The 52432-nt window shown below is 36.0% G+C and overlaps 4 protein-coding genes and 1 pseudogene across 5 annotated transcripts; 4 read left to right on the top strand and 1 right to left on the bottom strand.

The window, feature by feature from the left end:
* The first annotated feature begins 362 nt into the window (after nucleotides 1–362).
* LOC148583601 (pleiotropic drug resistance protein 1-like) lies at nucleotides 363–1438 on the top strand. The gene is made up of 5 exons (XM_088510467.1): nucleotides 363–553; nucleotides 776–896; nucleotides 1003–1091; nucleotides 1159–1243; nucleotides 1337–1438. Exons 1-5 carry the CDS (start codon nucleotides 363–365, stop codon nucleotides 1436–1438), a joined length of 588 nt encoding a protein of 195 aa, XP_088366593.1.
* A 1780-nt stretch (nucleotides 1439–3218) lies between these two features.
* LOC132189122 (pleiotropic drug resistance protein 1-like) lies at nucleotides 3219–10640 on the top strand. Of its 2 annotated transcripts, XM_088510348.1 has the most exons (16): nucleotides 3219–3520; nucleotides 3605–3886; nucleotides 4033–4349; nucleotides 4428–4588; nucleotides 5594–5718; nucleotides 5809–5944; nucleotides 6026–6050; nucleotides 6138–6282; nucleotides 6581–6913; nucleotides 7022–7312; nucleotides 7425–7508; nucleotides 7597–7730; nucleotides 7924–8151; nucleotides 8235–8406; nucleotides 10047–10301; nucleotides 10383–10640. In XM_088510348.1, the coding sequence occupies exons 1-16, from the start codon at nucleotides 3224–3226 to the stop codon at nucleotides 10638–10640; spliced, it is 3243 nt and encodes a 1080-aa protein (XP_088366474.1). In that variant the 5' UTR covers nucleotides 3219–3223. The 2 variants fall into 2 exon arrangements, with proteins under 2 accessions (XP_088366474.1, XP_088366473.1); XM_088510347.1 differs by lacking the exons at nucleotides 3219–3520; nucleotides 3605–3886; nucleotides 4033–4349; ... (3 more) ...; nucleotides 6026–6050; nucleotides 6138–6282 and having other exon boundaries at nucleotides 7022–7324; nucleotides 7419–7508.
* Nucleotides 10641–15103: 4463 nt separating this feature from the next.
* LOC148583602 (uncharacterized) lies at nucleotides 15104–16445 on the top strand (annotated as a pseudogene).
* A 4325-nt stretch (nucleotides 16446–20770) lies between these two features.
* DBP1 (DNA-binding protein phosphatase 1) lies at nucleotides 20771–26132 on the bottom strand. The gene is made up of 4 exons (XM_059604738.2): nucleotides 25575–26132; nucleotides 24149–24355; nucleotides 22334–22545; nucleotides 20771–21639 (listed from the first exon to the last, which is right to left on the bottom strand). Exons 1-4 carry the CDS (start codon nucleotides 25719–25721, stop codon nucleotides 21075–21077), a joined length of 1131 nt encoding a protein of 376 aa, XP_059460721.2. The 5' UTR covers nucleotides 25722–26132; the 3' UTR covers nucleotides 20771–21074.
* Nucleotides 26133–28678: 2546 nt separating this feature from the next.
* Nucleotides 28679–29327, top strand: LOC132190575 (histone deacetylase-like protein). The gene is made up of 2 exons (XM_059605610.2): nucleotides 28679–28771; nucleotides 28913–29327. The coding sequence occupies exons 1-2, from the start codon at nucleotides 28680–28682 to the stop codon at nucleotides 29256–29258; spliced, it is 438 nt and encodes a 145-aa protein (XP_059461593.1). The 5' UTR covers nucleotide 28679; the 3' UTR covers nucleotides 29259–29327.
* Nucleotides 29328–52432: the final 23105 nt, after the last annotated feature.

A 52432-nucleotide genomic window follows, 5' to 3' on the forward strand; every position in this document is an offset into this window, starting at 1 on the left:
AAAATTATACGAAAGTTTAGCGTAAAGATCTATTTGTTATTTTTTTAATATAACCTCATAGACTATATATATATATTTTTTATTCCAAAGTTTTAAGTGACTTGACGCTTGGATGGAACAAAACAAATTGATCCCTCCGGACACAAAGAAAGACAAACAAACAACTATAAAAAAATTCAGTCCTAGGCAACCATGCACAGAACATTGAAAGTGGGTGTTCATTTGCATGAATCTACACGTCCGATGAATTTGTGAACAGAAAAAAAATTCTAATCTTTGAGAAAAGACTTGTTTCAGCATAATCTAACGTCGGAGGATTTCAAATCCTTAATTTCCGCCAGAAACTTTGGTGGAACAGAGCAATGGAAGATGATGAAGAGTCTCTAAAAGAGGCTGCTATAGGTATACTTACTGAAGCGGAGGAAGAAGCAAAAGAAGTTCATATTCGAAGCCTCGGATTGCAACAACTAAACAACTTGTTGGAGAAGGTTGTGAAAAATGCAGATGAAGATAATGACAACTTCTTGCTAAGGCTCAAGAACCGCTTTGATCGGTAATCTCATTCAAATTCTTGTCTTTTTTGTGTAAATACATCATGAAAGACAACATCAGCTTTAAAACTGAACTGCGTCGTCCATGAAGTTCTTGTCTTTGATAGTTTGATGTCTAAATACATTATGAATGACAACATGAGATTTAGAACTGAAATGGGTCAATGAAACTCGTCTTTCCAGTCTGTGATGCTGGGTTTTGTCTTTTCTTTCTTGTTATGTAGAGTTGGGATTGAAATTCCCACCATTGAAGTCCGTTTCGAGCACCTAACTGTAGAAGCAGAAGCTTATGTTGGAACCAGAGCATTACCTACACTTTTCAACTTCACAATAAATTTCTTTGAGGTATTTTATTGTCACCCAACCGCACTATTTACCTCTTGAGATCATATTTTCTTCTGCAAGTTCTGCATTTGAATCCATTCTGCAATCTCTGTCTATTTCTCTCAAGATGTTGTTGAATTATGTTCACATTCTTCAAAGTAGAAAGAAACCATTATCCATTCTTCGCGATGTTAGTGGAATCATCAAGCCTGGCAGGTAAAATTTGGATTCTCTTTCAAAGGTTCATTGTATTGTAGGCTCTCTATATTATCCAATTTTGCAGGATGACACTGCTTTTAGGCCCCCCAAGCTCAGGGAAGACAACATTGCTATTGGCTTTGGCTGGAAGACTTGGTTCTCATCTGAAAGTAATGAAACTTTACAATTCCATGGCCATTTCTTCTTTACATTTCTTTTAAACTCTTTTCACCTTATAATCTAAATTGGGTATTTGATGCAAGTTGCAGTCTTCAGGGAGAGTTACATATAATGGCCATGGAATGAGTGAGTTTGTTCCACAGAGGACATCGGCTTATATAAGTCAACATGATCTGCATATATGAGAGATGACAGTGAGAGAAACATTGGCCTTCTCGGCTAGATGTCAAGGGGTTGGGCCCCGTTATGGTAAGTCAAAACATCAAGTATCCTTTATATATTGCACTTTGTCTCTAGAAAGTTTGAATCAATTGATATGAATGCCACAATTTTGCAGACCTGTTGGTAGAGTTGTCAAGAAGAGAAAAGGAGGCTAACATCAAGCCAGATCCTGGTATTGATATACTAATGAAGGTGAGAAAAAGTAGATTGGTTTTCCCGTTTATGAGAATGAAAATTTTGGATAGAAAATCTTGTGTCCGTTTTCCTTCTCCTTCAAATTTATCGTTTTTGGTAATCATTTTATATTTTTATTACACGTGAGTGCACTTACAAACACACACCGACTTAATTTATGTCAAATGAATAACCACCTCCACCCCCCCAAATCTGCAAACTGTTACGATCCTAAGTGGTCTACATAGCTTAAATACAATTTTAATCATGTGTCTATAAGCTCTTGAGTACCCTCTAGTTACAAGTGAATTTTCAAAGGTGAATTTTATCCAAGGTTTGTATCATTTGGTATCAGAGCCAGTGATGTAACCCTAAATGATATGATATTGTCCGCTTTGAGCCAAGCCCGCAAAGCATATTCCATATAAACACATTTCAAACCTAGGCAATGTGTGACGTCTTAATCACCCCCTCTTGGGACCCAGCGTCCTCGCTGGCGACCCTCATGGGCTTGTGCATGCTCTCCCCATCTCAGGTTGGGCTATAGCTCTGATATCATATGTAACACTCTGCTCTAAATGATATAATATTGTCCGCTTTGGGCCAAGCCCACACAGTTTTATTATTGGGTTTATCCCAAAAGGTCTCATACCATTCAGAGAGAACATGCTCTATATATGCATATCTCATTTCTCACACCCAGGCAATGTGGGACGCCCAAAGCCATCACATTGAGCATGGGGTCGGATGTAGCTCGTCGAGAATCGGATTGAATGGGTTGCGACTTTTTGGTCAAGTCACGAAAGGGGCGACCTATAGGCTAGATGAAAATGTCTTGGTACTATGTTTGGGTACAATATTAAGTCATTGAACATTGATAAATGATAAATGAGTGGAGATGCCAAAAAATAAAGAGCTACTATCGGGTTAGTGTCAATAGAATGGGCCGCCGTGGTTGTTGACTTCGGAGCGTGATGGTACATTATGATTTTAAGTGTCCCACATGGCTTAAATACAATCTTAATCATGTGTATATAAGCTCTTAGACACCCTATCCTTACAAGCCAGTTTTCATTGGTGAATTTTTTCCAAGGTTTATTCACAAAAACTTTTTTTTTATTACATATGATATTCTCAATACTGCAGGCTATGTCACTGGAAGGGCATGAAGCAAATGTGATGACAGATTATGTTCTCAAGGTATAAACTCAAAATCCAAGTTACACAAGAGGTTTTCATGATCACACTGATAAGAACCTGGTTAGTTTCTATTCTATCTCAGTTGTGCTCTTTAAATCATACAGATTTTGGGATTGGAAATCTGTGCTGACACTATGGTGGGGGATCAAATGCGACGAGGTATCTCTGGTGGACAAAGAAAACAAGTGACAGTAGGTAAAAGTACTTAGGAACGCATGATTCACATGCATATGCATATATACAACTAATGTTCAACTTGTTCACCAAATTGATTAAACAATTCTTGGCATGAATTTATAAGTATGCACCAATCCAAATTTGTGACTACATGCTTAGTGATTTTTAAGAACTATGATAAATCTGATACAGGGGAGATGCTGGTTGGACCAGCAATGGCCCTTTTCATGGATGAGATATCAACTGGCTTGGACAGCTCAACAACTTTCCAGATTGTGAATTCACTCGGGCAGGCTAGTCACATTCTTGGAGGAACAGCAGTGATATCTCTCCTCCAGCCAGCACCTGAAACCTATGACTTATTTGATGACATAATTCTCCTATCAGATGAGCAAATTGTTTATCAAGGTCCCCGTGAAAGTGTGTTGGAGTTCTTTGAATCCGTGGGCTTCAAATGTCGGGAGAGAAAAGGAGTAGCAGACTTCTTACAAGAAGTACCAATACCTTCTGAACTCTCTCAGCTGCTTTTCTACAGCTAAAGTTCATTGCACCTAATTGAATCTTTTGCTGTTTGGTAGGTGACATCAAAGAAAGATCAAGAACAGTATTGGGTCCAGAAAGAAATACCTTATAAATTTGTTGCTGCAAATGAATTTGCTGATGCATTTCAGTCATTTCACATTGGTCAGAAACTGGGTGAGGAGCTTGCCATTCCTTTTGACAAGGCCAAAGCTCACCCTGCTGCTTTAACAATTAACAAGTATGGTGTTGGGAAGAAGAAACTCTTAAAAGCTTGCATATCAAGAGAGTTATTGCTTATGAAGAGAAACTCATTCTTCTACATTTTCAAGATGATTCAAGTAGCAGGCAAACATTTTTAGCTTTCCTATTTAATTGCAGAAAATTCAAATTGGATAAGAATGTTACCAAGTTCAATAAAATGCTGTTGTTGGTCTAAAATTAATTGGAGTAAATCACTTCTTCTTTTTTTTTCTCCCCTTTCCAGCTTATTATGATGGCTTTGTTGACGATGACATTATTTCTACGAACCGAGATGGGCCGCAATACTGCAATGGATGGTCAAATCTATATGGGTGCTTTGTTCTTTTCATTATCCATGATTATGTTCAATGGATTCTTAGAGCTTGCCTTAACCATCCTGCAACTTCCTGTCTTTTACAAGCACAGAGACCTTCTCTTTTATCCTTCATGGTCATACTCATTACCCATGTGGATCCTCAAGATTCCAATAACATTTATAGAAGTTTCCATTTGGGTGTTGATGACTTATTATGTCATAGGGTTTGATCCAAGCATCAAAAGGTATGTAAATAAGCAGAATTTTTAAGTTTAGGCTTCTCATTTTGGACAGCAAAATATAATGAATTTCCTCAATGGCAGGTTTTTCAAACAGTACCTTCTACTAGTGTGTGTTAACCAAATGGCTTCCGGACTGTTTCGGTTCATCGCAGCTTTGGGAAGGGATGTGATTATTGCAAACACATTTGGATCTTTTGGGTTACTTCTAGTCATTGTTCTTGATGGATTTGTTCTGTCAAGAAGTAATTTTTGAATTATTAGGAACTTTATTTATTATTATTATTATTATTATTATTATTATGAATGAATTTCTATTAACAACAAACAAAGAATAATACACACTCCAGCAAAATCTCACTAGATCCCCCCAATGCCAGCAAGGCATGTACAACATCCAACAAGTTCAAACCAACCACATAAGAACCAAAAGCTATCAAACAGTCTATCAACCGAGTAGCAGCTTCTACACATTCTGCCCCTACTAGCCATACAACTCAGGAAACACTCAAATGACCCAATACAAACAAAACTAAAGAGAACTATACAGAATACTTGACTGATTACATTTCCTCACTCCCTTGCTTAGGATATCATTCCACTCAATAGGAATACTTGACTGATTACATTTCTGCATAACAGCTCTCCAAATCCTTTTGATATAGCCGCAGCCAAAGAACAAGTGGTCGCGACATTCAATACAACCTCTACAAAACATATATTTGACTAACCCTATGGCTCCTCATTTCAAAATTCTATCACCAGGAGAAAGTCCTTCATAGCCAGCCAAAGAATAAAAGAGTGTTTTGGAATAGCCATTGAGGGCCTTATCAAACTACACCATTCAACTTCAGGTTGCTTTTCCCTAAGTGCCTCCCAAGTATCCCTACTTGAATATGTAATAGATTTTAGAAGCCAGCCAGATTGGAGTATCCCTGCCCCCCCAGATTTATCAAATGCAGTTTGCTTTGAATAGCAACCAAAGTATAAGACCTTGCAGGCAACCAGTTCCAATTAATACCTCTAATAATTCTTGATAAATTTGCATCAAGTTTACTTCTAGTATCATATATAACTTTATAACCATATAGATCATAGAGAACACCATCCAGATGCCATAGATCCAACCATAAAAAGATTTTGCTACCATCACCAACCCTAAACTTCAAGAAATTCTTAACTTTATTCTCTCAACCTTTATTATAGCCATGTGATTTAGATATGAGAAATATGTCCTCTCTTTGCCTCAGATGAAGTGAAGAAATGGTGGAAATGGGGTTACTGGATCTCACCTATGATGTATGGGCAGAATGCTATGGCCGTGAATGAATTCCTAGGAAACAGTTGGAAGCATGTAAGCATCAATATATTGCCGGTTATGGAAAAATGAAAAGATAAAGGAAAATATTAACTAGTTAATGAGAAAACATTTTGTTATATATAGGTGCTTCCTGATACAACAGAGCCGCTGGGAGTTCTAGTCTTGAAGTCTCGTGGGGTATTCCCAGAAGAACATTGGTTTTGGCTTGGAGTAGGAACTTCGATTGGATTTGTTTTTCTATTCAATATTCTGTTCACCTTGGCTCTATCTTATCTCGACCGTAAGGGACACTTTCTTTGTATCTATGCATCTTCCTATCTTAGCCTTAGTCTTTGATACATTGATTTGTCTGTTGTTATAGCTTTTGGAAAGCCACAGGCAGTAATGTCAGAAGAAAACCCAGTTGAAAAACATAGTGACAGAAAAGGGAAGTTTATTGAACTATAACAGAAAGAAACAGGAGCTCACTTCAGAAGAAGTGCATCATCGGAATCAGCATGTGCAACAAGCAGCTCTAATAATGTGGCTAATCAGAACAAGAAACGAGGAATGGTTCTTCCATATGTACCTCTTTCCCTCTCTTTTGATGAAATCAGCTATGCAGTGGACATGCCTCAGGTGAGCAGCAATTCACTATATACTTGTGAATTGTTTATAAGAGCCTGATTGGGATTGTGCTAGAGAGCTCAAAAAGTACTTTTAGTTCCTAAAAAGTTGTGCCAAGCAAAAGCTGACATGTTTGGTAAAAAATTTCAAAAATACTTATTTGACTTTTTTACTCTAAAAATGGTCAAAAAGCTTCTTTTTTTTTTACTTAAAAGCTCTATATTTCATACACAATCTCAAACATGCTCTAAAACTATAGTTATTCCAGCTTAAATTCCATGCATTTCTGGATGTCTTGCTATGGTTACAGGAAATGAAAGCTCAAGGTTTCACAGAAGATCGACTGGAACTTCTAAAGGTTGTGAGTGGTGCTTTCAGGCCAGGAGTCCTTACTGCTCTAATGGGTGTTAGTGGCGCTGGGAAGACAACTCTGATGGATGTTTTGGCTGGGAGGAAAACCGGTGGATATATTGAGGGAAGCATCATGATATCTGGATATCCAAAGCAGCAGGAAACATTTGCTCGAATATCAGGTTATTGTAAGCAAACTGACACCCTCTCTCCACACATTACAGTCTACGAGTCACTGCTTTACTCTGCATGGCTCCGTCGGCCTCCTAAAGTTGATACTACAACCAGAAAGGTGAAGTATTATGTTGTGGGCCTGTGGCATATAACATAGGCCAAAGCAGAGAGCATTTTCATGTTCTTTTCAAACAATTTGTATGATATTCATTGTAATGGCTTGCAGATGTTTATTAAGGAGGTCATGGACCTAGTGGAGCTTACCTCATTAAGTGAAGCCCTTGTTGGATTGCCTAGCGTTAATGGTCTTTCAACTGAGCAGCGCAAGAGGCTGACGATTGCAGTTGAGCTTGTTGCCAACCCATCTATAATATTCATGGATGAGCCAACCTCTGGCCTTGATGCCAGGGCAGCAGCAGTAGTAATGAGAACAGTGAGAAACACGGTGGACACAGGAAGAACAGTGGTTTGCACCATTCACCAGCCAAGCATTGATATATTTGATGCCTTTGATGAGGTATGTCTCCAAGGCTTAGAAACAAAAATGGTGTCATGTACTTCTAAAAAAAAAGAAAGAAATGGTGTCATGTTTCTACATCACATACTTATATATATATTAACATTTGCAGCTCTATCTTTTGAAACACGGAGGAGAAGAAATATATGTAGGCCCAATAGGCCACCAGGCTTCATGTTTGATCAGTTACTTTGAGGTCAGGCTAATTAGTAAATACAAATATTTACTAACTTCGAAATAAATTAGCCTTATTTCTCACATAGATGAGTTTATGTTTTCTCAAGGGAATTAGGGGAGTTAGTAAAATTCGAGATGGCTATAATCCGGCAACATGGATGTTGGAAGTGACTACAGCAGCACAAGAAACAGTTCTGGGGGTTAATTTTACCGATGTATATAAGAATTCAGAACTATACAGGTGCATTCACATAACAATTTAAAAAAAAAAAAAAGGTCAGAATCTTCCTAAGATGTACCAAATCATAAAGAAAAATTACCGTAGTTTGAATTTCCCTCATTGATTAAGAATGTGATAGGAAAACAAATTATCTCTGTGATATATATATATATATATATATATATATGATGATACTTTTAGGTCAATGACTCAGGAGAAACAAAGAAATGATCAAGGAACTTAGTAAACCTCAACCAGGTTCAAAAGATATGTGCTTCCCTACTCAATACTCGCAATCATTCTGGAACCAGTGTATGGCTTGCCTTTGGAAACAACACTGGTCATATTGGCGGAATCCACAGTACAGTGCAGTAAGACTATTATTCACAATTTTCATAGCTTTGGTGTTTGGGACAGTATTCTGGGACCTTGGTTCCAAAAGGTATTTATTAGAGGTTAAATTCTACAGATTTGACATTTGCCTCCTTTTTGTTTGTAATAAGATTATATTCTTTGGTATTGTAGGAGAAGGCGGCAAGACATATTCAATGCTGTAGGTTCCATGTATGCTGCTGCTCTTTTCATTGGAATACAGAATGCTGCATTGGTGCAGCCAGTTGTGGCTTTTGAGAGAACAGTTTTCTACAGAGAAAGGGCAGCTGGAATGTATTCTGCTTTACCATATGCCTTCGGACAGGTATATCATGCATGTATTTTTTCAAGAGAGAACCAATTATAAGATTTATGAATCTTTTTATGCAGTCACGATATAAAAAAGATTTGTGCATTATTGTGGTGGAAGATAATTCAGAAGCTTTGAATGAATGTCATAATATTTACATGCATATATACACACATACAAGAGACAATAAAATGGTTAAATTGTTACAAGTTAGGCTTGCTAGAATATGGAAAGTAATATAATAAAAAGAATCAAAGAATAAATTTGATAAAAGGAAGGTGTTTTTGATTGATTAAAGACCCACAGCATGCTACATGGAGCTGACTCATGATTCTTAAGCTAAGAGAGATGGCTAAGAACTTTCTAAAGTTTCAGGTGGGGGATGGCAGTGGTATATATCTATGGAATTAGTCTTTAGATTCATCTGTGATGCTGGAATCCAGCAAACTTGATGCTAAGTTGAAGTTGTCAAGTGTGATTAGAGGAAGAGATTGGCACTGGTTGCTGGCTAGATCTGTCAGTATGGTTGTCAGCTTCCTCTTGTAAAATTGGGGTATAAGGATATTCCATTGTGGTTGCCTTCAAAATCTAATCTATGTTCTAGTAAAGACACTTAGGAAGCCATTTGGAGGAAGCAACCTACGGTTGATTGGAGTAAAGCTAATTTGGTTCTCTTTAGCCATCCCTAAACATGTTTTTTTCTTGTGGCTTGCTGTCAAAGACTGCCTTTCTACTGGTAATAAACTGTTGAAGTGGGGAGTGAATGGAGAAGTGTTTGTTTTGTAGGAGTTTTATTGAAACTAGAGATCACTTGTTTTTTGAGTGTGGTCTCAGCAAAAGACTTTGGAGGGCAATTATGCATATGTGTTCACAGCCTATTATGCCTACTGATTGGGGAGAAGTTGTAAGTAAAAGATTGAGGATTGGAAGGGGAAAATTTTTCAAGCAACTGTCAGCAGGCTAGCTTGGTGATCCACCATGTATAATCTTTAGAGATTTAGAAATGATGTGAAGTTTGGTAAAAGTTTGTGTTCTGAAGAAAATCTTTTACGGAAAATCTGTTGGGAGGTGAGGACACGCATTGTAAGGGTAAGTTTAAAGGAAGTGCAGAAAATGTTGCTCTTTGTACTAATTGGGGTATTTCTCTAAAAGTTCTGGTTTGAGATGTTATTGTTTGCTGCTGAGTTATTCTGTTGCTGGATGGTTTTGATGGTTTTCTTTGCGACCACATTTTTTGAGTCTTTACAGTGGAGTGTGACTGCTTGTTGTTGGTTGTTGGAAGGATTGGCAGGAAAGTTTTGGAGGCTGGGAACTTTGTAGATTTGGTGGAGCTGCTGTCTTAGTGTCTTTGCTGTTGGGGGTGCTATGAGAAGGCTGCAGGTTTTTATTACTGTGGTGTTTTAGCTGGTTTGTTTTCTTTTGTTAAGTGTGTTGATATTTAGAATTTTAATCTCAAAAGATTGAGATTTGTATCTGCATAGATTGTTTGGAGGGGTGTTTGTTGTAAAAACATGCATGTTTTTCATCTGGAGTTCTAGCAGATTTTTGTATTAGAGAATGTTTGAATTATTCTCATGAAGATTGATTACTCATGCAAGATCTGGATATATTACTCAAAACAACTCTTCAAAGATTTTTGTTTATTTCATCTGCAGCTCACGGTTGAGCTCGCTTACATTTTTGTTCAGGCTGTCATATATGGAGGAATGATATACGCCATGATCGGATTCGAGAGGACAGTTACCAAGTTCTTCTGTAATCTCTTCTTCACCTACTTCACTTTCTTATACTTCACTTTCTTTGGGATGATGACAGTGGCCATCACTCCAAACCAAAACATAGCTGCTGTAGTTGCCTCAGCCTTCTATTCAATGTGGAACCTCTTCTCAGGCTTTTTCCTTCCAAGAACGGTAAGCATGTATGAACAACCCTTTCCACTTATCTAACAAAGCAATGTAATGAGGACAACTAAAGGTTCCTTTTTTCTGCAGTACATGCCTGTGTGGTGGAGATGGTATTATTGGGCACGCCCTTTTGCTTGGACTTTGTATGGATTGGTTGCTTCACAGTTTGGAGACTCCAAAGACAAGCTTGAGTCTGGCCAAACAGTGGAAGAATTTATTTGGACTTATTTTGGGTTTAGAAATGACTTCCTGGGAGTGGTTTCAATTGTGATTGTTGGGATAACACTTCTCTTTGGAGTCAGCTTTGCCTTTTCAATTAAGGCATTCAACTTCCAGAAAAGGTGATGGAAGAAGGTGGTCATAAATGCATATTCTAGGGTAAAATGTAACTTCTTTTCTTATACAATAAGATGATAATTTACTTGAGCAAATTCCCAGAGGCTGTAAAATGCAAAGAGAAGTGATGAGACCAATCATTTGACCAATGGTTATAGTTCCAGTTGATCTAAGTGATGATGATGCAAATTTCTTTTAAGGACTAAATTTTTGAAAAAGTTTATTGTCAAAGAAAAAGAAGTAAGTTAATAAATAAATCAATGAAGTATGTTCAATATTCCATAAGTAATTGGTTTATCTTAAACCTTGATTTTGACTACAATTCCATGTTGTCAATCATTTTCCAAGTTTTCCCCATATCCCTTTACCTTCATGACTATCAGCTAAGCTGCCATTATACCCAGCAGTCAAGTCCTGTCAACTGAGAGTAAATAATCATGTTCAATTTTAATCTGATGGCATTAAGCCCTCATTAATTTACAAAAAAAATAAAAAATAAACAAAGAAGTAGAAAAGAATGAAATGAAAACATATCTGCAACATGATAGTTTTTTTTTTTTTTTTTTTTTTTTTGAATTCTATCCCTCATTCAATTTATTAAAGGGAAACTTCAGAAAGCCCCCCTGAACTTCCAGCCATTTTGATATACCCCCCCTGAATTTTCAAAACTCTCACTTAGGCCCCCTGAACTTTGATTTTCTCTCACTTTGGACCCTTTTAACTTTTATACCCATTTTACCCTCAACTAAAACTACGTCGTTTTGGACTCAACCAAAACTACGTCGTTTTGGACTCCAAAACTACACCGTTTTGGGCTTCAAAACTACATCACCACCCAACCCAAAACGACGTTGTTTTGAGCATAATATTAAAAATTAAAATTAAAATTAAAAAAAAAATTAAAAATAATAATAATAATAATAATAATGCCTAAAACGACGTCATTTTGGGCTGGGTGGGTGTTGTAGTTTTAGGACACAAAACGACGTAGCTTTGGGGGAGGGTAAAATAGGTATAAAAAGTCAAATTGTTTGACTTTAACGTTAAAAGGGTCCAAAGTGAGAGAAAACCAAAGTTCAGGAGGCCTAAGTGAGAGTTTTGGAAATTCAGAGGGCGTATGTCAAAACGGCTGGAAGTTCAGGAGGACTTTTTGAAGTTTCCCCATTTATTAATGAGAAAGAACAAGGACGCAACGTTCAGCAGCTACAATGTCAAGAATACAAAGAGGGGCGTCCTCCATATGAGCTTGTTCGTCCATAATGGAAAGTGCATTCTTGGCTAACCTATGAGCTATTCCCTTTGCCTCACTTATTGACATGATTCACCTTCCAAGATTGCAAACTATTCAACATAATTCTAGCATCATCTATCAATTGGCCATGTCGTCTGCGCCAATTCTTTTCAACCCTCTGCAGTGCCTGTACTATATGAAGACCATCCCATTCTAATTCCACCATATTTTGGAATCCCAATTCTTTAGCAAAAACTACAGCTCTCAATGTTCTTCCATATTTTGGAAACCCATCTGCCCTTCCATATTTTAATTTGCTCTCCATTACCAACCTTCCATATAACTATAAGCCCCTCCTATAACACATCCCTGGCTCTCCATATGCTCTGTCATGCATAGGAGGGTCGATTTCCCAACTTCACGTTGAGGATAGAGCCATGAGGGTATTATTTTGCCTTCAAGATCTTTTTTTTTATAAGTAAAATTTAGGGGAAACTTCACTTACCCCCCCCCCCCCCATACTTTCGCGCTTTTTGCAAACACCCCCCCATTGTTCAAAACCTCTCACTTACATGTATCAAAGTTTAAGTTTTGTTCACTTTGGCCCTTCCGTTAGGATTTTCTGTGAAATCCTAAGGTAAACGGTCGCACGTGCGAAAGAATTATGGGAAGCCCCATTTTACCCCGGATGCGACCACGTGTACAAACACCCTTAGGGTTTTTTTAAGAAAATCACGAAAACTCCAAGATTGAAAAACGATTTGGATAGCCGTCTTCGTGAAGAACATAGGCCGACGACCTCTGATCTTCGTCAACCCACCCAGTGAGTGTAAATCGCGATTCCACCCAAATTTAAATCACGATTCCACCCAAATAAACGAACTCCAACCCTAAATCGTGATTCCACCCTGATTTAAATCGCGATTCCACCCAGTGCCTGTCTCGTGTAGTTGCATTGGAAGATTTGTCCGTGAGCCGTCTTCTTCGTCACTGCCATCTTTTCCAGGTATAGTCCCTTTTGTCAAATGATTTTGGTTGTTTTATTTATAGGTATGCCGAGTCGTTGACCATTGTGGTCCCCTTTGTCCGTATGCCGAGTTTCACATTGTGGTCCCCTTTATTGTCGAATGTTGTCTATTTATGGGTTGTCTATTTGTGGGTCATATGGTTTTATTGTCAAAAGTCTGTCAAATAAAAAACGATTTGTGTACTGGTGGGTTGAATAAAGCGAGTGTCCACTTTCTTTGGTCGAATTAATGCTGGCAAAATGTTGGGGATTTTTCCATTTTTTAATTGGCTACTGTCGGTTGAAGAAACTTGATTGTCTGTTAGGGTTTTGCTTTAGCAAAAAAGTCACTGCAAAAAGTCACTGCATATTTAGGGTTTAGCAATAATTAAGTCCATACTTATAGTTAAATTCTCACTATTTGATTGCTGTTGTTCACTGCAAAAAGTCACTGCATATTTAGGGTTTAGCAATAATTAAGTCCATACTTATAGTTAAATTATCACTATTTGATTGTTGTTGTTCACTGCAAAAAGTCACTGCATATTTAGGGTTTAGCAATAATTAAGTCTATACCTAGAATATTCTAGATGCTTTAGCCAAAAGTCACTGCATACTTATGGTTTAGCAATAATAGTATGCATACTTAATGGTTTATTTCTCACTGTTTGATTGCTATTTAGGGTTTAGGGTTTGTTTGTTTAATGCTTTTTTAGAATATTCTGCATGCTTTAGCTAAAGCTCACTGCATACTTATGGTTTAGCAATAATAGTACGCATACTTAATGGTTTATTTCTCACTGTTTGATTGCTGTTTAGGGTTTAGGGTTTGTTTGTTTAATGCTTTGTTGGAATATTCTGCATGCTTTAGCCAAAGCTCACTGCATACTTAGGGTCACTCAATGTTGTAGTTTGTTGCTTCCTTTTTTTTGTTCTGTAAATATATGTTGCATTTTGTTTAATGCTTTTTGCATCCTGTCTCAATATGGCAAGCCGCATAATGGCTAGTGACATATTGCTGTTTGAGCTCCATTACAATGGTTATTTCAATAGGGCAAAGAGGTGTACGTATGTGGGTGGGTTTGTTCATAATCATTCGGTTCATGATGTACATAAGATGTCTTTCTTAGATATTGAGGAAATATGTAAGGATTATGGGTATAGGTTTGGTGACCTCATTCACTACAAGATACCTGATACGTCTTTAGATGAAGGATTAAGGCTGATATCATCTGATCATGATGTAAATGAAATGGTTTCACACCATTTAGGGCATGGGCTAGTTGAGTTGTATTTGGTTTCGTTTGATGCTGTTGATGTAGATGCGGTAGATGACAATGCAGAAGAGGATGAAGAATATGAGAGGACTGTTGTATATAAGAAGGACGCTTTCTGGGATGAGGTTCTTAGTGTAGATACGGATGTTGAGTCATCAGATGGGGAGGAGCATGTAGAGTCAGAAAGGGTGGGGGGTTCAGGTGTTGTTGATGATGAAGCGGGGTTTAGGGATGAGGTAGATGGGGGTGAGGAAATAGATGGGGGTGAGGAAGAGGATGGTGAGGAAGCTGGGGGTGGACATGTGGAAGAAATAGGGGGGAAGATGATGAAGATGATAGTGAAGATCTTTGTCCGAGTGACATACTTAGGTCGCCCGCTCCCAATGCTAGTGACAATGAAGAAACATCAAGTCGTAGTGATGTCACCAAAAGAATTCCATTTACCAAAGAAGAGATGCAAAATCCAGTGTTGCAAATAGGTCATGTGTTTAGTGATGCAGTGCAGTTTAGAAAAGCGGTGAAGCAAGCAAATATTTTGAAGGGGAAGGATTTAGAGTTCCCGAGAAATGAAACCAAGAAGGTTATAGCTCATTGTAAAGACAAGAAATGTAAGTATAGGGTTTATGAGAAGAAGTTGAGGAATGAGTCCACATTTCTCTTGGTGTCAATGTATCCAAGACACTCATGCACTAGAAGATACAAGAATCACATGATTAATTCAGCTTGGATAGCTGAATGGTGCATAGACTCATTTAGAAACCAGTCAAACCTGCCTATAGACGTTTTGCAGAAACATGTCAAAGCTAAGTGGAATGTAGATGCCTATGTTAGCTCATTGTATAGGGCAAGGAAGAAGGCGCAACAAAAAATTTATGGGAAGTTGGATGAGCAATACCATCGGTTATGGGACTACTGTGCAATGGTTAGGAAGACCAAGGTGGGTAGCTGTTTAATTCTTATGGTTGAGAGACCAATGCCCAAGGTCCCATGTAGGTTTCAGAGGTTATATGTATCATTCACAGCAATGAAGACAGGTTTCTTACAAGGGTCTAGACCTGTGATAGGTGTAGATGCATGCTTCCTGAAGGGTAGGTACAAGGGCCAGTTAATGGCTGCTGTTGGGAGGGATGCCAACAATAGTATGTATCCATTGTCCATTGCGGTTGTAGAAGCAGAGACCAAGGACAATTGGACTTGGTTTTTGGAGGCACTTATATCTGATCTTGGCCCAGCACCAGCACAAGGGTGGACTTTTATATCTGATTGACAAAAGGTAAGCATACTTGTGTGCATAATGTCTAACATTTAACTTACTTGTATGAATAATGTCTGACCTATTTTATCTTACCATATGTGAAGGGCCTAGTACCAAGCCTCGAACAGGTTTGTCCCACAGCTGAGCACCGTACATGTGTGAAACACCTGTATGCCAATTTTAGAAGTGCCGGTCACAAGGGGATATTGCTAAAGGACATGCTTTGGACTGCTGCATCATCTTATACCCAGACAGATTTCCATTATGCGATAGAAGAGATGAAAAAAGTAAGTGAGCCTGCTTATGATTACTTGGCAAAAATTGATCCCAGTACTTGGTGTAGGGGATGGTTCAACACCATGGCCAAGTTTGGCCTGGTACACAACAATTGTGCTGAGTGTTTCAACTCATGGATCCTGAAGTACCGTCAATTGACAATAATGTCAATGTTGGAAGGGATTAAGAATAAATTAATGAGGAGGTATGTAAGGAAAAGGGAGTTGATTGCTGCAATGGAGGAAGGTAGTTTAGGGCCAAAAATAATGGCCAAGTTAGAGAAGGAAGAGGATGGTGCCAGTCATTGTTGGTGCACCTATGCCGGCGATGGCATTTTTGAGGTCGAATGTGAGGGCAAACGAGTTGCAGTCAGTGTGGAGGGTAGAACATGTGGTGTAGGAAATGGGACGTCACTAGGATACCATGCAGTCATGCCATATCAGCCATCTTATACCATGGTGGCAATCCAATAGATTCTCTCAGTGACTACTACAGTAAAGACAAGTACTTGAAAACATATCAACCCATCATATATCCTGTGCCCAGTGAAGAGCAATGGCCTAGGAGCAATCAACCGATTATTGAACCACCAAAGGCAAGGATAGCTCCTGGGAGACTTAGGAAGGTAAGAGTGAGAGGGGCTGAGGAGCTAAAAAATCCAAACGCCATCAGGAGGGGGGGAACCAAAAACCAGTGTGGGCACTGTAAGAAATGGGGTCATAACAAGAGAACATGCACTACAAGGCTGAGGCAAGATGATAGAAGATAACAAGTATGAGAGTACTACAGATCCACTGCAGGAGTTGATTGGAATCTTGATATGGTAATTTTTAACTGCATACCCTCCTGTTATGATCTTTATGAAATTGTCTTACTAATGGTTATTTCATAATTTTAGTCATTCATGGGCAATCATTTTTTATGTTATTTTGTAGTTGGATGAGCCATCTACTGTCGCATCAGGAAGTGGAAGCAAAAGACAAAGGGGAGGTACATTAACCAGTACTGGAACTAAAAGGCAAAGAGGAGGTCAAGCAACCGATGTTGGTACTAGCCATGATGTAAGTCCTGTTTGTTTATTGTCGGTTCGGATTTTAAATTGATAGTAAAAACAAAATGTGACATAATCTTTTTTCAAAAATATGTAGGTTGTTCATACTACTCCCCAACCAAGTGCACAACCAACTACTCCAACTCAACTTCGCACATTCCAAAGACGTGCCCCACCTGAGCGTCGTAATAGCCAATCTAATGTAAGACTTGAAGTATTTAGTGTATGTGCTGTTTGTGAAATTATTGAAGCTATTGTTGTGTCTCGTTTTGGATTGTGAATGTAAGGCTTGAAGTATTTAGTGTATGTGTTGTTTGTGAAATTATTAAAGCTATTGTTGTGTCTCATTTTGGGTTGTGAATGTAAGGCTTGAAGTATTTAGTGTATATGCTGTTTGTGAAATTATTGAAGCTATTGTTGTGTCTCATTTTGGATTGTGAATGTAAGGATTGAAGTATTTAGTGTATGTGCTGTTTGTGAAATTATTGAAGCTGTTGTTGTGTCTCATTTTGGATTGTGAATGAAAGGATTGAAGTATTTAGTGTATATGCTGTTTGTGAAATTATTGAAGCTGTTGTTGTGTCTCATTTTGTACTGATAACAAAAATGTGCATGTGACATAATCTTTTTTAAAAAATATGTAGGTTGTTCATACTACTCCCCAACCAAGTGCACAACCAACTGCACCAACTCAACTTCGCGCATCCTAAAGACGTGCCCCACCTGAGCATCATAATAGCCAATCCAATGTAAGGCTTGAATTATTTAGTGTATATGTTGATTTTGAATTTATTAAAGGCGTTATTAAAGAATTTGTTGTGTCTGATTTTGGATTTATTATCTAATATATTATTTTGTTTAAAATCTACAGACGGGTCCTGCAGTTAGAACCATAAGGGAATTATTGCGGTTAGCCACAAGATCAAGAGCTGCTGGTGATTTGAGGGTAGACGCTGGTAGTGTTAGGGACCCTAACCGCAAGGGCAAGCTAGTGATCGATATCACGGGTGAGCCTACTGGACCACCGAAAATTCCAAGAGGTGGATCACTATGTGCTTGGGGACTTCCACGGGCAGGTGGTATTACCTTTAGGGTTGCCCCCTCTGATTTTGACATACCCAAATCCAAAGTGGCCCCAAGTGAAACAATTCCACCTAGAGGTACACAAATTGCAAAAAAGGACAAAGGAAAGGGGAAAGGGAAGCAAAAAATGTGGCAACCATAAATGTTTCTGAGTTGGATGTAGGTTGTGAGTTAATGAATGTAATTATTTTGTGACATGAAACCAGATAGATGTAATTCTAATATTTTGTCTTCACCATATTAGCCAATGTGGTGGCTTTCTAATGTTATTAATGTATGTTATGTAATTATTTTGTGACATGAAGATAGGGTAATGAATCTTATGTAATTATTTTGTGACATGAAGACAGGTTAATGAATGTTATATAATTATTTTGTGACATGCATACGTGTTGTAATATTTGGTGTTCATGTTGTTTGCCAATGTGGTGAATTCTTGGATGATAATTATTTTGGATGTTAACATTTTACAAAACAATTTTACAAGCATTACAATATTTTACAAGTGTTACACAATATAGTAGGTCAATTATTTTTCTTACACAACAACGGTAGGTAAATTACTTGTATCGCACAAAACAATACTATGTAAATTACTTGTCTCACACAAAAAAGTCGACAACAAAATACATTACATCATAGGGTTTGCATTACACATTTCATTACATGCTCAGGGCAACATCAACCTTGAGGAATATCTATTAGACACGGGATAAAACATCAATACAGCAAAGAGGATAAATGAACATGCTAAGGCAAACCGGTACTTCATCTCCTTTGTATGAAATTTGTTCTTCTGCGCTTGTAATTGCATTTCAAAATTAACAGATGCAACCTCCATTTTGGCCTTATATTCAGCAACTTCAATCTTGCATTTCAAAATTTCGTTCGAGATTGTTGTTCCAATCTGCGCACGTTCAGTCTTCAAATTCTCGTGCCAGTCAAACAGTTTTGAAACCACTCGCTTACCATGTTGACAAATATCCATATCTACCCATTTGAAAAACCCACATCCACGGTTGTCAACATTCTACACAATCATATCAACATAAAATAAGAACTCTCACACAACAATTATGTACCATAAGCCACCAACACTATTTCTGGACAAAAATAGTGTATCTGACGTCAACCAAAAATACTTCATTCCAAATCCTTCCTAGAGTTTCAAAATGAATCAAAATATATCACAACCAATTTCATGAACAAACTAAACCTTAAACCATACTCAGCTAACTTCAATCAAAATATATCACAAACTAAACCTCAAAATGAATCAAAATATATCACAACCAATTTCATGAACAAAATAAACCTTAAACCATACTCAGTTAGCTTCAATCAAAATATATCACAAACTAAACCTCAAAATGAATCAAAATATATCACAACCAATTTCATTAATCAAATACCCAGCCAATCGAAAAAAAATTCAGCAAATTTCCAGTTAAAATACCCAGCCAAGCAAAAAAATTTCAGCAAATACCCAGCTCATTTACCCAGCCAACCAAAAAAATTTCAGCAAATTTCCAGCTCATTTACCTAGCCAACCAAAAAAATTTCAGCAAATACCCAGCTTATTTACCCAGCCAACGAACAAAGTTTCAGCAAATACCCAGCTCATTTACCCAGCCAACGAAAAAAATTTCAGCAAATTTCCAGCTCATTTACCCAGCCAACCAAACAAATTTCAGCAAATACCCAGCTCATTTACCCAGCTAACCAACAAAAATTTCAGCAAATACCCATCTCATTTACCCAACCAAGCAAAAAAATTTCACCAAATTCCCAGCTCAAATACCCAGCCAACCAAACCAAACAAATTTCAACAAATTCCTAGCTCAAATACCCAGCGAAGCAAAAAAATTTCACCAATTTCATGAATCAAATACCAAGCCAAGCAAAAAAATTTCACCAAATTCCCAGCTCAAATACTCAGCCAACCAAACCAAACAAATTTCAGCAAAATACTCCGCTCAAATTTTTTTCTAAGCAAAAAAATTGCACCAAATACGCAGCTAAAAACCGTAACCATCCCCAACAGAATAAAAATGCCAAAATAAATCTTACCACGTAATTTGCACATGTATAAAACCTTTTACCGAAATTCGGTAGCATGAATGCTGTTAAGATGCGTGATCTTCTCTCACATTTGCACGTTGGATTGTTGGTTCCTGTTCGTGCGTCGATCACTTCACTGACTTCACTCTCGGTTTGATCCATAATGGGTATCAAATGGGTATAACCAAGCTGAATGATGAAATGGTCAGCACGAAGAAGAAGAACAAGAAACGCGGGCCTGCCCCGAAGAAGAAGAAAAATGTGGAAGAAAAGTGGAACAAAAAAAGAAGATGATTTCGATTTAAATGGTGTAGAAGCATGGCAAGAAAGAAGAGACTTCAGGGGTAAAACGGGGCTTCCCATAATTCTTTCGCACGTGCGACCGCTTCCGTTAGGATTTCACAGAAAATCCTAACTGAAGGGCCAAAGTGAACGAAACTCAAACTTTGATACACGTAAGTGAGGTTTTGAACAATGGGGAGGTGTCTGCAAAAAGTGCGAAAGTATGGGAGGGGTAAGTGAAGTTTCCCCTAAAATTTATGTAAAAAAAAAAAAAAAAAGATTTTGCCTTCAAGATCTTTGCAGCCAAAGACTAAGGATTCTGAAGGAGTCTCTAACTCTTCACCTCAATCCTAAAACCAAGAGAAGACGGAACCCTAACCCAGAGCAAGAAAAACACCCCATCTCAGTTTCTCTCCCAGTGAAAAGTCGGAAGAGGACTTGTAGGAAGATTATCAATCTTTTTATTTTATTTATTGTGGAGGGAGTGGGGAAAGGGTTTCTGCAATGGTGCCTGGAAAAAATGAAATGAATAAAGTTTCAAAGGTAACCATTATGACCACAGAGGCCATTAAAAAAGCCGGAGGTAAAAAGCTTCTAGCCCTTGAGTCAGAAAATCATTGAAGACAAGCTTCCCAAACCAGAAGAGTTAGTTATCATCACAAGACGGATCCCATATACAAGATATGAAGACTAATGATTCGAATAACTGCATGCAAAACTGAACTCCAAGACATCACATGGAATAAACAATTCCAAATTGTGGAATGCCAGACTAAATGCAGACAGACGATGAACAAACTTCAAAGAAAACAACAAATCATGCTATTGACTTGCTGCCGCATATGTTACAGTTGGAACTCGAGATTCTCTCCCAACATCTAAAACTACAATAAATTTTAAAACAAAAAAATCCGTAACATGTCAATTTGCCAAGCTATCTAAGAAGCTTTGCAACTCCCTCAAACCTTCTGCAGAAAAGCTCCTATGCACTCGGGGGCGCGGGTTAACCAAGTTAGGGGGAGGCCGGGGTTGAAAACAGACAACAACAACAGCTAAATTATCCCCACTCTTCCTCTTCAAAGCCTCATCAACCAGATCCTTACAACACAAGCCTGGGTCATTGTGCTCCTGAAGCCTGCGCCGAGCAAAATCTACAGCATTTTGGCTCCGAAACACATCCCAGATCCCATCACAGCCTATGATAAGGAATTCGTCCTCCTCCGTTAGTTTTCTAGACATAAGCTCAGGCTCTGCGCTGAGTGGCCCACCATCCCTATCTTTCATTCCTTCCATGTGCCAGTTTCCCAAAGCACGAGCAACATTAAGCTGTCCATTAAGGTAACCATCAGATACATGACCTCCAGAAGCCTCAATCCGCTTCCTTTCTTTGCTGCAGATTGGTTTGTGATCCCTTGACATTTCAATTGCTTTGCCACGGCGGCACAGCACTGCTCGACAATCTCCAGCATTTGCCACCACCAACAACCTGCCATCAGAAACTACAATCTAATTGATGCAACAAAAAAACAAGATTTTAGATCTCAGACCAACTCCTATAGCATGCCAAAATATCCCTAGAAGTATGTGATTTTGGACTCATGATGAAGAGCATCAGTGAATTTTTAACAAATAAAACCTTTTCACCATAAAGAAAGCCCAAAAAGATCAACATATAACATGTTCCTGCCTTCAATCCACCATAACTTTAAGAAAACTACTTTATATGAACAAAATTTGTAAGGGGTTGCATAAATGTTGGACCAGAAGACGCATACAAGATCCAAGACACCTTAAGGCTTATTTTGCTCCAATACAGATAACCTCTGTTTATCATCAGGACAAACATAACAGGAGGTTTCAATAGTCTGTCAGAGCTTGCTTTGGACAACAGAAGATTTGTCACATGTAACACACCAAATTCCATGTACACAATGACACTGAGGATCCAGAAATATAATTATCTGGAGCATAATGACACTCGGTGCTCCTGAATCACAGAAAATGGGCTTCAGGAAAGCAAGCTACCGTGTGCAAGGGAGTATCAGACTCAGTATTAACAATGCCTTTCCATCGGTAAGAGTATTACTCACCCCATGAAAGAATAAAATCAAAGATAATATAAATTATTATGAAAAAGAGCAAAATTTGTATTTATATTTGGTGGGTAGAAAACCCCTAACCCTCCAATGACGAGAGCCGCTAAAGCAGTAGTGCCAGACGCAAGGGCCGCATCCAAAGAGCAAGCATCCGCAAAGGCAGTGTCAGTTTGTAAAAAAGCTGAAGCAATAACTCTTTCAATATCCTTCGGGAAGTTTTCATCCTCAACAATGAACTTTGGCAAATGATAGCAAGCAAAGTCAGCAGCATGCTTTCCTCCATGTCCATCAAACACCTGAACAGCCAATATTATACTACCATTGAATAAAGAAATACTAGATAATCAAACAAAATCAAGAAAAATAGATGACAATTCCAATTTTAACATAACTCCCGAAATCTGCATTAAAATATACCACAAAACCTAACTAGTAAATAAGGAACTAATACGCAGGCATCTCCATTGAATTTCTCCAGCCATTGCAAAAAAAAATGAAAAATTTTTTTTTTATTTGACTTTGCATATTAATAAATAATATTAAAAGAAATTAACTTTAATATTGTTTATTAAAATTTGACTTTTCCAAAAGAGGCTCTAGGATTCTTTTACTTCAGTATTTTTTTTTTTTTGTGATAAGTAATTTTTTAAATGGCAAGAAAAGAAAGGGGCATCCCGAGAAATCTATGCAAGAGATCAAATCTAAGCATGGGTTTTTGTCTTAAATTCTTTGTAAGAAATCTTAAATTGCCAAAGCCGTGTTTTTAGAAATCAAATACATAACACAGAAAATTACATCTTAAATACACATTACAAATAGGAAAAGACAAAACTTTTCTAAAAACAATTATACATTCAAATTATAAAAAAATAAAACTAGATTCAAACGAAGGAAAATCTGTTCCTACCACTATGACTTGATTTACACTCTCTGGTTTTTTCATTTCATATAGGCGTACAAAAATAATAATATCTTAAAAGAACAACCTTGTATAATTTTTTTTTTTAAAAAAAAAAAACCCTTATTTTTTTAAAAAGAAAAAGACCATTTGGAATTGAGGCTTTGTTGAAATATGATCCAAAAGAAGTTTTGCTCAATTACTCTACTGCTCTCTTTTGGAAAATCTTAAGTTGCAAAGAGCTTAAAAGATTCCTCTCATGGCAAAACTATAAACACCATAAATTAAATACAAAAAGGAAAACCAAATCTACACTATTGCAATGAAAGAAGATTAAACTCTAGCACCTAGCAATCGGAAACGCAATGAAGACACAATCCTCTATTTGCCAAGACGTTTGAACCTTTTCATTTTCTTTGGCAAGGCATTTCTTTTGACAACATGAGTTTTCTTTTCTATTTTTCCCTCTAGGTATGACACTTCACGAAAGAAAGGAAAGATGAGGAAAGACGATGAACAAAGAAATTGGAATGGGGAGAAAAACTAGCAATACCATTTTCAGCTGATGCATTTGATTTTACAAATATATGCATGTGCACCAAAAACTAACTTATATACCCTCCTCATCTTTGCTCAATGACGCAAAAAAGGGCAAAAGAAAATCCAAATTAACATACACTTTGCTCTTATTATCACTTGAATAAACTAGTAAAATGCTTGTGTCATGATGCCTCCACGGTTCTTTTAAGTACATTACAGTTTTATTAAATGTGACTAACATTATCATATGAGATGCAATTGCTCAAGAAATACAAATCAAAAGATAAATAAATCAAAAGAAGTATTATCAGAAAAACACAGATAATTTAATTGTTAACTTGTAGAAATGGGGCATATAACCACTCTACAAGGATCATATACATTAAGGTGAAAATACACGAGTGAAGTGTGGCATACAGTATCATGCACATTCATTAATAGTAATGAGCAAAGAGAATTACCCCATAGAAGGCACTAGGCCCATCAGTCATATTCTTGAGCTCATACTTTTGCGTGAAGTCGTCAACGCAAACGTATACATCTTCCATTTTTGGACGAAGCCCAATGTCAACGCATGCTCCAGAGCGGACAATTGGAATAAACTCAGACTCACGATCCTCTAGGTCAGGCCCTGGTTCAACAGAGACACCTGAGGTCTTGGTCTTAATCTGCAAAATACCAATCAAAACCTTATATCACACCTAGACCAACAAGAAAATTCATGAAAAAAGATAAAATAGTTTGTTAGCAGGAGACATATCTCCTGCACAATATTTCTTATGGCAACTACCACAAGGGGTTGGCTTAGAGGAAAAGGGCTTACTCTCAAGTGCTTTGGTGAGGGGAGGACACAGATTCAAGTTTTCATGGGCAAGATATGATAAAGGGATGACCTGCATTGCAGTCTCGTCTATGCCCCTCTTGGTTGATACCCCAATGGGTAAAGTGCCCCTATGGTAAAGCCTAAGTAAGGAGTTTCAACCTCTAGTTGTTGTCCCCCTTACCCTTTTTTGATTTCTATATATATATATATATGTGTGTGTGTGTGTGTGTGTGTGTGTGTGTGTGTGTGGAAACCATAACTAATCATAAGTGTGGTATGAGAATAGGGCTACACTATTCTACCCATAACATAAGCATTTACTCATCAAAAAAAGAAAAAAGAGAGAGAATAGGGCTACACTTGATTTAAGGAAAAGAAAAATATAGTTATTTTGAAGCCTTAAGAGTCAAAGAATTACAGTAATCACATAGGGGAAGAGGATGAGAGAGAGAATCAAAATTCAAAAGACTGAAATTTTCTGATGAACAAAAAAATAAGAGTTATAGAGTATATGATGAAAAAATTCAAGGGGCATATCACAAAATTATAAGACATAAAGATTCAAAACCGCCATCATGTTAGCCTTCCTTGGTTGTCCCATGAATTTGAATGTTCCCCAACATATCTTTGCACCAACATTTAATGTACATATCCACCATTTCAAATGTGCCATCAGAAGAAAGAAAACACAAGCACGCGCACACACACACACTTAATTGATGGGATGAAAAATCTCCACAAGTTCATGAAATACACCCACTTCAATTTTTTTAGGATGATTGTCACGAGACTAGAGAATTGCCACTTTCAGAAAATGTTTGAATTGTTCATCAAAAACCACCCAAAAAAAAATGAAAATATAGCTAAGAAATCCAAATTAATGACCATAATATCGTGCTAAAAATTACAATTTCAGTAGAAGCATTGAATAAAATTAGACCAGAACAAACCCCCAAAAAAATTGCACATTGAGCGAGCTAATAACAATTAAACTATAAGGAAGACACAGCAAAAAAAAAAATCCGATTCTGACAATGAAGACACTAGCTTTGAAGGAAACTCACGAGAGAAGGGTGACGAAGAAGCGACTTGTTACACGGCGGGCTCGGCCGACACGCTGTGGCTAGAGGGTTCGGAGGCCGAGCCAGACCCTGACCCTGGCTTGAGCTCCCATTCTCTCTTCCATTGAAATAGTCTTCACTTTCCTCCATTGTTCTCAACCATCATTTTCCCCCATTGTTCTCAACCAGTTCGTTAGCTCCACTATGAAATTCAAAACCGGTAAGAGCTTGATAAAGTTCGAGTCTTTTGGGAGTGAGAGTGAGGAGATTAGGGTTCCTGGGATTTGAAATTGAATCACAGGGCGAGTCGTCAGTGAGCCGACTCAGCGGGAATTGATTGGAATTAGTACAATTTTCACCCCTAAAAAACGAAGCTTTGTTTCAGGTTCTGGTGAAGGGGGAGGTTAGGGATTTGCAAGAGCGTGATGAAGAAAGAGGCAGAGTGAACAAAACGGAGAAATAGGGTTTAATGGGGTTACAGAAGCAACGACGCCGTAGCGACGAGCGAGTGATATACAGCGAGCGAGGGATAGATTTGGAGCGGGCGAATCACACCAGGGGGGAACTGATTTGGATCATTTTATAAGGAAGCTACACAACGACACCGTTTTGGATCTGGTGACGTCACTTTTTCTTTTTATGGTCGTATACGAAGTAAAGTCGGCCCTTTCTTTTTCGAGATATTTATTAGATTGATTTATGGCGAATATCTGCATGGAATCTTCCAAATAATGATGTGGCACTTTTTCTCTGCCTACGTCATGAGAGATGATTAAATTTAAAAAGTAAGTTCAAATTTTTAGCTTAAAAGGTTGGTCGAGACTGTGAGTATCAACTAATCAAAAGTTAATTGAGACCGTCATATTAACATTATTAAATAATTGTAAAATACAAATGTGATGTGTGTGTGAATTAGGCTGCATAAAATGTTTTTTAGAAAATATTATTTCTGTTTGATATGATCGAAAATTATGGTCAAACCAAAAATATTTTTCGGCTGACCTAAAAAATAATTAAAATACATTTTTTAAGTTTAAACTTCTCCTTAGAGTTTGTTGAACCACTGTCATAAGTCTCTAGAGTTCACCAAACCACCACCAGAAGCTAGTGGACCACTATCAGAGTTCGTCAAACCACTGTTGAGTTCATTGAACCACTACTAGAATCTAACAGCGGTCACCGGTTGACGCCACCAAAGGTTGTCGAAATCTCTAGCTTTAATTCTACAAAATTGATTAGTTAGATACTTTTGATGTCTACTTTAGTACAAATTCATTCATATATGATTTTAAGATCTAAAAAAGTATTGGGTTCCATTTTGGTAAGTGTTTAAGTTAAAAATTGAAATATGTTAAGGCTTTGTTTGTTTTGACATTAAATGTATTATAGAAAACGTCTCCCCTATTTTCATCTGTTTGGTTCGACCGAAAAATTGTTGTGCTCAAAATGATAACATATTGGGTTGACCAATAAAACCTTTTTTAATTTTCATAAAATAGTTTATTATTTTCAAAATCTTAAACCATTTTTTAAGTTTGAGCTTCTCCTTTTTACACCCACTCTCTCTCAATTTGATTTTCACTACCGCTCACTAGTCATCAAAATCCACCGCCAACCGTTGGAAATAACTCCTAATTACCTAAGACAGGATGATTAGCGGTTTTAAATATAGACTATTAATAACCGCAAACCGTCTATCCTTATATATATTATACATTTTTATATATAAAAATAATAATAATAATAACGTACAAAATGACGTCGTTTTGGTGTTATGCACAACCTTATTATTTTAAAGTGCTCTCCTAGTATTCGGTTGGTGTCCTCTTAATTTTATATAGATAGTATTTTCTAAAAAAACAAAAAAGAAACTTCCATTAGCACAAAATTTTCCTCCAAACTGGATTGGAGGAATTTCTTTCAACTTAGTCTATAAAAATGACATGTGTTCCTTGAACATGTAAGATGCACATGTTTTTTTAATAGCAGGGACAAGGTTGGAATAAATTTATTAAAAATGCATGTGCATCTCACATGTTATTAAAAAAAATATAGACTAGGTTGAAGAAAATTCCTACAACCCAATTTTGAGAAAAAATTTTGTCCCTTCCATTATTTCTTACTTTTTTTTTAGAAAATATTATCCATATAGGATTAGGAGGACACTAGGAGAATACATTTTCCTATTTTAAAAAATCAAAATTATTTAAAATAAGCAAAAAAAAAAAAAAAAAAAAAAAAAGGGGGGGGGGGGGGGGGGGGGGGGGGGGGGGCTCAAGGAAGGGTTAAAACACTATCAATAAGCTCAAAAGCCCATATATAAAAAGTGGTTATCAACCGCCGCTTATTGGTTTTAATAACCGTTAACCGCCTAATGAAGTTAAGGTCACTAATTCGAATCGCCCATCCCCCTTTGATTGTGTAGACATGTCAAAAAAAAAAAAAAAACTGTTAACCGTGGGTTATAAAATAACCTCTAACCACTACAGCGGAGTCGTTGCAGCTATTAAAATCTAATAACTGCCTTAGGTAGTTGCAGTTAACCGTTAGAGCTAATAACTGCTAACCGTAACCAATTGTAGAGGCCTAATAAGTTGTAAAGGTATTATTGGTTATGTAGTAATTAATCTACATTTTTGTTTGTTCTATAATTCTAGATGCATCTTAGCAAAATATATTGGCCTAATATATTACACCTTTTTTTTTCTTTTTTAAATTATTATTCTTATCTTTTACTATTATTTTTTAAGATATTTCCTCAATAAGATTTTTAAAATTAAATTATATTTTTAACCATAAAATGCACTGTCTAGAGAGAAGGACAATAGTTGATTGAGGCACGAAAAGACGAAAATTCAACATATGAGTTTTGTTTTTTGGTGTAATGAAGCCTCCAGAGAAGAGTGTTTCCAACACGCGTTCCCAAGGTCGTGGAAGACGGCAAGCAAATGTTGTCTCTTTGATTGAGGGTCCAACGCACGTGTCCAAATACAAATGGCCGGCCAACCACCGTTGCCGTCCTTGTCAGCAGACCAACCACTCAACCCCTCTCTATATAATCTCCCTCTCTCCGATCTCTCCCCCTTCATAATTTGTTCACAGAGAGACATGGCTTTTACAAGCAGTTGCTGCCTCAATATCTCCTGTCCAACGCCTCCTTCAAACCCTTCTGTTACTCCGAAAACACCTCAACTTGCATGGTAAGTTAAACCGGCCCTTACCCGTCACATTTTATACGACTGTCGTATAATTAAAATCGACTGCCACGACGTCGTGATCATAATACTATATGACAATCTTATAACAGTCTGCTAAACATCATTACGTGTATTTGTTTGCAGGAAGAAGAATGAAGGGTTGTTGAGAAAGGGATGTGTTCTAGGCATGGCATGCATGATAGTAATTGGATCAGAAATGGGGGACTTTGTGATTGGCCAAACCCATGCCGCCATTGCCCAGGAATACGTGTCCGTGGCGGCGGCGGCAGTAGATCAATCAACGGCGAAGTGGAGCGACAAGAGAACGTGCCCCGCTTGGCGGCTTAATTCGTTGGAGACCATCGTACCGGAGAACCTTCCAAGACCGTCGGCTCGCCGGAGATGGGAGTCGGTTGGTTTAAATTCTAAGAATGCCCCGGCTGTTAAAGTGGCAGCACTCAGAACCAGCACCAACTGTTTTTCTTTGTAAACAGTTTTACAACAATATATATTTGTACAGACAATTGCAAGTTCATATTGAATTGACCAATAACATCAACGTCTCTTTTTTTTTTTCTTTTTTCTTTTTTCTTTTTCATTCATAGTTGAAATGTAATGAACTTCATCAATCCATTCCGAATTTGGTGGTTAAACTTGTGGGATACTTTGTTGCACGAAGGTAGATGCTATTATTTGTACTACTGCTTAAAGAAGTAGTACTCAAAGTACATGTAGTACAAAGTTGGGAGTTTTCAGTTGGAAGGCCGCCGGAGCATATATGGGCTTGCCCAATGAGCATTATAATGCTCTATGGGCTTGCCCAAGGTTAGCCCTAACTTTGCAAGTTGCAGATTTGGGCAGGCTGGCCCACAAATCATGATTATTAATCATTGATACAATTGTTCAGCATTTAAGTGACTTTATTATTATTATTTTTTTTTTTTTTTTTTTTTTTACATGTGCACACAATAGAAGGGAGAAGGGAGATTCAAGGTAATGACCTCCGCTTCATGAGCTACCCCATGGGTACTAAATGACTTTATTATCATGTACTATCTTCATCAATTTGTTTTCCAAATTACTAGTAATTCGGATAGCATCATAGCAAACTTAAGCATGACTCAAGACATGCTTAGGTAGGTGAATTTCATAAAATTTCTTACATTTGTTGGGAATCTATATCCTCCATAATATTAATTTTTGGGATAAATGCAAAATTCATCCATGTGGTTAGCCTAAATTATAAATCACTTTCTGTGGTATAACAAATAATTTTTTTGATGGAGCGCCACATACCCCTTATGGACGGATAAATGTGGTTTCAAGGTGACACGTGGCGTAGTACCTGTGTTTTTTTGGTGCTACATCATATTAAAAAATATTCAAAATAATATGTAACTAAAAAAAAAAAAACCTGAAATCATCAATTAAAAAAATAAATAAATAAATCTGAGAAGTTGGGTTGGCCATCCCATTTTAGCCATAGTGGGTGGCCGAACCACCCCCAAGGGGCATGGCCAATGGAGGTGGTTCAGCCACCCCCAACATGCAAAATAAGGGGTGGGCATGGGGGTGGTTCGGTCACCCCAAGGGCCAAATAAAAAAAACAAAAAATAATAAAAAAAAAAAATTAAGAGGCTTACCTTTGGGGATGGCCGAACGCAAAAGCAAACCCTTAAATTTTTTTTTCATTTGGCCATTGGGGGTGGTTTGGCCACCCTTAGACCGGCCGGTCTGGGATGGCCGAAGCCACCCCCAAGCCAAACGAGGATGGCCCCCCAAAGCTCTTAGGAGTAGTTCGGCCACCCCTTGGCTGCCCATTAAGGGTGGCGCTCTAGCTAAAATGGGGGTGGCCCTATGGCCAAAATGGGGTGGCTATCCACCCCCAACCCAATTCCCCATAATTTTATTATTATTTTTTTTTTAATTGATGATTTCAAGTTTTTTGTTTATTTACTTATTTTTTTGGCTACATATTATTTTGAATATTGTATAATCTGACGTGGCACCCAAAAATACAGGTACCACGCTACGTGTTGCCTTGAAATCACATGTATCAATCCACGTGTAAAGGGTACGTGGCGCTCCATTAAAAAAACTAACAAAATCATGACGGAAGTACCAAGTAGGTTTAATGGCTTACCATAGGTATCATTTGTGACATTTTTGAAAACGGAGGTGGCTATTTAATTTTAGCGCAAAACACAAGTACTGGAAAGACATTTAACCCTAATTTATAAGTCCATAGAGTAGGCCAAAATAATAATTTACTCCCTAAAATCATTTTTCATTAAGTAACTTAACAGAATTCGTTACGTTGTCATGTCATACTACTACAATAAATTAATATAATCTCTTATATTCCCAAAATTTTACTTTATGCGTAACCCTCCCTCATTTTTATATTCTTCACCACGATTTGGGAGCATTTTTCGAGAATTTGACGATTGAATTTTCTGAAGTGGCTGAGGAAGATGATGATGAGGGAGGGTTATGCACGGGGTAAAATTTTAGGAAAATAAGAAATTAGGTTAATTTATTATAGCAGTATGACGTGGCACAAGGGCTAATATGTAATCTTAGTTGGCAAAGTGATCGATTTTGTTAAGTACCTTACCAAAAGTGATTTCATAGAGTAAACTGTTATTTTAGCATACCTTGAGAACCTATAAATTATTTTTTATACTACATGCAGTAATTTGTAATTTAGGCCAACTACAAGAACCTATAAATTATTTTTACACCACATGGAGTGATTTGTACTTTTGGTCAACCACAATGACCAATTTTACATTTATCCCTTATTTTTTTATTATTTTTTTTAAGGAGGGGCATTTGTTGAAAGTGATTAGATACGGGTTAAAGATGCTAACCACTTTCTCAAAGATAAAACGATGGCAGTCACCCCTTAAGATTCATATCAATTTGGATCTTAAAAATTACAAGAGACCTCAATTCGATTAGATACATGTGTGGAGACCCAATTCAATCAGAAAAACAAACTACCCAAAACTTGCTTAAACAAGTGGATCCCATACAAACTCTCTCACATTTGCTGGGAATCTCTAGCCTCGACAATTTTTTTTTTTTTTTTAGGAGCGCCATTTGTTGAAAGTGATTAGCTACGAATTGAAGATGTTAATCACTTTCTCAAAGATAAAATGATGGTCGGTCACCCCTTAAGATTACAATAGACCTCAATTCGATCATATACATATGTGGAAACCTCAATTTGATTAGGAAAGCAAACTACCCAAGACTTACTTAGACAAGTATATCCCATGAAAACTCTCATATTTGCTAAAAATCTATCTCATTTGACAATATTAATTTTTAATTTTTTTTAGGAGGGGCATTTGTTGAAAGTGATTAAATACGAATTGAGGATGCTAACTTCTTTGTTACGAGCCTAAGTAAGGGACCTCGTAACTGGACCTTGAGTACCTAAGAAAACATAATCTTCTTTTAAGATAAAACAATGGTTGGTCACCACTTAAGACTCAGATTAATCTGGATCTTAAAAATTACAAAAAAACCTCAATTCGATGGGAGATACAGACGTGTGGAGAAAGTCCACACAAACGTGTGGGTTTGCTCAATAGATCTCTTGCTTGTAACATTTCTAACCCTATTCCACCTCCTCCCTCCCCATACCCTCTCTTTTGTTATACGTTTGGTAGTACAAAGTTGGCTCTATGTAAGGAGGTAGTTGTCGTACATTGGAATTCCCAGTGATATTTATGTAAAACCTGTGTGGACGACAGAGCTTCCCAATGTACATGGCCGGACTTTACGGGTTTGTTAAGGTTAAGCCCAATAGTCTGGCTCATGATTCGGGCCATTCACAATGATAACATGTAGCAATTGCAGGCTATGTTTGTCGAGAGGCTGGGTCGGACCAAGACCTCAATCCAAAAAAAAAAAAAAAAAAATCTCCCATAGGAATACTTCAAAATTAATCTCAACGTTCTTACTTTTTATATCATATTAACCATTTTTTTTTAATTATTATTTAAATAAAAAAATCATTACAAAACAAATTTTTTCATATAAAATATATTTTTTTCATTTTTCCCAACAAAACATTTTCACTAAAAAAAAAAAAAAAAAAACACATATTCCTAGTCAAACCAAAAAAAAAAACCACTATAGTGTTGGCCCGGTCCAGCCTCTTGGCAAACATAGTCGCAATGTCCGACATTATTGGATAGAAAGAGTTTCGGTGTTTTTTTCAACTCAATTTATAAAAATGTCCTTTTTTAAAATATATATATATATATATATATATATATATATATATATATATATATATATATATATATATATTGAAATAGAGAATAAATTTTCAATTCAAAATTCGAATTCATATAGTTTTTTTTTTGTTAGCTTTAATAATATTTTAAATCACTACTTTCTTAAAATCTTAAGCTAATAAAAAAAAGAAACCATTTAATTAATATTTTAACGCTTTTAAAATATTAAGCTCTGCACAAACATAGTTAAAATTTGGAGTTCAACAAACAAGCCCCAAAAAGCCAAGTAGGAATATAATTGGCAAGCTTAAACCAATCTATTCTGAAACCACCCGAGCTTGCATGCATATACATCCACCATTAATTAGAAATGAAAAAGCATCAATGTAGATGAAATATGCCAACTCAACAAAGATGGGAGATAGACGCCGAAATATAAAGAAACATTTCTGTACTTTTATAGTTTAAGCACTCGAAGCATTCACATTCCCCTTAACAATGTTTAGCTAAATGATCACATTTTTTTTATTTTAGCTATATACTTTTTCAAAACACCTACATTCGACTCAATATTTTAGCTATCAACTTTCATTTTTTTATTTAAAATATTATTTATTTATCTACTTTCTCTATTCCCAAATAAGAAAAAGAACAATATTAGATTTTTTTTATTATTATTATCAGATATGCTTTGTTGAGCACTGTAGCTACTCAACAAAAGCATTTGGTTACTTTGTTGAGCCGAATGTAGAATGTTTTTAACCATATAGCTCAACAAAATAGTCAAAAGATTTATTTTATTGAGCTAGATGTGAGTGCTCAATAGACATACCGCACTTTTATGCAAAATCGCTAAGCAAATGAGTAAAAAGTGCCCCCACATCATTAGCCATTTGCATTTTAGATGCATTTGTGTACTAGCCTGCATTGTTCACGTATCTATAAAATTTATTTACTATTTCTCTCTCTCTCTCTTTCTTTAATATATATATATTTTTTCTCTTCTTTCCCTCCAACAATTTTTGTCTCTCCTCTGTTTAGAATAAATACGGTTGAAAAAATACAACCCTTAGAAAAGAAAAAGGGAAAGATAAAAAGTGTAAAAAAAATAATATAAAAAAATAATAGATAATTAGATGTATGGTGTCTTTCAAAACCCATGCCAAACTAGATAAAGTGGGTTTTGGGTAGGCATCTTGCATAAAAATTTATACAAACCAATGCGAATGCTTTGTATTGGACTAAGCCATACTTCCTATATCAACAATATTTTTTTGCTCATTTTGGGTAAAAGAGACCACAATAATCTAATTGAGGATCGAAATAAACCACGAGTTCTTATTAATTCTCAACTAATTGTTTTATTTACACTTGTCCCCTATTTATACTATTCCTTAACTTCTAAACCTATAGGTAAAAGAAGTAGTACTTCACTAGACAACAAAATATAATGTAAAAAATAAGATTAAAGATAAATAGTAGACCTCTGTTGCAAGTTGACTATACTTCCTTTGAGAATCCTCCTTCTTCTACACTTTGGAGTCCTTCACATGTTGAACTTCTATTGTTGCGTGCCCTTGAATTAAGCTAAGTTGGAGTCCTTCACATCTTGCATAAAAATAAAAATAAAATATAAAATAAATAAAATAAAAATTATAAGTTTATGTGAGAAAGATCTTTTAGGATTCAATAGGCTGGATTGCAATCAAATGCGAGTATCTTTGGATTCGATAGGCTGGATTGCAATCAAATGCGAGTATCTGTTTAGAAAGATGAATCACATCGACAGTATCTCATAATTACAGGGAATCTTTTGCAGTGGAACGCCTGTTCAAGCAAGTGGGCTCAATAAATATGTTAGAGAGGGAGAAGTTTTTCAATGGAATCATAATATATCATATTGACACACTATATTAACCATTCAAACTTATTACACATTTTTAATACACAACATAAAACTCAAATCCTTTTTCCACCCACATCTCAAAACCCAAAGAAAATCTAATAAAGAGGCTCACACAATTCTTGGAAATTCCCTGCAAAGCGGGATCATGAGGCAATCTTTTATGTGGGATCTTGACAGAGAGTAGCTAGGTAGGAAATGATGGAAGGAATCTAAAAGTTGGGAGGATAAATTCCATTGCAAGAGCAAGAAGACAGACAGCACCCAAAGTTTTGATAGAGCATTTGAAAAAAAAAAAAAGAACATGGGGCGACTGATTGTTTCATTGAAATACAGCACAAAAAACTGCCCCTATAGGTGTCATAGACTCAAAACTAGGTAGGTGTTTTTTTAGGTCTCCTGTGTTGTTTGTATTCTCTTGTGGCTATTCCTCTGATCAGTCCAACTCATCTCTTAATCTTGAATGGGCCGCCACTTTGGACAAAACCCATCTAAGTTACTAGCGTATCAATCTACCTAGCTAGGTACCATGTGATTGTCCTTTTGTTTTTAATGACTTTTCCTTTGTCCATTGAACTTCACTCTTTGATGACTAAGCTCAAGATATGATAGGATTTTCCTTTTTAATTGAGCTTATATTGATTGCGGCTACTAGTTTTCTTAAATGGGTGACACATATAACTTTGAATTATAGGTCTAAATGTTGTTGAGCGATCATTGAATTATGCGTAATACCTTCACACATATTTATCACACTGATTGATGTGTATTTTTAGTGGACTTTTTTTTATTTTTTGATTAAGTAACTATCATAAAAAGTCACTTAAAATATGTCACGTCAGCCAGTGTAAAATAAATGTAATAAATTGATATGAAAAGTACGTAGCATTACTCTTCATAAGGGGGCAGCCATTATTTATCATACACATTTCATAGTGATTGGCGTTGCGTGTTTTAAGTGTCTTTTTTTTAATGGCTGACATGGTAAGTTACTAAAAACACACCAAGTTAACCGATATAAAATGTGTGTAAAGAGCATCATTAAACTTAAATGTAAATTATTATATATTTACATTTTACCTTCTGGCATTTGCATGTTTATTATAGAATTTACACAAAAACCGCTTAGGACATCCTTAACAATTGCTACCTTGGGCAATAAATACATGTTTGAATATATGCAAATCCTCCTATAACGAACTTCTTGGCAATAATCATCTTGAGAGGCATTTCTTGTGAAATTCTCTCTATTTGCAAGTTTCAAGTGGTTGATATGTCAATCCTTGTCTTCCAAAGTCTTCTCGTTGCTTCTTCTTTGTCTTTCTATGGCCCATAGCTTGTGAAGTTAACTCTGAAAAGTATAATTTTAAAATTATGTGCAAGATCTGATGGAACTTAATATCTAGTTGGGCCATATGTGTACCACACTTGACAAGGACAAATTTGGGTTAGGGCTAAGAAAATCTTAATATTTAAACTCTAAAATAACCGGGTCTAAACCAGTGTTTTTGTAATGACCCAAAAAAAAAGTGTTAAAAACTAGTCAAGTCGGAACGTCACTAGAATCACATATAAAACTCGGTAGCACGTCATCTTCTCAATATAAGACTGGAGTATTACAAATTTACATAATCTTTCAATATTATGCCTAAAAAAAAACTCTATATATCTTTCTCTCTAGAACGATCATCGGCTTTTCTTGCTTAAAACCAACTTGCCACAAAATTTCTACATCAACAATCATTACGAATTCTATGAGTTGAGGTAATCGTCCATCCGTTTAGGGTTAGGAGATCAACTAAAAATAGTTGCCCTTAGAATGATGATGAATGGAATGAAATGAAATGAAGAGAATAGTGAGATTCCTCATCCCTGCCCCCCTTCCCCTCCATTTTTTGTTTTTAGAGAGAGAGAGAAAGAGAGAGCGTAGTCTAGAGAGGGAAATGGGAAGATTGGTACATATCCCACTAGGCAAGCTGCAAGTAGCTACTATCATGGCCTAAAACAGAGAGATGGGTAGGGTAGAAGAAGTTTTCAGCGATCAATATGTGCTTAGAGAGTATATTCCATCCCCTTCTAATCAGACAGTAAGTCACCCATGATTTCCAAAAGATTCTTCAGTATCCAACGGTGGGGTCCTCAATATCAAGAGTCACATATGGCAATCACATGGCCATGATCACCATGATGAAAATTCATGCAACTCTTTCTTTTCTCAATGCCAACCTTCTATTGTCTCCTCTTAGTATGATTTATGCCTTGAATATTATAAGATCCTCAAGGTATCTTATAATATATACTACCACATTATTTAAAAAATTTAAATGATGTAACAATATATATACTATTACATTTATGAAATTTAATCTAAACGATTAAATGGGTCCTTTCCATTTCACTTGATCCAAAACCTTTGAGGGATTGAGCCCTCGGTCTCCTAGGTCTGTCAAACATATACACCAATTTGAACTTATAAATGTGTTTGGTGTTATTTTGCAACACATCTTTTGTTGTTGTTATTGCGCAAAACAATGATAAATAATATGAAATCGAAAAGAGAGAAATTAAGAGAGAGTCTAGACATAGATTTACGTAGTTTAGCAAGGTGCCTATGTTCATAGAGAGTGTAACTATATTTTACTATTAATAATTAGGGTTACAACATAACATATATATAAGAAAACCCTAATTATACGGACGTATTTTAGAAAACCCCAAAATACCCCATACCGACGGAGCTTTGCTCTATTCACTCCGCTCTGACTACTCGGCTAACCACTGGTATTCCAATATTACTCTCTATGCCTGAAAGAATATAAGTCACTAGTTCCAACACTTGTCTATCATTTTTTTTTAAATCCACGATTGATTCAATGGTGGATTTTTGATAGACAAAAGATATATAGGAAAATGAAAAACAAACATTTTTCTTGAACTTATGTCCTAACAAACTAAGAGCCGAGAAGGAAAAGGAAGGAAGTAAGAAGAAAAGCAAAAAAAAAAAAAAAAGGTTCATATTTACACAAATAGAATTAAGGAATCAGCTTCTCTTTAATTCATTTGAATTAGAGAAGATTCCGTTCTTGTGGCTTAGGAGTTTGTTGATCCATCCGTGCACAATGAACGTTTACCTAGAATTATAAACATTTTGGTTTTTTTCAAGCAATTAGATGCTAATTATATTTATGAGCTACACAATAGGAGAAAATTATCTTTTGATTTTAAATAATCTTTCATCCAAATGGAATTCCTTCCAAGATTAAAGCAACAATCTTTTACTAACTAAACCAAAAAATTCAGTCCGTCATTAAAGTCCCATAAATATATTGATTGATTGTATTCTTACACATTACTTATATTTTAGGATAAATTGGATAGATCATGATTCTCTAGATTTCTTCAAGTACCTCAAAGGTTTAGAACATCTTAATCATTTATCTCAAGTAAATTATCCAAGTCTTAGCACAATGACAAATAGTTTCAAAAAGTTTGTTATGAATTGTACCCCATAAATGTGTTGCGGTAGGATATTTTATTAGGGCTGAAAGTGCATTCGCCCGCATATCAGGTAATAGGCATTTTAGGCCTATTTTAGTCTTTAAGCATTTTTTTGGGCCTCTATTAAAGCCTATATTAAACAATTTTGAAAATAATTTGAACTTATTTTTAGTATTTTAGTACGGGTGTAAATTCGGCCGGTTATAACCAACTACAAACTGGCCCTACTGATCCGTTTACTGGTTTTTACATTTATATACACCCGATTATAATCGGTAACCGAGTACCGGGTATATATATATATATATATAACGATGTCATTTACTTTAGTTTAAAAAAAAAAAAAAAAAGTTTAACAACCACAACAAAGCCTAGCATATTGGGTTCTAATTTTATTTTATTTTTTTTTCAAAAAAAAGGTCCAAAAGGGCTAAATTAAGCCCAAAAAATAGGCCCAAAATACCAAAATTTTTAAAGACCCAGTTACCAGTGTGGATAACCAGCTACAGACTAGTAACCGATGGTTATAACATAACCAGGTAAACGGTAGCCGTTTACCGATTCTGATTTTTAAAATTGACCAACCAGCTACTCCTTGGTTAACAGTTACCATGTCCCCTCAATTAATAGTTACTGGGGTTTAAACCCTATATTTGAGGCATACGAATACGGTTGTTACCCTAAAAATATGATTCAAATCCAATATAACATTTGTGAGTACATAATAAATGTATTGAATCAATTCTAATTAATGAATAGTTACGTTCGCAACAACTTCAAATATGGAATTTAAAATTAAATAAAAAAATGGTACTCTGAATCATAAAAAATGGTATTCTGAATGAGTGGAAAATGGTACTTTTCCACTCATTTAATTAACCTATATGATATTTTATGTTCTTTTAATGATCTTGGACCATCAACTATCTACCATTGCTTCAATCAATGACAGTGTACCTTGTCTTTGTCAATGTTCAAAAATGTAGCCTTTTGTGTTCCTAAGAGATAGATTAATCGACTAGGACTACGCCTAATGAACCGGAGGTTACTAGTTCGAATTCATCTCCCATCACTTATGCAGATATGTCAAAAAAAAAAAAAAAAATTGTAGCCTTTTGTAATCCTCATTGTCATTACAGCTTAAATAATATTACATTAGACTTTAATTCTCTAATTAATGCCGTGTTCTGTCAAAGTCACGAGCGTGTCAAACATTGCTATCTATAAAAGCATTCCCAGCAGACTCCCTATAAGGGAGCCTGTTCCCTATGTGTAGGGAATATGTCCAAAAAATCACAAAAAATGTCCGACAGCAGATTCTCTAAATAAGCCTCAACCATGAGGATCGCTACTATTGCAATCCTTATGATTATTAAATTAAAAAAAAAAAAAACATTTCTCTCTCTTCTTTACACTCTCCTCTCTCCTCTTACAATTCTCTCTCCTCTCTCCTCTCATATATATAATATAATTAAAAAATATATATTTTAATGATATAAAGAATGATTAAGGGAAGTTATTGGGGCTAATTTTGACATAAGGAAGTAAAAAGTAATTTGGGTCCTTAAATATAGGGAAAATAACGAAGAAACTGCTGGGAATGCTCTAAGCCAGTCACGCGAAATTATGTAAATATAAATAAATAAATACAAAATATTTTTTTTTCTAATTTCTCGAAGCATTAAGAATTATTTACTTGGAAATATTTTTAACCATCAGTCAAGTTAAGAAATCATGAGATAGGCAGTGTCAGAGGAGGTCAAAATTCTAGTGACGTCATCACCATGAAGCTCTAAGTACAGAATCGCATTTAATTAACAAAGCCAAGTCAGAAAAGCACGTCAGTCTAGAAAAGTCAATCAAATGCCCTTGATGCAACCCCTGCCGTACGATCCACTTCGGATTCTGTGTTCACACCTTTTGAGGAGAATCAGACGGCCAACAGTCATGCACGCATGCACTTCGAAGATCCAAATCCAAAATCACGCTTAAGACTTTCAGTCAAATCTTTCTATAACAAGGGGTTGGTTGGTGACACGTCACCGCCTTGTTTAATGACGACGATGCCCTCACCGTCATATCAACGTGCTCTAATCCTTATACGGATTTTTGAGGGGGGGGTCACTTCCGGGGTTGTCTTCTAGAATGCGTCAAACGTGTCAGGGTCGTTTTGGTCATTCAGTCGATGGGGGCAACGTCATGCAATGCACGACGAGATTCTATTGGTTCACGGGTCCGGGTCAGTGCCACGTGGACTCAACAAAATTATAGACAAATGAGTGAGTACAAAACTGATCATGCACGGTCTGTAATTTTTTCAGGGGGTAATTTTCAACTATTTAATTTTTATGAGTAATTTCACTTACTCCTAAGTTATATGCCTTTTATAAACATTATTCTAATGTTTAAAATTTCTTATTTTAATATATCGAACTTTAATTTTCTTCTACTTTTTCACTCCCGTTAGGCTTTTCTATTAAATCGTAACGGAAATGTGTGAAATTACTAAAATACCCTTACAGAAATTACTGATTTTACCGTTTAATTTAATTGCAATATGTAACGGATGAGAAAAATAGAAGGAAATCAAAGTGAGAGACTTTCAACATTTGGAGCGTTTGTAAAGGCGTGTAACTTCATGTGGACTAAGTGAAATTACCCATTACTTTTAATATTATTATTAAAGAAGAAGAATTAGAAAGAAACTCAAAATTTGTTCAAAAAATATTATGTGAGAAACAGTAATAGTTAAAAATAAAAATAAAGTTATGAAAGGAGCATAATCGCAATTTTTAAGACAATATTTATTCCCACTCAAAAAGAGTTTGATATAAGTTACTAGCAAATCATGTCCATGATAAAATATCGTTTATAAATTCTACATATAGTAATTCTGAAGGTTCTCACAATTTCACTTGTAAACTTTTAAAAACGAGAATAAAAAACTAAATATAAAAATCGGTGGAGGAATTTTATATTTATAAATGTTGATCGGGCAAATGTGAAAAAGTCATGAGTTTTCATTTATAAAAAACTGTTATTGATAGTTAACTTAATAATTAAGTGTGTTGTCCCCAAGAAGTAATTTAATAGGTTAGAACTACAACTAATGAAGGGAAGGTCACTAGTTCGAATCCCCCTCTCCCCGCATGTACGGACATGTCAAAAAAAAATTAATTAATTCATTAATTAAGTGACTAAATATTCACTAAATGAAATATGACAAAATATTTTGTGCAAACTAAATATTTTTACTAAATGAAATATGTCCAAAATGGACGTTTGTGTGGGTATTCCAAATGGATAGAAATTTGCTACGAATTCGTTTATAGCTAATTCATACAAACTAATCTAATAAAGTGACATGTATCCCATAATTAATAAAAAAACATGTAAGAAGCGCGTGCTATTAAAAAAACATGTGAGAAGCACATGTTATTAAAAAATCATGTGCTTTTCACATGCTAAGAGACATATGTTACTTTATTTGTAACAAATTCGTACAAACCCACCTGATAAACTGACATATATCCCATAACTATTAAGAAAATATGTGAGAAGCACATATTATTAAAAAAAAAAAAAAAAAATGTGTTTCTCACATGTTAATGGACACATGTAACTTTGTAGTTAACAAAACTCGCATGAACTTCCACTAGTTTTGATACTAACCCAAATGTTCGAAAACTCTCAATATATGGTATCCAACTTTCAATATTGTGCAATGTCCCCCATCTGTTAGGATTTTCCGTTAAATTTTGTCAAATTTTCCAAAATACCAATATTTTTTAAAAAATAAAATAAAAAATTGCAGAAATTCAGGCGTTGATTAGAATTTAATGGAATTTGCAAAAAAAAAAAAAAAAAAAACATACGCGTGAATCTTTGTATTTTTTTTTTTTTTTTTGGATTAAAAATATGGGTATTTTGAAAATTTTGAAAAAATTTAACAGAAAGCCTAATGGATGGGTAACATTGCAAAAAAATTGAAAGTTAAATACCTTAAATTAGGGTTGAAATAACGGTTGCGGTTAGCGGTTAGTGGCTAAAACCACTAACCGCAACCGCCTTCGCTAACCAGGTAGCGGTTAACCGCTTTGAGATAACCGATTTTTTTTAACCGCTTTTTTGGGCCCTTTTTGGGATTTTTTTTTTGGACCAATTTTGGGCTTGTTTTGGACCGATTTTGGCCCGGTTTTGGGCTCACTTTAAACATTTTTTGCTCATTTTAAAGGTTTTTTTTTTTTTTTTTTAAATAAAATTCTCCATTAATGGGTTGCAATAGTACTGAAAAGCTCTTAAACAAGAAGAAATCAATAATAAATAATTATAAAGAAAATTCTCTAAATCCAACAAAACCCCATTGTATGATCAAAATAAAAATAATGATCTAAATATTTCCAGGTCATATGAATATGTACAAAGGAAAAAAAAAAAAAAAAAGCATGGATTTTTTTGTTTACCTATGCTGCATTGGACATAGTTGAGAACGCATGGTGTCAATATGGAGGAAGAGAGAGAGAAATATGGATTTTTCAGAGCGTTATGGAGGAAGAGAGAGAACTACATTGCGTGAGGCGTCGAGAGGTGAGGCAGGCTTGAGAGTTGAGGAGGTAGAGGCAAGGAGTTAGGAGGCTGAGAAATAGGTTTTGCACTTCTATATAATAAAATTAATAAAATAAAATAAAAACTGAGGTTTGGGGGAATCAAACCCCGAAATTCTTGGTGGAAAAACGGTGCATTTACCACTATGCAACAACAACTTATTGTGATTTATTATATATATATTATATTTAAAACAAGCGGTTAGCAGATTTTCAAAACCCACTAACTGCAAACTGCAACCGCCTACGCGGTTAACAGTTTTTACTAACTGCTTTCAAAGCGGTTAGGTGGTTAGCGGTTATAGCGGTTAGCGATGAGGCGGTTTTAAATTTCACCCCTACCTTAAATTGAGATTTTTTGAATATTAGAGAGTAATTTCAAAATGTGTGGAAGTTCAATAGAGTTTTGTGAAGTTTAGCCTCTTTTTTTTTTTTTTTTTTTTTTTTTTTTTTTTTAAATATTTCCTAATTTTCCTCCCTTTTTTTTTCTCATTTTTAAGTTTTAAATTTTTTAATTTTTTATGAGACATATAGTCACGTGGCAGGTTTTCATTGGTTTGATATGGAATTTCGTTAGTTTCTTGGACGGAGGTATTACCTTAGCATTTACACATAAGAGTCTTAAGAGATGTATTATCTATAATACAAAATGAAATTTAGGTGAAAAAAAAATAAAGTCATTAAAAGTAAGCTATAAAAGAGCATTTAACCCTTGCATTTAAAAAGCACTTTCTTAATATAATGAGATTGACATCGTATATAACGTCCACTATATTTCTTCACTTTAATTCTTAAAATAGTATCTACTTCATTTAGATTTTTCATCTTAAACATTGAAGTTCGATACTTCTTAGTTTCACATACACCTTTCATATTAATTCCATTAGATAAAATAAATTAATCAAACTTTTCATGCTATTGTTTTGATGCTTGTTTTAACCCATACGACTTTACTAATTTAAAGACTTTTTTTTTTTTTTTTGTCATATTTGGACAGAACAAACTCTCTGTTTGTTTTATATATACTTCCTTATCAAGGTCAACATTTAAGAAGGTTTTTTCACATCCATTTGATGCACATACAAATCATAAATATAAGAGTTAAATACATTTTACTCTCCAAAGTTTCACATATTTTTCATTATTGCCTCCAATGTTTAAAAACTGGCAATGTACCCCAACCATGTTTCTAAAATTTTCAATCTAGTCACTCCGTTAACTATTTCCGTCATATTTGACAAAAAATGGGTCAAGTGCATTTTTCAGTGCAAAATTTCTAAAATCACCCCTTATACACTTGTTAAATTCAGGAAAAAAAAAAAAAAAAAAAAAAAAAAAGGTAAATATATCATAAATCCCTAAATAAACCCGCCAAAACTGAAAAATCTCAAGGTTTTTTTAATAGACATTTTACTCACTCGGTTAATCGAAATGCCAAATAAATCCCCACTGTCAAATTTTTGTAACGCCTGTAAATCCCAATCAAAACGCATCGTTTTGCTACATTAGCATAATAATTTTTTATTAATTTAATTTTTTAAAAAAAAATTGAAGGGGTGGCCAGCGGTGAGGCTGCCACCCCTAACCCCTATGGGGTAGCCTATGGCCCCTGGGGGGTTTGGGGTGGCCCGCGGGACACCCCAAACCACCCTTGGGGTGGCTCGCGGCTACCCCTTGGGTGGTTAAGGGTGGCCGGCCGCGCTAGACCTCATGGGTGGTTTGGTGTTAAGTGCCAAAATATTCATATTAAACTTATATGTGTTAATTCCTTAGTGTTATTAGTTTATGCCATTTTATTCATTTTATATATTTTATGTGTCTTTGTAGGCCTTTGGAAGAAAATGAAGAAAACTTGGAAGGATTGAGCTCAAAGAGTAAATTTGAGAAAAGTTAGAGGCTCTGGTAATGCGATCGATTGCAGGGGACCTGTGATCGAGCGCACTACAAGCAGAATGACTAGACGAGCGCAACGCAAGCGCTCGTGCGCACACAAGGAGCCTCGATCACAGACAAGCGATCGAGCGCACACGGGCTGCGATTGATCGCACCCGTACGTTGGAGAATTGTGAGATGCGGCTAGAATGCCCTTTCTTTCCATATTAGGGTATTTCAAGTCCCACTTGTAATAGGACTAAACCCTACAAATTTTTTAGGTTTTCTATAGTATTCCTAAGCCTATAAATAGATGTCTAAACCTTGGGAATAATCATCCTTGAATAGACACAACTTTGGGGAAAGAAACTGAAGGCTAGATCAAGAGGAGTTTGGCTTTTTCTTCTCTTCCACCTTTTATTTTTATTATGTAGTTTAGATTTCAATTATGGCTAGATTGAAGCCCTAGTCATGACTATTTATGATTTCAATATTGGCGTCGTTGCCAGGGATTGTTTGATTTTATTTGAAATTTTTTTCCCTAAGTTTATTTCTGTTTTAATTTTTCTGTTTTTCTAAAGTTTTTCTGCAGTTATAATTTTGCCTTCGGAGGTGCGCTCAACCGCCCATCCAGGGCGATCGAACGCATCAGTGCGATCAAGCGCACCTCACGGTGCGATCGATCGCATATCCGGACAGTAGCATAGTTACTGTACTAATTATAGATCTGATTTTTTTTTTCTTTTGTTTCATGCAAGGTCATTCGAGTCTGCATATTAGTAAGTTTTCTTTTTAAATTTCGTTTTTCTTTTCCTTTTTATTTTAACTTTTTATTATTTTATTTTTAATTTCACACATGTGGGGAGGCATTCCGACACCCCATGGACCATGTTCATTATGCCATGACCCTTATCACCATGTTAGAAAATGTCTTATAATGAGACAAATTTCTAACAAAATTAATGGGCATAAGAACACATCGTTCTCTAGACCGGGGAACGACAACTATATTGATTCCTACAACCCAACCTGGAGCCAACAGTCAAATTTCTCGTGGCAAGCTCAAACTCCTAGAAATCATGCTCCACAATTTGATGAACTGCATCATCAATCATATCCGCAGTTCTATGATCAAATGGCTACCATGCAGAAGATATTAAATATGATTGTAAACTCCAAGACTATATAGAATATCTCTCCCATTCAGCTAGTCACCCAACCCCAGGTATGTGTTATATGTTCTCATTTTGATCATTCTACTAAAACTTGTCATTTGTTTTCATCTGCAAATCAGGAGGAAGAGTTAAAGCTGGATAACCTGGAGAGTATGTTACGCACCCTAGTAACTTTGCAACAGCAATTTACGATTGATCAAAAACAAATCAATACAAGGATCGATCAAGCTATTCAAAGACTGGAAGTACAAATGGGACAATTGGCCAGGGAGCTAAGTGCATCTCCCACCAATTGGCCTCAACAATGCCAAGAAGAAGAGTGTCAAAGTCAGTATAGACAATACATGGACGAAGAGTGCACCTACTATCATGCGCAAGCTGTCACACTGAGGAGTGAAGAGGTGGTTGAAAAACAAGTGGAAGAGGGGAAGGAGGAGCAAACCGAAATTCCATAGGAACCACATCAAGAAAAAGAAGAGAGCACTAAGATTTTTTCAACATTAGCTCTTATTCCTGAAACACCAAAAGGCCTGGAGAGAAGTCTGTTAGAGCTACCACATGAACAAATTGAGGACATCAAGATAGAAAAGCTCCCTGAGTTTTCTTCCTACTTTATTCCAGTTCATGATTCCCCACCGGATGAGAAATTATTTGAGAAAACTCAAAGTGGTCATCTCCAATCTATAGACATTTGGAATCACCTTGCAATAGAAAAGACTCATTTCCTTTGGTGCAAGAAAAGGAAAGATTAGTGCTTTAAGTTTAAAGTTCCATAGTCTGACTGAAGACGTTAAACTTAGCGTTCATGGGAGGCACCCCATAACATATCCTTTTTATTTGTTCGTTCGTTTTATTTTTATTTTATTTTATTTTGTTATATTTTTATTTTGTTTTTGTTTTCCTTTATTGTTTTAGTGTTTTGCATGAACAAGTGTGCTTCAATTCAAGTTTGGAGGTGTGTTATGAGCCATACTATTTTAAACAATTCGTCCATCTCCCGGGTAAATTCTTTCCATATTATACACACATTGGGGACAATATGTAATTTAAGTTTTGGGGTATGGGAGACACTTTAAACACACTTTGTCCCATTTTTGAAAAAGAAAAAAATATGCATATTCATGTTGTCTTAAAATTTTGGTTGATCTTAAAAACTGTGATTTGATCCTCATTGGTGAGCTTAAAATTTTCAACACATGATCTGATGATAGGATTTTTCAGTTTGGTTACTTGCTTTTGGCAATTGAGAATTCACATATTTGATCTAATCTTACACAAGCACACTAGCACATAATTTGCGGGGTATGACATGAAAGTCTGATGTGCGTTTCTATGTCTTGTGTAAAACTGGATGACTTATTAAATGGATACTTTGGCATATATATATATATATATATATATATATATATATATATATGTGTGTGTGTGTGTGTGTGTGTGTGTGTGTGATAAAAAAAAAAAAAAAAATCATTGATAAGCTTTTCACTAAATAACTGGACATTTTACCTCAAAGCATTGAGCGTTCACGTCAAAAGGTGAAGAATTTTGATTTGATTAAAGTTATGACTAGTTTGGTCTCGTAACCTTTTTTACTCGAGTTAGTAAGTCCTTAGAGGTATTTTATACCTAATGCCCTAAAACCACCTGGTTTAGGAGTCATTGACCTAACACTCGTTACAATGGTCAATTAGAAAGCTTAAAGGAACCAAACATTGCACAGCCTGACCAAAAAAAAAAAAAAAATTATGCCATAAATATTCTCTCTAATAGAGATGTCAGTGAACTTTGAGATATTGAGACATTGCACATTGGAAATAATTGAAAGCTTCATATTTGTGTGTTAGTTCACTTTACACTGTTTTGAATTTGTGATGCCTTAACTTGTCTTTTGTAAGTAATTAGACTTTAAAATTCCGAATTCATTGTGAATATGGAGTTTATCCTTTTAAGTTTGCTAATCAATGAAAATCATGATTTTGAGTGATACCTTAATTTTTGAATAACATGAACTCTTGCATGATGTTTGTGGGTAACATTCTTGGAAAACCCTCACGAGACTTCACTCGTCCTCTAGGGAATTCTTAGGGGTTTAAAAGGCTTATTGCATACGCTAAATGCAATCGTACATCCCACGAAAAATGAATATATATTTTTATTTTCTATTTTTCCATTTAGCTTTTAGTATCGTATTGCTAAGGGATTAGCAATATGTAAGTTTAGGGGTGTGTTAAGTGCCAAAATATTCATATTTTAGCCCTTAAACTTATAGGTGTAATTCCTTGGTGTTGTTAGTTTATGCCACTTTATTCATTTTCTGTGTCAGTGTAGGCCTTTGGAAGAAACGGAAGAAAACCTAGAAGTATTGAGCTTAAAGAGCAATTCCAGAAAAAGCTGGAGGCTCTGGTAGTGCGATCGATCGCAGTGGACTTGTGATAGAGCGCACTACAAGCGGAATGACCAGACGAGCGCAAGGCGTGCGCTCGTGCGCACACAAGGAGACTTGATCACAGACGTGTGATTGAGCGCACACGGGCTGTGATCGATCACACCCGTGTGCTGGAGAACAGTGAGCTACGGCCCAAATGCCATTTCCTTCCATAATAGGGTATTCCAAGTACAACTTGTAATAGGACTAAATCCTACGAATTTTTTAGGTTTTCTAGGGTATTCCTAAGCCTATAAATAAACCTCTAAACCTTGAGAATAATTATCCTTGAATAGACACAACTTTTGGGAGAGGAATTGGAGGCTACTTCTAAGAGCGGTTTTTGGTTTTTTCTTTCCATTTTCTTTTTAGTTTTATTTTAATTATATGTAACTAACTCTTAAGGAGAGCTAGATTGAAGCCCTAATTATGTTTATTTAATATTTTAATATTGACGCCTTTGTGATAATCATATTGTGTTGCTTAACTTGATTAATTTCTGTGTTATTGAATTACTCATACATGTTTGTCTGATCAACATATGCATGTGATATGGACTAGTTAATTAAATCAATTTGGATGATCGAGTTTTGGGTTTAATAAGAGTAACAAAAGAAATCCACAACATGGGGAACCGGGAGTAGACACCCATGCCCTAGGCCTCATGTGTTTGTTGATTTCCACAGTTTTATGCTTTCTTAAAGAATAACTTAATAGACACTCATGCTAAATGCTTTAAGAAAGAAAATAATTAGAGTAGACACCCATGCCTAATTCGTTGCTTAGGAAAATCAATAGCTTAAGAAGTAGGTACCCATACTCTTAGGTTGACAAACATTAGGTATTCATAATATGATTGAATCATTGGCATATTGTTATATTATCTAAGTATGATTAATGGTGGATATCAAAGCCCTACATTGACCTTATCTTTATCTTTATTTCGTTTCCTTAGTATCAATATCAATCTCGTGATAATTTTGGTATTTTAATTACTTCTAAAACAAAATCAACAATCTCTGTGGGATCGATCTCGTACTTGTTACACTATACTATCGGTTGATCTTGTACACTTGCGAGTAAAACATACTAAATATTATCTATTAATTTGGGTGGCCGCAATCGTTTGATCGATGTCCTGCAGGCCATCCCAAACCCCCTGGGGGTGGCCGCAAGCCACCCAGGGGTGGACAACCTGCCCCTTGCCCACTGCCCACCCCTGGGGTGGCAACCCCACTGGCCACCTCTTCAATTTTTTTTAGTAAAACGATGTATTTTGATTGGGACTAACGGGCGCTACAAAAATTTAACAGTGGTGATTTATTTGGCATTTCAATTAACCCAGGGAGTAAAAAGTCTAAAAAAAAAAAAAAACCTAAGGATTTTTCAGTTTTGACGGGTTGACTCAGGAACTTATGATATATTTACCCAAAAAAAAAAAAAAAAACAAAACAAATGGGAGTAGCCATAGTCACCCCCAATGGGCCAAATAACCACTCCCATGAGCGGTGTCACCCCATTTCGACCAAACGGGGGTGGCTAGGCCACCCCATTTCAATAAGATGAGATGGCCTGGCCACCCTCAAGCGGCCAAATGGGGGTGGGTGGTCACCCCCAAATGGCCCATGTGGATGGTTACAAGCATCCTATTTTTGTTCTTTAGATTTTGTTTTCTTTTTTCCGAGAATACCCATTACAGATAGTCCTGTATTCTCGGGATGTGCCTATTCTGGAAATGACGTTGTAGGTGGGCCCAGATTGCTTGTCTTTAGGGCCTCTCTGTTGTTACATCTTCGTGGGTCGGGACCCTTAAGCCCTTGGTTCTTCTGATGGGCCAGTTGAGTGTTATTATTCCCAACACTTGGTGAGTCCAAATCTTAGGCCGGACCCGAGCCTACTTCTAAGCCAATAGGTCTTCGGTTGGGCGCAAGAGGCATTTTCTACGTTTTGAATACTCCAATTACGGCTGTTAAGAGAGCAAGCCGCTCGCGAGAGAGCTCGGGCTCGGCTATCGTAAGCTCGGTTCGTGCTCGACTCGAATATTAAATGAAGCGTTTCATAAACATGAATCCTAACTCGAATATTAAACGAAGCTAGCTCGGCTCGACTCGGCTAAACTCGTGAGCAGCTTATATAAGGCTCAAATTGATAGTTATTCACATAATTCCTCATATTAATATTAAAAATTGATGATTTTTTTTTTTCTTTTCTAATAGCATCATTTTATTATAAAATGATGCATATCATCTCTCTTCGAAACCAAGTATCTTACTGTATTGACTTGGGCTAAATAGTTCACTAGCCAAACTAAGCAAATGTTCATATACAAGCTGGCTTCTTGAGCCGTTTAAGAATACTTGAAGTTTAAATTTATAATAAAAAAATAAAGTAATAAATTAAATTAAATATAAGAGCCAACTCGTGAACTGGCTCAGCTGGACTTGACTTATTATGAGTTTGAGCTTAATTTTTTAACTCAAGTTAAGCCTAAACAAGGGAAGCTCACTCAAGTTCGGGTCGTTTACACCCCTAACTCCAATAACCATTTTCTGGCTTGGATTTTAGGTACCATTTCGTTCGAATTATTCGATCATTACGAATGTTGCAAAATATCTGGTGGGATGTGCCCATGGGACGACATAACATGCTGTCTTTCCTGTTATGCTATCAGTTCGTAGACAAGAATATACATAATTTGCAGCTTCAAAATATATTCTCAACAACCGGCAACAGGCGTTTACTTTTCAAATCCGGCGACACAGTCTTCATCTTTGTGATTATTTAGGAGCAAAAATTACGAAAGTAATGTTTGTGAAGAAGGAAAATGCTACCAAAAAGTAAACTTACATAAAAAGTAACGACATGTTTGATGTTTCCCAACATCAAACATAGTCCCCAAACATGATTAATGCACAATATAATATATAAAGAAGAGGAAATCCGGTGTCGATTCCGTTACTGACCACTCTCCTCCTGGGATGAGAAAGAATCGTTTTTACATTTGTTTAGTATTGTAATAGCTCACCAAATATTTTTTTTCAGATTATTGAACTGGATAAAATTTTTTTTCAGAATCCCTCTGCTTACCTCTTAAACACTGATAAAAGGAAAATTTTCAAACCCGAGAGGACGGGGTTGGGGGGAGGGTTTGAAAAAAAGAAAAGAAAAGAGGTTTTGAAATGACAAGTGGACAAAACCCCAAGTTGAAAGTAGATAAAAGCGAAACAAACAAAAAAAAAAAGGGAGGGGGGGTTTGAAAAAAAAAAAAAAAAAAAGGAAAAGAGGTTTTGAAATGACAAGTAGACAAAACCCTAAGTTGAAAATAGAAAAAAGCAAAATAAAATTGTATAAAGTGATGAGAGACTATATATATGAAAGAAGATCCTATAAAACAGCTCAAAGTGCATGGCTCCAACTAATTATATATTCCATGTAGATCGATCATTGCCCTAGATCTTCTCTCCCAACTCTAGATTTTCTCTCCTGCTTTTTATATTTGACCTAGCTAAGAACCCTAGATCCCCTGTATCTAAACATTATGATCATTCATAAGGTTGTTGGATATTACTTTTCCTCTGACTCTCAACTTTTGTTCTTCTTGTCTGTTATGTGTCCTGTACATTCTCAACATATATATTTTTCATTCATATATATATATATATATATATACACACACCTAAGACAGACCTTAAGATCATCTGAGTGATATGGTACAATGAATTTGATTCTAATTTAGATTTTTATATGTCTTCGTTCACTCTCTTAGCGTTTTTATTACAAGTCTTTTATAAGCTGACAAAACAGTTTGCGCGTCAATTACTAAACGATTAAATTTTGTTGCTTAACGTTTTCACGTATATTGTGTCATGTGAAACTCGTGTGAATAACTAATATGCCCACTTTATAAGAAAATTGTAGTAAAAAATATACTACG

The sequence above is a fragment of the Corylus avellana genome, chromosome 9 (genome assembly GCF_965113065.1).
Source record: "Corylus avellana chromosome 9, dhCorAvel1.hap1.2, whole genome shotgun sequence".
Taxonomy (NCBI): domain Eukaryota; kingdom Viridiplantae; phylum Streptophyta; class Magnoliopsida; order Fagales; family Betulaceae; genus Corylus; species Corylus avellana.

Coding starts and splice junctions, on each gene's coding strand:
- LOC148583601 (XM_088510467.1), top strand. CDS start 363: ATGGAAGATGATGAAGAGTCTCTAAAAGAGGCTGCTATAGGTATACTT. Junction 554..775: donor CTCAAGAACCGCTTTGATCG/GTAATCTCATTC, acceptor CTTGTTATGTAG/AGTTGGGATTGAAATTCCCA. Junction 1,244..1,336: donor GACTTGGTTCTCATCTGAAA/GTAATGAAACTT, acceptor ATTTGATGCAAG/TTGCAGTCTTCAGGGAGAGT.
- LOC132189122 (XM_088510348.1), top strand. CDS start 3,224: ATGCTGGTTGGACCAGCAATGGCCCTTTTCATGGATGAGATATCAACT. Junction 4,350..4,427: donor TTTGATCCAAGCATCAAAAG/GTATGTAAATAA, acceptor CCTCAATGGCAG/GTTTTTCAAACAGTACCTTC. Junction 7,313..7,424: donor TATTTGATGCCTTTGATGAG/GTATGTCTCCAA, acceptor TAACATTTGCAG/CTCTATCTTTTGAAACACGG.
- DBP1 (XM_059604738.2), bottom strand. CDS start 25,721: ATGGAGGAAAGTGAAGACTATTTCAATGGAAGAGAGAATGGGAGCTCA. Junction 24,356..25,574: donor TTCTTCGTCACCCTTCTCTC/GTGAGTTTCCTT, acceptor GGTATTTTGCAG/ATTAAGACCAAGACCTCAGG. Junction 21,640..22,333: donor GCGGCTCTCGTCATTGGAGG/GTTAGGGGTTTT, acceptor TTCTGATGGCAG/GTTGTTGGTGGTGGCAAATG.
- LOC132190575 (XM_059605610.2), top strand. CDS start 28,680: ATGGCTTTTACAAGCAGTTGCTGCCTCAATATCTCCTGTCCAACGCCT. Junction 28,772..28,912: donor AAAACACCTCAACTTGCATG/GTAAGTTAAACC, acceptor ATTTGTTTGCAG/GAAGAAGAATGAAGGGTTGT.